General features: G+C 32.9%; 2 pseudogenes; one reads left to right on the top strand and one right to left on the bottom strand.

Annotated features, from left to right (window-relative positions):
- Nucleotides 1-36647: 36647 nt before the first annotated feature.
- LOC149568494 (uncharacterized) lies at nt 36648-39324 on the top strand (annotated as a pseudogene).
- Nucleotides 39325-66611: 27287 nt separating this feature from the next.
- LOC149568493 (L-lactate dehydrogenase B pseudogene) lies at nt 66612-68037 on the bottom strand (annotated as a pseudogene).
- Nucleotides 68038-72089: the final 4052 nt, after the last annotated feature.

The following is a 72089-nucleotide window of genomic DNA, read 5'->3' as shown; positions in this document are numbered from 1 at the left end:
CGTGATAAAACATTTAAATGTGTTAAATGATGAAACAAACTAAGACGTATTACCTATAACAACATCATGTAAAAGAATTAACGCAGTTGACTATTGAATGAATGCATATGTGATTTATCACCTTCATTCTAGTGACCTAGTTGTGTATTGGGCTCAATTAACAAAAAATGATGTGGAGAATCATTTAACAACACATAGTGACTTAGTTGCATATTAATTGTGTGAGATAACTAACTGTACGTGAGAAACAAAAAAATATCTATTTTAGAGCTATTGCTCAATAGGAGAAGCCTATTGGCTTAATTAGGATATCATATTTATGGTATGTATTTTATGAATTGTAAATTTGTAAAATAATTGATCCAAAAATATTGTGTTTTCAATAGGGGAGACAACTCAGCAACAAGGCTAACTTCTGGTACCTAGAACTCTTAATCCTTGTGTCGAAATTTGTAAATTTTTTTGGTGAACATTCATAGGTGAGTGAAGTGCTTAAAGTTAACCTTTTGGTGCAATGTGGTCTAAAAGTGCCATTTTAAAAATTTCACCCATAACTCATTATGTTCACTCCCCAATAGTCACGAAAAAAATAGTTCTTTTGCACAAATGGACCAATCAACAACCAAGAAAACTAAAAAATGATCAACTATTAGTACATGCACTATCAGTTTTTAGGGCTTTATATAAGCCATAATTGGAGGGATTTATAATGGTAGATGTAGTAGTCATTGGAATGTGGGTGACTACTTGGTCATCCCCCTTTTTTGTAGATTTCTTTTTCTTTGTCTTTTGGTTCTATTAGGAACTACATTATTTATTATTATTTGATTAGGCAAACATTTATGAACAATCGAAGTCCAAATAATCCCTACCAATTCATAGATTGTTGAAAACTAGTCCATTTGATGTCCATGTGTTGTAAAAATGTTTTTATCAAAGGGAAGGGTTGTGATCATGGTGTGGAGGTATGAGAAATTGGAAGTTCATGGCTAGTATCTTTCTTTATTAAATTAACAAGCACAATCTTCAATTGATCTATACACCTCAAAAGTATAGCTTACAATTTTAAACATATTTTGTAAAAGTTTTGAAATGGATATTATTTTTGAATTGTGATCTTATATAGGTGACATAAGCAATTGAATTAGCTCATGTTCTTAACATTTTGTCAAATTAAATTAAATTTCGTAAACAAAGTGATTAGTTTCAAAAATTCATATCGTTGAACATTTTGTAATTGATTCTTCTATTTTTTTGCATAAAATGTTATATTTAATTTAATTATTAATTTAAATGAGGTTGCATAGCAACATAGTCCCTAAATATTACAGACTATTAAAGTAATTAATATTTAAATATATAGAAAATTCTTAATCAAATTTATAGCAAAAACTTGATATTAATAATTATTTTATCTTATTTAAAGAATATAAAAAATTAAGTTTAAATTTTCAAAAAAGTATATACATGAATATTAAAAAAAAATTATTGAATTTTATTAAAAAGGTGAAATTTAATATATTAAATAAAATATTTAATGTAAATATATTTAATGGTATACATGATAATTACTATAGTACAATAAAAGTTTAAATAAGAAATATGTGTAATGTAGTATATAATATTATAATATATATTCTAAATATGTCTAATATACATATATATATAAAAGAAAATAAAAATAATTATTTTGTTATAGCAACCATTGTTAGAGGTGGCATTATAAAGATAAGAAATTTTGTTTCAATTATTTATATCAGTATTTAGATTCATAAAATACTTTTTTTTATTTACAAAATATTAATAAAAAATTAAATATAAGAAAAATAAAATTTATAGTTGCTTTATAAAATATATTATATTATATTATTAAATTTATTAATATTTGTAATCTTAGTTTATAAAGTTTTTCTATAAACAAAAATATTGCCATTGTTTATTTATATTGAAATATACACTTTATCATATCTATTTTTTCTATTTGCAAAAATTTCTCAATGTAGTTACCTTTCGAAAAAGGGGCTCATATCACTCAGTTTTTCAAACACTAGAGAGAAATCTAAGACATTGCTCAATCTAAAGACTATCATTTCACTTTGCTATTAATATAGTTTAACAAAATAGAAGATAAGAGAGGATAAAAACCAATATCTAATGCTTGAAATATTGTCAATTTAGTGTATAGTTTAATCAATAATACATGTAAAGAAAAAACCATTTTTAAGACAAAAACTAATTTAAACTCAAGTTGTTGTGAAAAGGTTTAAAGTAATTCAAGATTTCATTTTTCACCCTTGTCACATTGGATGGCATAATCCTGGGCAAAAAAAAAAGTGAGTTTTTAACTTACTTTAGTCTAGATTTATGTGTATTTGAGCTAAAGGAAGCTTAGAGATCAAAAATGAAATATTCAAGCTAATTGTATTCAACAATGAAAATTTAACTATGCTGCTAAATTATTGCCAACATTCTATTCCGTAAAGTTATCCTCAACAACATGTGATATTAAACTAAATTTATTGTTATTCTCAAAGAATTCAACCAACAGATTTTTCCTTTAATTCTTGAATCATATATCTTATTATTCACACTAAATCTTCTTCAATGAAATGATCATTTCTTTTATTAAACATTAGACAATATGAGCAAGATAAAAAAATGTCTAGGATGGCAAAACATTTTCAAAATTTGAGGATGATTAAGAGGTAAAAATAAAAATAATATATGAAAATTAATGTTTGGAAGAGTAATTACATTGGAAAGGAAATTGAGAGCGAGATCCTAAGCTTGTCCCTATTATTCAACTTTTCATAAATGAAATAAGTATTGAACAAGAATTTAGCATTTGTGTGTAAAAAAATCCAAATAATTGACTCTAAAGGAGGATTTCTTCAAGGTCTTAAACTTTCACATGTTATTGATTACATATATATTCCAAAATTTTACACGGGCATCAGGAGATAATTCAATCAGAATGATAAACATGATATATTGAAAATGACACAAATGTTTTCTTGAAACCCTAGAAATGTTTTTTGTAATTTCATGTAAAGAGTTTTCAGGTTTAAAAAATCACATCCTTGATTTAGCCTTATGGGATCTATGCTCTCCACTTTTTTCCTTCATTTTGATCTTACATGCATGCATTGAAGATAGTTTTTTGCATTAAGACAAATGCACTTTTATTAAATAAAACCCACTACTCTTGCATGCGTTCTTTTGTTCTTCATTAAATATACTATTTTCTCTAATATGTAGGTGCTAATATGAGCGAATTTTTCATTAAGGATATCATCAAGCACCTAGTTTAGTAATATATAATCTTTAACCATCCTAAAATTTGGTTTTGTATGGCTGGATTGTGAAACCTTCCTTTCAATTAACAAAAACTTATGTGATCACAAAGATTATAGGATTGATCATGATATAAATTCTTCTATTTCATCAAAATATTCTAATCATAGGGATTGAATATAAAATTGTAAAAATGATATCAAAAATTGTATTCTCTTAAATCTATAACCATAAATTTAACAAGCATGGCCTCTCATCACCTTAACTTCACACAAATTCTAATGTCTTGTAGCATATCTACCAAAAAATAATGATTTTCTCTTTCATTTCCATTTTTTTCCTCTATCTTAGACTCAACAAGAATCAACAATGTTATGTAACTTATCATAATGCCCCATGCCTCTTCATTTTTATTAGTCATTCCATATTTCGCACATTCTCTTTTAGTCCCCCTATTTCCTCACACAACCCTTCAACTCCATCTTGAATTCTTTTCTTTTTCCACCCCACTTGTCCCAATTGTCCACTATGAAGGGTTTATTTTAATTTTCTTGTTGTCTTTTATGCTTCCTACACAGTCTCCATCATGTTCTTAGTGTGCTACTTCCTCTCTCACTAGCACTTTATGTCTCCCCCTTTGCTCAACAATTTTCTTTTTATTACTATTTTGAGGAATTAAGAAGCAAGAGAGAATTGCAAAATTCTATAGGAGTCAAAAAATTATGCTCCATTTGCATAACTATTCTTACGTTGATACATGTGTTTTCTTTGATGGAACTTGGTTATCCAAGTCCTCTTCCAAAAAGATGTGATTGATAGAAATATATACAAAAATTAATATTTTGTGAATTTTTTCATTCAAGAATAACAAATTCACCTAATACCACATACATCATTGAGATACATAGTAGAAATACCCCCATCTTTACCCACTCACTTAATTCCATCACTCATGTAGACTTTTTTTCCTACACATAGCTTACTACCATTTACAACTGGCACTTCACTTAGTTTTTTTGACATTGTATAGCATGCAAAGATGACGTATACAACTATACATGGTGTGCTTTACATTGATGTTCAAATTATGGAAGCTATATTGTGGGAATTCCATGCAACTTTCTTAAAACTAATGTCCCTTTGTATATTCCTATGGGAGAAGCATGCAGATGAGTAGTATGGTTAAGGATATGTTCCTAATATTAAAGTCGCATTTTAGAAAGTTACCTAAATATTATGTAGCTGACTCACTTAATACCTATGTATATAATCAAAACTATTATAGTGGAACAATATCACGAATATTTAAAATTAATTTTTTTGGTTTCGACAAGACTTTCACGGCCATGCTCAATTGTGCTCAACTAATGCTCCTAGAAGTAAACTTTACATTTAAGCTAAATTTGACACAGTGTAATCACTTTTGACTTTGAAATTTTGAATATCATATATAAATATAGATATATTATATTGATTAGAGTCTTGAACAAACTATTTTTTGGAACTGATTTTAGTTTTTGAATTTGGAGCTTTTTACTATTGTAGGTACCACTATGAACTGAAATGTAAGATAGAGGAGGAAATTTTTATAAGATTAAGAGAATAGTATCATAATGGTTTATATTTTCTAATTTATAGTGCCTAAATTGTTAAGAATTCAAAGATAATGAATATTAATATTATTTGTAAGAACTTTATATAGATCATGATTCTAGAATAAATTTAGGAGATCACTCTATTTTTCCCTTTACATTGAGAATCTATGATTGGTCATGCCCAAATTTCCATAACTTTATTTTCTTCTAGGGGTATTGTTTTGGTAGTTCATGTCTTGATTGTAAGCTAGAACTATGTCCATGGACCTAACAACTTTTTATTATTGGTAAGAGGCCAAAGCCAAGAATAGATATTTTTATTATGTGTTGTGATTAATTATTATTAATATTTATTAAATTTATTAAGCTTTAGTAGAATTGAACCCAAGAACTTCCAAATTAGAGGCTCACAATTCACCATTGTGTTGTAGGCTCTTTCTTGGACCTGACTGTTGGAAATATAGATGGAGTAACTGAGAGGGGGGGTTGGGGGGGGTGGTGAATTAGCTACCACAAAAACAAATCCACAAACTCCTAAGATGTCTTATAAACTAGTTACTGGTGTCACTCAATAGAAATAGAAAAATGTTGTAACTCAGTAGATGTACTGAAAGTTAACTTAGATTAGTCTTTAAGAATTCACAAAGATTTAACATGCATGCATAAAAGAAATAGCATGAACACAAGAGAAACTAGATTTAACATGGAAACCCAATATGGGAAAAACCATCAAGTAACTGGCTACCAATTTTCACTCTTCTGAAGTTAGCCCTGTTAGGAGCCAACCCTGTTAAAGGTTACAAAACACATTGTTAGGTGTGACCTTGTTAAAGGATTTAATCACCCTGCTAGGAGTGGCCTTGCTAGAGGTCTTTTGAACAATTCAATAAAACTATCACCTTGTTAGAGGATTTCCAAAATGGTTGTTAAACCAACATTGTTAATAGATTTGGAAATCACTGCTACAATTGTGAGAAAGTAACAATGAATTGACCTAAATGAGATGCAACTGAATTGCTGATACAGATCTATGTTCTACTTCACTAGATCCTCTCTAATCAAATACAACTTTACTACTCCTCAAGGATATTTAATCCTTCATCAAAATTCTATCACACTTTCCTCTTCACATAATCAACACACTTGCATTCTCACTCATTACTCTCATCCATACTTTAGAATTCACAACTTGACCTCTTATTTATACCTTACAAATTGTCAAGTTGACTCATTTGCAAGTTATAATTACCAATAATCATTACATCAGTTGGCTACAATCATTACATGAAACAATTAAACTTCATTTCCCAAAACAATGAAATCCTTCATTGGCCAACCCTACTCAGTAGACACTGCTCCAGAAATGATTTCTAGTGTTAACCAATTGACGCTCGATGAACACTGCAAACTTTGCAAAATCCTTTGGAGACTGAGTGAACTTGGTAAACATTGACTTTCCTTTGCTGACCTTGTGAGCTTGGTAGAAACTGACTTCTACCACAGAAACCTTCGATGCCCAAGTGAGCTCGGTAGAAACTATTTCCATAGAGTATTTTTCAAGAATGCTTGCTAGACTCTAGAATTTGCTTTGCTAACCAATAGAACTCAGTAGACTCTATCTGATAATTAATATGACATTTTTGTAACATCAAAGACAACACATAATTGAACAATTGTATCCAACAATCTCCCTCTTTGGCATTGATGGCAACACAACATGTAATAGCAGATGAAATTTGAAAATAAGTCTTTTTCTAACAGAACGTTTCTCCCTCTTAGATTTTATGCCTCAAACTTCTTTAATGAAATAATCTCCCTCCATGAAGGAATTGCATAGCTTCTTTTCTAAATAGAAAACTCTCCAAATTCAAATTTCAGAAAGATATGATAGTATACTCTCCCTCTTTGACAACACATGCCAAATGAAGTTTTAGTTGATACATCACTAAAACTTCATTTTAGTGAGCTTTAGATAGGGGAATGACCCCTAACTTACCTCTTAGATACAAGAATGCATCCTTAGGTAATGGCTTGGTGAATAAGTCAGCAATTTGTTCCTTTGTATGGACATATTCCAATCTGATCTCCTTATCAAACAAAGTGATTCTTTATTGCAATGTGCTTGGTTTTGGAGTGCATTACTGGATTCTTAGATATGTTAATTGCACTTGTATTATCACAAAACATAACAACTAATTCTTTGATCTCAACCTTCATGCCTTCTAATAACTGTTTAAACTAAACAATATTTGAACAATTTATTGTTGTTGCAACATACTCTGCTTCTACTATAGATTGGGATGTATGATTTTGCTTTTTACTTGTCCAAGAAACCAACCTCTTTCCAAGAAAGAATGCTCCACCACTTGTACTCTTTTTGTCATCAATGTTTCCTACCCAATCAACATCAATAAATACTTTCAAATCTAAATTTCCTCCAAATTTATACCACAATCCATAATCTTCAGTGCCTTTTAAGTATCTCATGATCCTTTTGATCGCCATCATGTGATTTTCTCTTTGTTTTGCTGAAAATATTACTACAAGACCAACTGCAAGAGCAATATTAGGCCTTGTATGAACTACATACTGCAATTTTCCAATTATTGATCTATATAAGGTCTAATCTACCTCTTTTAATTCATCATCCTTGGTAAGCTTTAGTCTAGTGCACATGGGAGGTCCAATTGATTTACAATCTTCCATACCAAAGTTCTTGAGTATCTCTTTGATATATTTAGATTGAGTAATGTGGATGTCATTCTTGCTTTGCTGAATTTGAAGAGCAACAAAGAATTTAATCTCACCAAACATTGACATCTCAAATTCCTTGTTCATTTATTCTAAAAAATCTTTGCATAAATCGTCATTCCCTGTAAACAAAGTATCATCCACAAATATTTCTGCCAAAAAAATATTGTTATCTGGTCCTTCCTTGATATACAAGCTATTGTTATCATTAGTTCTTTGAAAACCAATCTGAATAAGATAGTTATGTAATCTTTCATACCATGCTCTAGGGGCTTGTTTCAGACCATATAATGCTTTGTGTAATTTTCAGACCATGTCCTTCTTGTCTTGATCAACAAAACCTTTAGGTTGCTTAATGTAGATACTTCATCTAGAATACCATTAATAAATATTGATTTGACATCTATCTGATATAACTTAAACCCTTTGTATGTAGCATATGCAAGTAAAATCCTAACACCTTCTAGTCATGCAAGAGGAGCAAAAGTCTCTCCATATTCTATTCCTTCTTCTTGAGAGCAGCCTTTACATACTAGTCTAACTTTTTTTCTTGATACCTTACCATCTTCATTCAACTTATTTCTGAATACCCACTTAGTTCCAATCAAATTTTTATCTTTGAGCCTAAGTACAAGAGTCCATGTTTTGTTCTTCTCTATTTTCTCTATCTCTTCATTCATAGCCTCAATCTAACTCTCATTTTCTAATGCATCTTTGACATTTCTAGGTTCAAAAATAACAAGTAGATAAGTACCTTTTAGCTTACTTCTTTTCATAGTACCTCCAAATTTGTCTGCAATAATTTGATCTTGTGCATGACGTCTCTTGACATACTTTGCTAATATAGGTTCCTTTCCTTTTGACTGAGTTCCACTATCTTCATTTTGAGTTTCAATTTCTAGCTCTGGCTGATCTGACTACTACTTAGGTCCTTCAGACTCAGTAAGCATTGGCTTGGTAGCATCTAAATGTGACTCGTGTTCCTACAACTCAGTTTGAACTTCTTGCAAATCAGTGACTAAAGACTCGAGAGTAGAAGTTTCCTAATTGACAGATGTATTTGGCACTGTATCAGTTTCAATGAAAAAAAATCTCCTGTAATCTTCTAGTTCCTTTTTTCTTTTGTCTTCATTCCTTTCTACAAACTCATCAACTTTCACATGTGCACTTTGTATGACTTTGTGAGTAGTAAATTCAAACATCTTTATGCCTTACTCTTGCAAGAATATCCCAAAAATATGCCTTCATCACCATTCACATCAAATTTGTCTTTTCTAGATTCTTTCAATATGTAACATTTACTTCCAAATACTTTTAGGTGACTTACATTGGGTTTATAGCCATACTATAACTCAGGGATTTTTGAATGAGTCCTTCTTCAACTGTATTCGGTTCATCGTATGAACTACAGTGTTGATAGCTTCCTTCCAGTATTTGATAGCAATGTTCTTTTCAATCATTAGAGTTCTTGCACAATCCATGATAGATCTGTTCCTTCTTTTAGCTATTTCATTTGTCTTGGGAATTCTAGGGTCTAATACTTGTCTTTTGATTCCTCTTTCAATGCAAAAGTTATTGAATTCATGGGAGATGAACTCACCACCTCTGTCTAACCTCAAACATTTCAATCTTTTCCCTATTTCCTTCTCTACTCTGGCCAAATACCATTTGAACTTCTCAAATATTTCTTATTTCTCTCTTAGATACATGATAGTCATCATTCTAGAGTAATCATCAGCAAAAAGAATGAAGAACTTTTTTCTAGTATAGCTCTCAATTCCAATAGGTCCACACAAATTAGTATGCACAATTTTCAAAAAAAAATTAGACTAATACTTTTTTCTTTTAAAGCTAGTCTTTCCCATCTTACCAATCTGACAATTCTTGCATAAACCAACATCAAGTTTCTTTATACTAAGAATGCCTCTTACTTTCCTGAATTTTCTTATTTTCACCAGGTTATCAAAGTTCACATGACATAACCTTCTGTTCCATAACCAACTTTCTTCAACTTGAGCAATAAAACATGAACATTCACCAAGTTCAAGATAGAACAACTTACCTTTTGTTTGTATGCCTAATCCAATCATCTTTCCTTTGTCATCCATCAGTCTTTCTTTTTCATGCATGAATTCCACTTTGAATCCAATATTGATTAGTTGTGCCACACTAAACAGATTGTTTTTCAGTCCTTCAACCCAATAGGAATTATCACATATAAGCCCTTTGGTTAGTGAGATTCTTCCTCTTCATTTTATGCAACAAGGTTCATTATTACCAAACCTCATAGTACCACCATCATAGTCTTCAAATTGTTCAAACTTTCTTTTTCCATCAGTCATATGATGAGAACAACCAATATCTATCATCCATGTATCATTTTTGCTTACATGAGAGATAAGTGCCATCTTATCTTCCTCATCATTATTAGATTCATCTTTCATAGCAATGTAAACAATTTCATCTTCATTATTATCAAAATCCTTACAATCTTTAGCCATGAAACATGTTTTCTTACCTTTGTCCTTGAATGATTTGAAATATTGCTTGCCATTACACTTGTGACCTTTCTTCTCATCCTTGGTTTGCTTGTTTGGGCACCTAGCAACAATATGACCAATTTCCTCACATGAAAAATAGATCAAAGGAACCTTACATTTGTATTTTCTTTTGCCTCTAGAATATTTCCTTGCTAGTAGAGCTTCAACCACCTCAAGATCATTGTCAGAACTCTATTCTGATTATTTTGTAAGATTCCTCCTCACACATGCTTAGTAAATATGAATTCCTCGGTTAAAATCTATTGTATGAGAATTGAATGGATATGAAGTTATGTTTTATATTGAGAATGTCCTAATGAGATCTATAGTAGTTGTTATATCCATGTTGTACTAGGTGACTCAAGAATTGCTACATTATCTCGACTGTTAAAGGCATTAAAATCTCACTAATGATGATGTGAAGTATTTTCACCTAATGACAAGGGTGTTGAGTTAATACCTCGATGATTAAGTTTTATGCCTCATATAGTTCAGTATTATTTAATTGGTGTTGTTATGATGATTAGGTACATGTATGCCTAACGATGATTATTCTAGTATTTTAATCTAGATTAATGGATAAGTTATGTTATGTTGAATTGGTGAGTTCTGATGTAAATGTGAGTAGAAATGAAATAAACAGTTAGTTTATTTGAAAGATGGATGTTTTAATTTATGTGAATTCCCCTGATACATTATATACATATATGCATGTGATTTTCTTATGTTATTGATGTGTGCAGGATATTTTAGTCAAAAAAATCTAACGAAGAAATGAAACTGAATCTGATGTATCAATTTGGAAACCAGGGTTGAATTTGATGAAAGATGCAAACCTTGTTATTCGTATTTTATTTGTGTCATAGATCGAATGAATGTATCTTTCTATAATCAGTAAATGTTAATGTTTCGTAACAGTGATTTTATGGTGTCACTTGACACTCGTAAATTGTAGATGCATTCCAACATGATGGTTAGGGTTAATTGAGTGACCTAAAGATCTATGTCGGACTAGGTTAGTGCCTTTTTGCATATCAATAGTATTTGAGATTTAATTACCCCTAATCCAGATTAGCGTTTAATTTTCATTTTAAGAGTTGCTTTTAGGTCCTAAAAGATTCCTAACTTTTGATAGGTCTCCAATTAATCCTAAAAGCCTAAAAATCATATAATCTAAGTGCCTAAGGGTATGGGTATGGGTTGGGGGCATTTTCCACCGCCTTAGCCCATTTTGTTGACTTTTATGGTTCCCCAAATATCTCATTCTTCCTCTGTTGCGAAAATTGAAGTGTCATCATGAGTTTGACAAGATAAACTCTACCCTAAGGTTTGCTTTAGTGGTGGAGGTTGAGTTAGAAGTTTCTAGAAACCTAAGTCAAGTGGGAAAGTTATTGCAAATTGGAGGTGGTTGAGTTTTGAGCTTACTTAGGGGCATTTTGGAGTAGTTTTGGGGTTGTCACCCAATCTCTAGTTTTAGAGAAAGTTTGGAAGATAGTTGGAGATTGAAGGAAGAAAAGGATAAGCTCTTCTCAAACCTCCATTTTTACCATAACTCCTTGGTGAAGGTAGGATTCTTGGCTCTTGTATTTTGCTTTCTCCATGTTTGATCATGCTTGTTCTTGCATATAGTGTTGTGTTGTTACATGTTGCTTGCTTGTATGTTGGGTTGATTTGGAGGGGTTTTTGTGTTGTTCTTGATGTTTCCTTGTATGTCTTGATGTATTGTTTTGAGGAGTTTTCATGGGGTGTATTTGGCATTACTCACCCTTGGATAGGGAAGAAGTGGCCATGTTGGGGGTAGCGCTTTAGTTGGACCTCAATGGTGCAGAGTCTCCTTTCATGGTGAGAGGAGGGAAAAAAGGGTAGGGTGTATGGGCCCCTACCGATCATCACATACCTTGTTGATATTGTGAAACCTTGAGTATGGAAAGGAAAGAAATTCCTTGTTGGATTGGCCCCGAAAGGGCATTTGTGGAACAAAGAAAGTTCCTGAGATTTTAGCCCCGAAAGGGCTATGTTAAGGTATGGTGATTGACATCTCCCATTGGGAAAATCCACCTCCCCCCCTAAATAGGGTCCTATGGATGGATCTATTGTGTTAAAACGGGTTGGGTGTATGTTGAATTGTTTATTTGTGATGTGTTGAATCACCTTGGGTCAGCTCTTGTTCTCCTTGTGTTTCCATGAAGATTTGAAGTTAAAAGAAGGAAGTCTTGTGAAGAAGTTTGAAGAGTTTATCATTGAATTGTAAATTATATGTAAATTATATTGTGAATGATTGGCAACGACATCGGGTTTTCTTACTGGTTCTTTCCCGATGGAGCCTTGAACCAGGATGCATAATAGAGAAAGGAAAAAGATTATGAAAGACTCCTTGTATTGATCTCATGTGATTTAAATTTGTGCATATGTATGTAAGAAAATGGATGATAGATGTTGTTTTGAATTAAGCATCTTTAAGTTTTCAATCTTGATATTGAAAGGCAATTGATGTATTGGAGTTTTCAATGTGATGTTTTGGATATTGACATGAAATAATAATCCCACCTTGTGATCACCAAGTTATCACATTCATTGTTAAGTTTCATTAGAAATACAATTAAATTAGATTAAGGATTATTCATCACCCTTTTGAATTCTGAGTTTAGGATAATATTCCTTATTAAGTTCCATTAAGATCAAAATCAATTTAATTTTTTAAAAACAACAAAATTGTGTGTTTTGCCCTTACATTTTGGGCATGACATATTTTTCACTTTCTGACTGAGAATCCTTTATCTTTTTGCCTTTTTCTTTGAGTGAAAGCTTGGCTTCAAATGCTGATTCAATGTTCTTGGAAGCTAGAACATTGTTGTCATAGTTATCTAGCTCAAATGCACTCAATCTTCCTACTATGGCCTCTAAATTTATCTTATGATTTTCTTCACATCTTCTTTCTTGAATTGCATAAACTCTAATTGCATAAATGGGAATCAATGATCTAAGAACTTTACTTACAACTATTTCCTCTTTGATATCTCCTCCAAAAGCTTTGATTTCACTGACGCTTGCTTTGACTCTTTCAACATATTTAGCAATGTTTTCATCCTCTCTCATCCTTGTCTGATCAAGTTGTCCTCTTAGAATTTATGCTTTGGCTCTCCTCACATTGTGATCACCTCCATAGATATCTTTCAGCTTGTTCCACATTTCAAAGGTAGTTTTGCAATCCTTGATATCATCAAATTCTTCATAGCCTAAGGTAGATGCAATTTCTATCATCATAGTGTTATGAGTCTTTTTCTTAGCAATGTCATTGACAAATAATGTACCAGAAGGAGTTACATATTCTTGATCAAGGTATTTCAATTGTGTATCTCCAATGGAAGCCAAATGGAGTCTCATGAGACCTTGCCATGTTGAGAAGTTATCCCTGTTAATCCTTGGAATTTTCCTCTTGTAAGACATCTTGATCTTTAGGTTAGATCCTTGAAATCCTTCCTATAAGCACCAAATGCTCTGATACCAATTGTTGGAAATATAGATGGAGTAACTTTTGGGGGGGGGGCATGGGGTTGTGAATCAGTTACCACAAAAACAAATCCACAGATCCCTAAGATGTCTTATAAACTAGTTACTACTGTCACTCGGTAGCCACATAGAAAAATGTTGTAACTCGGTAGATGTATTGAAAGTTAACTTATTACTGATCTTTAAGCATTCACAGAGATTTAACATGCATGCATAAAATAAATAACATGAACACAAGAGACACTATATTTAATGTGGAATCCCAACATGGTAAAAACCACCAAGTTACTAGCTAAAAATTTTCACTCTTTTGAAGTAAGCCTTGTTATGAGCCAACCCTGTTAAAGGTTACAAAACACATAGTTAGGTGTGACCTTGTTAAAGGATTTAATCACCCTACTAGGAGTGGCTTTGCTAGAGGTCTTTTGAACAATTCAATAGGACTATCACCTTGTTAGAGGATTTACAAAATGGCTCTTAAACCAACTTTGTTAAGAGATTTGGAAATCACTGCTACAATTGTGAGAAAGTAACAATGAATTGACCTGAATGAGATGCAAATGAATTGCTGATATAGATCTATGTTCTACTTCACTAGATCCTCTCTAATCAAATAAAACTTTGTTGCTCCTCAAGGATATCTGATCCTTCTTCAAAATTTGCTCACACTCTCCTCTTCACATAATCAACACACTTGCATGCTCGCTCATTACACTCATCCAAACTTTAGAATTCACAATTTGAACTCTTATTTATACCTTAAAAATTGTCAAGTTGGCTCATTTACAAGTTACAATTACCAATTATCATTACATCAGTTGACTACAATCATTACATGAAACAATTAAACTTAATTTCCCAAAACAATGAAATCCTTCATTGGCCTACCCTGCTCAGTAGACACTGCTCCAAAAATGATTTCTAGTGTTAACCAACTGAAGCTCAATTAACACTACAAACTCTACAAAATCCTTTGGAGACCAAGTGAACTCGGTAAACATTGACTTTCCTTTGCTAATCTTGTGAGCTCAATAGAAATTGACTTCTACCATAGAAACCTTTGACACCCAAGTGAGGTCGGTAGAAATTGTTTCCACAGAGTATTTTTCAGGAACACTTGTTAGAGTCTAAAATTTTCTTTGCTGACCAGCTGAGCTTGGTAGACTCTATCTAATAACTGATATGACATTTTTGTAACATCAAAGACAACACACAATTGAACAATTGTATCCAACACTGACAACTTTTGACTGTAATATTACAATTGAGAAAATTCAGAATCGATGATCCAATCAATACCAACAAAATAAATTAAAAAATATAACTGGAAAAAGAATATTTTCATTCTCTATAAGCACTAGTGCTAATTAGGTGAAGTATCAATATGTTTTGTTTTAGTTGTCAATTTCTTTTACGCTTAACTTCTAGTTTTTGGGAAAAATTCTAATACCCTTGGGGAAAAGTGTTTTGTTACTTTGTGCATCTATTAGCAAGTTGGAACTATTACCATATGGGATACTCCAATATGCCTCCACTTCTATTTGGACTAGTGTATAGTTCATATAGAACTTTTTACCTATGTGGTGTGGTACTTTGGGTGCCGAATTTGGACCATAATGTTGTTGTTTGTGAGTACTAAATTAATTTAATTTTTATGGATGGTGGAAGGTTCAAATAAATGTTACAATCAAATTGTTTGTATCACTCCCATGCAATATGTTTTTAACTATTCATCTCTCATTTTTATTGACATGATAACACCATACATGAATAGTTTTTGAGATAAATAACTAAGAGGTTAAGAAGGCACTATGTAGGAAATATTTCCAAATTGAAACAATCTTTTTTCTTTTATAACTCAAAAATTATATCAATATAGTGTCATTCAGCTTTATTATTTGGGTTTGTCACCCAAACTTGTCTCATGATGGTATATGGTTTTATTCAACTATTTGTATAGGGTTTACTTCCCCAACATACAATTAGCATAGATCTTTGTAGTAGATACAAATTACACTTTCTAATCAAATTATGTTTCTCTAATATAATATTTAATCTTTGTAGAAAATATAGATTATATTTTCTCCATTAATTCATCTCTCTCCATACAATACAATCAAATTTTAAATGCACAATATATTATGTCTAGCTTAAGAATTTGAGTTCTAATTTTTATTGATTATAAATGAAAGGAATCAACGGGTTTATCTCATACAAAATCTTTCTTTGGTATGGTTTCCACACATAGATGTTTTTCTCATCAGCCTTTTTAACAAAATTTGGCTAGTAAAATGACAAAGAGATTGAAAATATAAAATATTTAAGGAAAATGTGAGGATAGAAAGCATTTCGACAATTTGTGAAAGCCTTCATAATTAATAAAAACAATATAGCCAATAATTGACATAGCTTGCTGAATTTTATAACTCCAACAAATTTGAAAGACAATAAATGAAAATATTGCCCTAAAATAAGATATTGATTTGTAAATCTTAATGGCAATAAATGAAAATATTGTCCTAAAATAAGATATTGGTTTGTAAATGGTAATAACTTTATAGAACCATTTATAATAATGGGAATTCAAGTCAAAATATCTTTTTGAGATAAATTACATTTATTCTAACATTAAAGTTACAATTTACGTAGGAGAGTATACCTTACAATATCTTTTAAAAGGGTTATAACACTTCCTTTGTTTGAGGCTATCTATTTTCATGTTTCATTGTGCAAAATATTAGCAAAATTTTAAATGCCTTTTACACACCATAATCTCCAAGAACAACCTTTCATGATGATTGACTACCTTGTATCCAACACTAATTTGCCAAGATGCACAATCGTAGGGTTAGCAAAACCTATTTCAAAACTAAACTATTCCTCAAAGAACTGAGGAGTCATACAATAAATAAAATTTCTAAGTGGTTATCAAATTAATATGAACAAAAACCAAATTACTTTGTTGTGCTAGTGTTTTGTTTATCCTTTGAGGTCAAACAACTGCGAGAGTGCTTGTGGGATCCCCATACCACCTTGGATTTTTTTTGAGGTAATACCATTTTTTCTCAAGAAATCCCAATGACTTGTCAGGTGTTACTTACCCATCCTAGGATGACTTGGTAGTCCTACAAAGTCCCAAAATAATTTTCCTATTTCTTAGGAATTTTGGTTTTGTTTCTTGGGGATTTTCATGTAGGAAAATTGAAAGGGGATGTCCCTATATCATTCCATAGTCCTTGAAATGATAGAGGGATGGGACTATGTTCCAAGGGTGGGGATAACCTCATCATAGAACTAGACAATGGCTCATGGAATATGATCATCATAGTAAATGAGTTTTTAAATATATAAAGAGTAATTTATATTAATAAATAATATTTTATTTTATTTAATATTTATATTTATGCCAATAGGTTCATAAAATAAAAAGAAATGTCCAACAAAATATGATAATCTATAATTGTTGCTTGTACCATTTCAGTTAATTCCAACATATTAGAAAAGTTATAAATGTAAGCTCAAATATACTACGCACAAAAGGAAGAATGTAGGAAACCAATATTTCTTTTTAACAACAATAGATGGAAATTAACTTGACTCTTGCATAAACAAAACATAATTTTTTTTCCATTTCAATAGCTTTAAATAGTTACAAAGTATCCATTTTAGTTTTATATATTCCACCATTAGTATCCACAATGAGAAAAGGTGGGATATAGAATACAAGAGACATGAAATGCATCAAATTGTGTGATGTCCCCTTTTAGCTAGATACTTTAGTTTAGTTGCAGTTTAGCCTATTATTGGACCCCCGCAGGCTAATGAGGATGCTTAGAGGGTCTTTTGAGGATTGATTCATCTCCAATATTTAGGGATTTATGGATTTGGCCTTTGTTTGATATCATTTGGACTCCATTTTCCATACTTACTATGTACAGTAAGTCAGGAGTAACAAAGATAGACCCTTTCTATTTTTGGAAAGTGTATTTGGTCACATGGGGAATGATGATGAGAGATTCCTATTTCAAACAGCATGTTTACCAGAGAAGTATTTCAAGAGATATTGAAGTTCAAGTGACTTAAGTGATTTATTTAAATATTTTAAAGTTATTATAAAATTATAAAGTAACTTATAATAATAAAGTCACTTTAATATTATAAAGTGCAAATATAAGAATATCTTTTATCCCACACTGAGGAGAAAAGTAAGTGAGCACCCACAAGGAAAGAATAAATTAGCATGAGAGATTATTTTCTTATTATCCAATTATTGTCAAATGCATTTGATATGAATTTGGGAGAACAGGCTAAGGGTTTCTGATTTCAATTAGCTATTAGAGAGTTTCAATTCTTTAGTGTTGCAACCCTTTGAGGTGGTGAAATATCCACTAAATTTGGCATTTAGAAGAGCTTCATTCTGCAGTTCGATTTGTGTTTAAAGTAAAGGAATAATTGAAGGATTTGAAGAATATTAAAGGACTATCAAGTACAGACCTAAAGTTCATCATTGGCAGCCATTAGTAATCATTCTTTAAGCTTTTGTTCTTGCTGCTACAACATGTGTAAATGGTGTCATGCTATAGTACCTGCATTGTAGTATTTGTGCTTGATTCTAATAGCAACTTTCATCTCCATCATTGGGCATGGCTATTATTAGGTTCCTCTTGCAACTATTAGTAGTTAGCATTTTAATCTTAGGCATATAATTTTTTTGTTGTAAGTGATAACTCATAATCATATTTGGCATTGTTGTAGTCATTATTGTACGCCAATTAGTTTTGGAAAATTCATAGCAACATTGTACATGGAAATGAATTCAATAAAGAAGATGTATGTTGCATACCATTTTTTTAATGAAATGTCCATCTAATAGCATATATGATCAGCATAATAGTTGTATGCCAATTTTTTGTCAAAATGTTAGTTGGTTACGCATTATGTATCTAGTTTTCATGTATATGCATTGAAAATACCAAAAACAATTGCACTTGCATATTAGTTCATTGTAAGAGGTATTATGAATATCATTTGAGAATATTCTAAATTTCTTGGCATCATTCAAACTATACCAAACACACTGAAATGCAAAAAATTAGAAAAAAGAAAGTCGGCATACAAGTGTTTGACAATATTCCTTGAGCCAAAATTAGTCAGTTTGGTCAAGGAATGTTAAAAATTGGAGGAGCAGGCAACATATAACCTACATAACACAAGACAACATCATAAAATAAAAATAAAAACATCACATAAATACTTGGGTCTATAAATCAATGAAGATGGAAAACCTTAATATTTTTCTTTCGAATGAAAAATTACATAGATGCAACTCAACACTTGAAAGAGATGAAATATAGCTGCAAACAAAGTATTTTCTACTATGGTTGAAATGTGAAGTGCATTTGTAGTCTAAAAAAGTTATCATAAATGCAACACAACACCTTCTGACTATATTAAATTTAATGTAAAGTTACTTTGAATGTTTGCTAAAATTGAATGAAATTATTTTAGTGTCATTGTATGCCAAACCTTTATTGCAAAAAGTAGTGTGGTAGAGAGAAAACGCCAATCAAGATGAATTTAAATTATAGTGTTGTAATAAAATGTTTAGTTGCTAGATTTATGAAAATAAATGTAGCAACTAAGTGTTTGGAACACAATAAATCATATGGTTTCTTTGTCTTTGTCGTTGGGTTAAACCTATAGAAAATGTAAAATTAAAAATCATTAGAATCTGAAATATGGATGAAGGTAAAGGAAAGAATGACATGAACCATAAAATTATCAAAGTGGGTGTGGAGTAGATAGAAAATACCTTAGCACCATATGAAAAATCTATGATTTTCAAATTGACAAATCTGCATGTCTTTTTACAACTATGCAGAAGTACCTAAGGAAAATTTTCCTCCATCTTCAACTATAATTGTAAAAACCAAGTGCACAATTTATTGAACAATCATTCCCCCCCCATTTTCCTTTGACCTTTTAAACGAAAAAAAACAAAACCTTATATGTATATTTAGCTACAATCATAAAAACAAAGTGGACAATTCATTGAGTAATTTTTCCCTCCCTCAATTTTCTTTGAAATTTTAAAGAAACAAATGCAAGGATTGATGGCCAATAGTAGATATATACCTATTATCCTATCTTTTAAAGTATACAAACATGATGAAGTTTTTAATGTAAATCTAACTCCTTGAACATACCTTTTTTTTTAACACCCTAATTAGAAATGAGATTTTTTAATAGAAACCTCTACAATCCATGTGTGAAATGTGTATAATACATTGTGATTTTAATAAGCAAAATAATTTTGAGCAAAAATTATCATATTGAAAAGATAATGTATAGAAAGTGATAAATAGAATGAGAATATGCAATGGCTAAAAATCTAAAATAAAAGTTCACTAACAGAGATGAAAATGAGAAAATGTTTGGAGGAGCATTACAATTGAAACCATCTTTAGTCACACACTTGATGCCAAATCACTAAATAAAGGAAGGAATCTAACTACAACACCACAACAAAACTCTCCTCATACCATTCCTTCTTATTTATTTGTTGACTAATGTGTTTTTTTCTATGCATTGGAGCTATTGAAAAATATAGAATTTGAAAGAGCTAAATAATGTTGGTGTTAATAAAATTTAGACAGTTACAGTACATGTTTTCCTTGGGGTTGCCAGCTATGAAGAAAATTAAGGGAAGAAATTTTTCTTCCCATTTGCATGTACTCTAACTACATGAACCTTCGACATCCCCTTGTATTGGGCATCTTCAATTGTGTGACTCAGTAATTCAGATAAGATTTTCTCATTTCATTGCATTACAAATCTCCAAAAATATATTCCAAAAAGTTTTGAATCCACTCAAAGAAGTTATTCCCACAGCTACCAAAGTTAATCCACCAATTGAGACAGCCCCTATCAAATCCGATTTGGTGAAGGAGATGGAGGCAAAGCCAAAAACCTTAAAAATAACAAAATCATCATGATATTTTGGCATAGAATTAAAGGAGGGCATGGTGTTGATAGAGGATATCCATAACTAGAAATTACAAATAGAGTGGATATGGATGGTATTCCAACCATCATCTTTTTCGAATTCACTACAAAAAAACCATTAAGAATAGAAACTTCTAGGAAGATGAATTTTCATGTTACAGTGACTCCTACTTATTCGTTATGCATTATTTTCCTTGAAACATGATGTTACTAATTTTCCATGCAACTTATATGAGGGGAGGGAGTGAAGTCAATGTGGTGAACACAGTGGTCGTAGCATATTTTGGCAAGACAAAAGATACCTACGCAAAGAAACCAGTATCACAGTTCAATAATAATGAAATGGTGAAATTTGGTGTTTAAGAGGTTTTGGAGCAAACTGTACACAACCAACCTCACACATTAACCCCATTGACTAGTAAAAAGTAATTTATATTAGTAAATAATATTTTATTTTATTTGAATAATTTATATTTCTATTTAGATTTGGATATAAACACAACTAATTGAATTTGTGTCTTTATATTAGTATATAGTTAACTTGTTTAATTTTTAGTTTAATTATCATTTTTATGAATTATAATTATGTATTCTTGATTAAGTTTAAATGTGGAAATGTGTTTCTTCACTTTATTTAGGTTTTTGTTTTTGATTGTTGCAATTTCAGCCATATCCATTGTAGACATATGCATATATTTGTGCATATATGAAATTAATTATATTTTGTTGCTTCAACTTTTATTTTACATATCTAGTCCATTTAATACAAAGCTTTAGCATACATTCATAACACAGTGCTTATGTTATCTAAAATATTTTTTACTAAGATACTTGACCCACTTATTGAAAATGTATTCTTTAACAGAATTTTTAATCAAAATGATCAATAATGTGAACTTGCAATTATACTTGTACACCTTTAAGTCATAGGCATTTTTGAGCTTCGCATGACATTAGACAACCCGATACATAATGAATCTATCTAATGGAAGTCATAAGAAAAAATCATTAATTCTAACAATATATAATGCTTACTTGACCTCACAAAAAATCCTAAAGGGATCTAAAGTTTTTCTCAAAGGGTGTATAGTTGTCCCATTATTTGTGAATCAAGGTAAGTAGATGTGTTATTTCATTATATCAAACAAAAGCTATTGTATTTGGAAATTTACCATTCTTACAGTCGCAATTTAGAATACATACTCCAATTTTTAATGCTATAATTTAATATAATTTTTTAGGTGGATTTTTGTCTTAGAACTAGAAATCACTTGCTTGCACTATGAACTTATTGGTGAACCCATGTTTCTATTCAAGGAGAAAGAATTACAAGTGCATCCCACTAATGCAATGACTCCACCTATTGATATACCTGAAAATGAACTAATACCAAAACTACCTTCTTAAAGGGTGTTGTTTGGGATATCATTATCCATAAAGAAAAAAGATTTTAGCCCCATTATTACTCTTATTAGAAGTTTGAATCCATTCCAAACAAGGTGTCTTATAAATGGTCATTTTACAATGAGAAAATAAATGCACCAATTCAATACACAAAAAGGAAAAGGAAATGTGTTCTGTTTTGATATTATAGATTGTCAGAAAGGTGAGGTGTCTATCACTTGCTTCAAGAAAAGTGCAGATCTACATTACATGAATATCCAAATTGGAGTGGTATATACAATATCAAATGGTAGTGTTAAGAAAAGAAATAAGTTTTACAACAAGCTTAAAAGCCAACTTGAAATTTATTTGGAGGATGAGTAAAAAGGTTTTACATACAAATGTCAACCTCACAATTCCAAAACATTAGTTCTCATTTATACCCCTTGTTAAAATTGTGCACATGGCCAAATATTTCCTTGTTGATGTTATTGGAATAGTCAATTGTATAGATCCAAGCTCGACAATAAGGAGGCAAGATGAGGAAAAAGTTCTTAGAAGAAGCATTTGGATAATGGATATGTCTTCATGTATGATAAATGTAACTTTATGGGGTCTAACAACTCAGAAAGAAGGTATACAACTCCAAGAATTGTACAATTTACACAATGTTGTTGTCCTTGCAATTAAAAGTAGCCAATCGTAACCATAAGTTCCTAAAATCAAAATAAGTTTACTATGACCCATCTTTCCACCTTGAGACAAATGGTTAAAAAAGTAAAAAATTATTGTCTAGAATGTCAATGAGACATGGACTTCTTCAAAGTGCAAAGTGACATTTGTAGATTGCATATATAGATATGTACTTTAGCTAAAGATGGAAAATTATATAGGATCACTATGGGTTGTTACACTTGATGAATCAACCACCAACATTCTAGGTATATCTGCAACATATTTGTATATGCTACAACTCACCAAGAAGTAGAAATTGACAATGCGACTATAATTAGGCAAGGCTTAATTAATCAATTTCTCTTCACTATCTCATTTGCATATGATTCAAGTGGTTTCCAAGGCCGAATGAAGTAAACAATCGCCAAAGTTGACCATGTGGATTTTGTTGAAGAAAACACTTTCTTGTTGGAAATAACCAATGATATGAAAAATAATAATAGTACCTAATTGTATCCATGGTTCTTATGTTATGCATGTGCATATTTGAAGGACTATATATAGTACATTTTTACATTTAATAAATAAAATAGTGAAAAATGTTTATTGTCATTTTGGTTTCATTTTTCAATTGTCACATATAATTGTATAAAAAATGATTAGTAAGGTGATTCTAATTTAATACAATTTTTTACTTATTTTAAGAATTAAATGAAGTCTCTACTCTTTTTGGTCGAGTTATTTATTTCCATTGTATTTACCCTATATGTATGAATATTGAGACTTACTTTAAACACAATAGTGTAAATAATATATTATAACTTTGAGTTAGCTTTTTAAGTATTGTTTATCTTTAAAAATATATGTATCAATAATATATAGTTGTATCCTCATTTTTCAATGGGTGTTACATGTCATAGATTCTCAATGTAAAGGGAAAAGCAGAGTGATCTCCTAAATTTATTCCAAACTTATGATCTATAAAAAAATTTGACAAATAATTTAAATCATATACAAGGTAGTTAATCATCATGGAAGGTTATTGTGGGACATCATGGTTTGCAAAAGGTATTTAAATAATTTTCTAATATTTTACACAACGAAATAGGAAAATGGATACTCTCAAATGAATGAAGTGTTATTTCTCTTAACTTATAACCCCTTCTAATAGATATTGTACAATATACTCTCCTATCTCTATCAGACATGTAAATTGATCTCAAAAAAATGATTTGACTTATATTCCCTTTACTCTAAGTGGCTCTATAAAGTTATTGCCATTTACAAATCAATATCTTATTTTACATGAGAATATTTTCATTTATTTCCATCCAAATTTGAAGGATTTATAAAATTCAACAAGCTATGTCAATCATTGGTTATATTCTTTTCATTAATTAAGGCTTTCACAACTTTTGGAAAGGCCTTTGATCCTCAATTTTTCCTTAAATATTTTATATTTTTCAATTTCTTTATAATTTTAATGGGAAAGAGACCTAAGCACACTAATAATGTAATAGAATCAGTCAAAATGGGTCATAGAGTACCCTTTGACCCATTTTCACCCATTTGATCAAATTAACTATGTCATCCTAGACCTCATAAGCACACACAATTTTATCGAAGGGGCAAAGGGGTAATAAGGTCCCTTATGACCCCTTTTGACACAGGGACCAGTAGATTCAAGATGGATAAGTCCAACTTAGTTACACATGGAAGCAACATACAAATTAAATAAACAATAGAAAAAAAGAGACCGAATTCCACGCAACCATATGAATGTAATCAATTAACTTTCGTAACAAAGATCCAAACATGCCCAGTTGTGGGGCCTTTTAGGTTACAACCATATACAAAGAATTATGAAATTAAGTCCAAACTCGCATCTAACCTTATTCTCTAGTATCTTCTCATGATCTACCTTCTACATCATATCATAAAAATCTTCTCATCTCATAATCTCATAATGATTTCCTACATCAACCCAAGCTCCTTATATAGCCAGCTAAGCCACAAGTCGGCTAGTTAGGCATTTAATTACATTATAAGTCCACCTTGGAGGAGAAACCAAAACCATCACAAATATGATTTGTTTCCATGCTCAAGTCTCTCAATTATTAGTTCCCTTAGGATGAAATCTAGTAACAATCTCAAATGGATTGTTCTTAGTACTTCTATTCATAGAATTATTATATGCAAAATTTGCTTGTGCCAAAACCATATCCAAATTAAAAGGCTTATCCCCAACCAAACATCTGAACAAGTCACCCAAACTTACGTTCACAACTTCAATTTGTCCATTTGTCTCAGGGTGAAATGTAGAACTAAACTTCAACTTTATATTTATCTTCTTCCAAAGTGTCTTCCAAAAACATCTAGTAAACTTAGTATCTCTATCTAAAATAATAGACTTAGGCAAACCATGCAATCTTACCACTTGAAGAATAATTCAGCTACATGTAATGCATCAAATTTTTTCTTACAAGTTTTGAAATGAGCCATCTTTGAAAATCTATCAACCACAACAAAGATAGAATCATTACCCCTCTTAGTTCTAGGTAAACCAAGAACAAAGTCCATACTGATATCTTCCCAAGGCTTATCAGGTATAGGCAAAGGTGAATATAATCCCAAATTCTGACTAGTTCCTTTCGTTGTTTGACAAATTTTGCAACTTCTTACCATTCTCTACACATGCTTATAAATCTATGGCCAAAAGTATCTCGCTGAAATCAATTTCACCATCATATCAATCAAAAAATATCCAACAAGTCCAACACTATGCTTATCCTTCATTATGTTTTCACTCATAGATCCTTTAGGTATACATAACTGAATTCCCTTAAACAACATGTCTTCTTGAATAAAATAATCAACACATCTATCACTCATTGTTTGTTCTTTACAAGCTTTCCAAGGTTCTCCAAAATCAATATCAGTCTCATATAAATTCTTCAAATCATCAAAACCAAGTACCTCAACTCTCATTTCAATTAACAAATTTCTTCTTCAGTTCAAGGCATCATCAACTTTATTCAATTGTCCACTTTTATGCTTCAATAAAAAGGAAAAACTCTACAAAATCTCAACCCACTTCATACAGCTTATGTCAACTTCCCAAATACTACAAAGATTTATGGTTAGTATGCAACACAAAACCTTTAGGCATCAAATAATGTCTCCATTTCTTGAAAGCTTGAATAATAGCATAAAATTCTTGATCATAAACTAAATATTTTCTCTAAGCATCATTCAACTTCTCACTAAAGAAAGTTGTAGGTCTTCCTTTTTGACTCAAAATAGCTCCAATTGCACTTCCATTGGCATCACATTCAACTTGAAAAACTTTACTAAAATCAAGCAAAGAAAGTGTAGGCAATTCTACAATCTTTTGTTTCAATGTTTCAAAAATTCTTTGTGCTCCATGTGTCCATTTGAAATCCTTTTTATCTCATCTCATAGGTTTAGTCATAACATTACAAATAGAACTAAAATTTCTAAAAACTTTCTATAAAAACTTGCTAATCCATGAAATGATCTTATCTCTCCAACATTCTCTAGCATAGGCCAATCAAGAATAACTCTCACCTTTTCTAGGTCCATCTTTAGTCCATTTTCTAAAATTACAAAACCAAGGTATACAATTTCTTCCTTCATGAATGAACATTTCTTCAAATTAATTAGCAACTTTTCTTACTTCAATTTTTGCAATACTTTTCTAATATGCTCAAGATGTTCTTCATTACTCATACTAAATATCAAAATGTCATCAAGATATACAATCACAAATTTACCCAAAAATTTCTTCAAAACTTCATTCATCAATCTCATGAAAGTACTAGGTGCATTGGTCAAACCAAAAGGCATAACCAACCATTCATACAATACTTCATTAGTCTTAAAAGAAGTTTTCCATTCATCTCCTTCTCTGATTCTAATCTGATCATAACCACTTTTCTAATCAATATTTGTAAAATACTTTGCTCCACTCAAACTATCTATTATGTCATCCATCCTAGGCAATGGAAAGATGTTCTTCATTGTTATCTTTTTTATAGCTCTAGAATTAGTGCACATTCTTCATTTTCCATTCTTTTTAGATGCTAACACAACAGATACTGTACAAGTACTTAAACTTTCTCTAATCAAACCTCTCCCTAGCTATTATTGCACTTTTCTATTCAACTCAATATTTTCATCAAGTGTCATTCTGTGTGGTATTTTATAGGAAAACTAGCTCCAAGTATCAAATACATACAATGACTTATACTTCTCATAAGAGAAAAACCATTAGGTACATTATCAAAAATGATGTCATGAAATTTAGTCAGCAAATTTTTAATCTCAGTTACATGTTCTAATTCATCTTGTTTCTCATTCTTTCTAGGAATCAAAGCATAACAAATATTATGTTCTTTCATTTCCTTTGCAAACTTTCTACCCTCTACCAAAAATACTTTGACTGTAGTATACCAACTTTCATCAAAATTTTCCACCAAAGGCAACAATTTTTTATTCTTTCCTTCCACCCAAATAGTATATTGTTTCTTTCCTTCCACACAAGACTTCACCATGATAATTCCTAATTTTAAATTTGACAAGGTATTGTTCACTTACAAGTAATTTATGCTCCTTTTGAATACAACCAACATGGTAAGGGTTAGGATGTCTCAATCTCTATAGCTACAATTTGTTAACTAGCTCTTCAGATGCCAAATTATCCAAATGTCCACTATCAATGATTACTTTGCAACATTTTTGAGTGATCTTACATCTAGTTTTGAATAAACTTCTTCTCAAAACAGGTTCCTCATTAGCTTCTTTATTCCACAAAATCCTTCTTAACATTAGGTTCTCACCATTTTCAAGATAATTAGGTGTTTCAACAACTTCTTTGCAAGCTAAAGTATTTCTGTTATTAACTCTAATCTTTTTTCCAGAGATAGTACATTCAAAGGCCCTATGTCCTTCTTGACCACATTTGTAACAAGTACCTTTAAACCAAGATCTCTCTTCTCTTTTTCCACTATTATTATTCCTAGAGTATCCAATATAGATACCTCTAGAGTAATTACCTATTTTAGTAGGTTCATCTTTCCATCCCATATCTTGCATTATGTTTTTGGATCTACTACTTTCTCCATAGGTTCTACCTCTACGTCTTTGAAATCTTCTACCTCTTCCTTGTTGCCTTTGATCATGTCTCTTTGAAAAAAATTCTTTAGAATTCAAAGAAAATTGATATGCCTCTTCCATGTTATCCATCTTAACATAGTTAATCTCATTTTGAATTTATGCTCTTAGGCCATTAAGGTATCTAGCCACTTTCTCAACTTCATCATCAACATATCCAGATTAGATATTCAACTTGTAGATTTCTTCAATATATTGCTTCACACTCATATCCTTTTGTCTCAAATTTTGCAATTTTCTCAACAAACTAACATAATACTATCTTTTGGGAGAAACTTTGTCTTCATCTTTCCAAGCATCTTCACCTGTGTTTTGATCTTTTATTTTCCTCTCTTTTGTTTGTCAGTTTGCAGATGATCCCACCAAAGAGATGCATGACCTTTCAACTTTGTGACTACAATCTTAACCTTCTTATTACCAGAAGTACCTTCATACTCAAAATACTTTTCCATCTTAGTGATCCAATATAACAATGCATCAGTCTCAACTTTTCCATCATAGTGAGCAACTTCTACAGCAGGTTTGGAATTAGCTTTAGACAAAAATATTAAAAGTCTTTCCTCACCTTGTTCAGCTTTAGGTATAGGTTTTGGATTAGGTTCTAACTATTTTTCATCACTAACATATTCAAGATGTACACCTCTTCTTTTTGTTGTCTCTATAGCTTCAAGTCTAGCTGCAATCTATCTCGACATGTCCATTAAATATTATTAGCATTTCCTCTACCACGAACCGTCTTAACAATAGTTCTTGCAAGATTGTAACCTTCTGCAAGTTATAGGTCATATTTTAGATCTTCCAACCTACAACCAATCTAATAAGGTTCTCCATGATCCAATTCACAAGAAAGAACACTGCTCTAATACAACCTAATGCAAGGATGAGTAGATTCAAGAGGGATAGGTACAACTTAAACCCACAAACATCCCCTGCTTAGAGTTACATAGGAAAGCAACATAAAAATTAAATAAATAGCAAAGAACAAGAGACTAGACTCCATGCAACCATATGAATGTAATTAATTAACTCTCATATCAGAGATCCAAACATGCCCGATTGTGAGACCTTCTAGGTTACAACCATATAAAAAGAAATATGAAATCAAGTCCAAACTCGCATCTAGCCTTCGTCTCTAGGATCTTCTCATGATATATATTCTACCTCATATCTTAATAATCTCCTCATCTCATAATCTCATAATTATTTCCTACATCAATCCAATCTCCTTATATAGCTAGCTAAGCCACAAATAATGCTAGTCAGGCATTTAATTACATTATAGGTCCACCTTAGAAAAGTAAACCAAAGTCATCACAAATATGAATAAAACTTAATACCAAGTCATATTTAGGTCCACACATGATCCAAGAACATGGAACAATCTTTAAAATATTGCATTTCCTCATACGAAATAGCATAAGATGTAAATTACATACATTTCCATGAAAACTGCCTAAAAATTGATGTTTGAGGAAAATAATGATATCTCCTAGCTCTGAATGAATTAGAAGTTGTGCTTTGAACTAAAGGTATTAATTTAGTTCCTCTACAATATCTTAAGTGGGGAAAGGATGATTCATTAATGATAATTTTCCATCCATCCTAAAAGTCATGCGTAGAAAGCCATCGCGAAAACTAGCAAAAAATGGATGTGTTAGAAAAATAGCCATATCTCCTAAACCATGATGAATTAGGACCTTTTCCTATATTAATACATACTAAACTAGGCCCTCTGCAATCCCTAAAAATTTTAGAGTCTAAATAATTGTGTACAATTAGTTACATCACCTGCAAAAGGCACACAAAATACAAAAATTATAACTCCAGCAGCAATGTTACTTTACAAATAGAGAAATGTTTTTGGTTGATGCAAGATTTCTCCAAGACCCAAGATGCTCCTGCATCACCTTTTGACCCATTTACCAAATTATCTATGTTTTTAGGGGTTTTATGACCCCTTAGCACACATAGTTTGACTGAATGGGTCAAAAGAGGTCATAGGGGACCCTATGACCCCTTTTGACTCATTTGATCAAATTAACAATGTCGTTAGCACTCCTTGGACCCCTAAGCATACATAATGTGATTGAATTTGTAAAAAGGGGTTATAGGGTATGCTATAACTCATTTTAACCCATTTGATCCAATTATATATGTGATTAGGGGTCCACAACATATATAATTTGATTGAATGGGTCAAAAGGGGTTATAGAGTACCCTATGACCCCTTTTGACCCATTCATTAAAAGTATCTAGATGTCATTAGGGGTACTAAGACCTCTTAGTACATATAATTCAATTGAATGGGTCAATAGGAGTCATAGGGTGCTCTATGACCCATTTTGACGCAATCGCCACATTATCTATGTTGTTATGGGTGTGATCCAATGGGTGAAAAGGTGGCATTGGGTACCCTGTCTAATTATCTATGTCATTATGGGTCTTAGGCCCCCTAAACCCACATTATTCTATCCATTGGGTCAAAAGAGGTCATAGAATACCCTTGACCCATTCACCTGAATTATCTATGTCATTTGGGGTCGTAGGACCCATTAGCACACATAATTTGATTGAATGGGTCAAAAGGGGCTTATAGGGTACCTTAATACACACAATTATCTATTGTTACAAATATTTGAGCCATTTAATCAAATTATTTATGTCCTTAGGGGTCTTAGGACCCCTTAGCACACATAATTTGATCAAATGGATCAGTGAACATTGTTCTCAATCTTTGAGATAAGTCTTTGATCATGACTTTGAAAAAGTGAGTACTCCTATCAAACATATGCATCTCTTTATTCTCAATTAAATTATTTTTTCTTGCAATCCATAAAAACTAAAATCAACTCATATATTTATTTTTGAACACCAATTTATTCTTTCTTATCTTATAGTCACCAAAAAATTTAATCACAATAAACAACAAACCCCAATGCCACTAAGAGTGTCCCAATTGCTTCAAAGTAAATTTAGATACAATATAATAATCAATGCTACTGTGTTTTCTAAAATACAACACATGCCAAAGTGACAATTTATTGTCATATTGATTGTTGTATTCTTGAATAGGGCATTATTCCAAAGTAGTTATGAGTATGGAATTTATATACTATATTAACTATAGAATAATAACTATATATATAACTTTATATGTTATATACGATACTATACAATATAGTAACTATTATACTTTATACATTATATAATACTAGATATAATATAACTTTATATATAAACATACTAACAATTACACTATAACTTTATGATGGGGGCACAAACCACAACCAAAATGAATGAAGGAGGAAAAGGGAAATAATATTATCAGAAGTGATATGATATTACATTTAGTACAATGAAAAAAAAATCAAAGACATGCCCTATGGGCTTACAATGGTCTAATTCTGGAGAAAAATTCTCCTCACAGTACCCTCTCCCAAACTCCACCAAAAAAACTACCTTTACAATACCAGAAATGTTCTTAAGTAACCCCAATTAGGTTTAGGGTTAGGAATACATTCGAGAATATGCCAATTGGCATCCAACACCAAAACATAAGGTTCTAGAAATCACGTCAAAAGTCAGTGTAAAATTATAAGAATCCAAAAATGGTAGTCCAACTTCTGGCAGGCATAATTTTTGATCTGGAACTTCGATTGACAAACTGTTTACATTTTTGGAAAGCCCTCTAAGCGCTCTATAGGCCTATGGACTAGCTTTTCTTGTCCCCCATTTTCAAGCCCATAAAAGTCCATTTAGTGCCACAAGTCTAACTTTGAAGTGCTTTTAAGAGGTCTCCAGGCAACTTAAAACTGCAATAACTTTCAAGCCATAAAGCCTTTTGACCTAATTCATTTTCTAGAGTGTTTTAAATTATAATTATAATCGTCCCTCCAACTTACACCCTCAAACGCATCATAATTATGGCTCAATTACAAAATAACCTATTTTCTACATTGGCACGTATCCTAAGGTGCTTAAAAACCCTAACCCAAAAAACTAATAGTGGAACTATGAGATTTGGAACCTTTATTTGACCCAAATAGGTAACTAGAAATGAAAACACATTAAATAGAAACTAACACTAAGAATATTTTTGGGTGATGCAAGATTGCCCTTACACCAATGGATGCTTCTGCATCAGACACGCAGGGTAGATTGAAAATTGACTTTGTTAGTTTATAGCTGGTAGAGGAAAGCTCAAATGGGCAACCTCCATTGCAGATTTCCAAGTTGAATTTTTTACTAGTCATCCTTTCCACTTCACCAGGTATTCTTCATCCTGCCTATTTCTAGTACTCTGACCCACACAACTATCCACAATTTCTTCTATCTCTTCCTTCTTAAAAGTGGGAACTAGACATGGCTCCAGCATCAAGTCCTCATTTGCAACATCATCATGATATTCCGTTAAGTCTATAACATTAAAAATAGGAGAAATGTGAGTCCCATCTAGCAACTCCACCTCATATGCATTTCCTAAGTCATGTTTCTTCAAAATTTTATAATGGCCAAATTTCTTCATCTTTGGCTTGTTGTAGGCACCCACTGGAAATCATTCCTTCCTCAAGTATACCATAACTAAATCCCCAACTTGGAACTCTGTATGTCTCCTCTTTTGATCTACCCTAGCCTTATATTGTTGGCTTATCTTCGTAATATGTGCATGTACCTCATGTAGGTTCTTGACATGTCTAGAAAATTCTTCTGGCTTAGCACTTGTCCTCTCCCCTTGCTCCATCTTCCTTAGCTCTGGTGTAGTACTTGGACTACTCCCATACACAATTTGGAATGGTGATGTACCAGCACTCCTATTTATAGAATTATTGTAAACAAATTTTACTTGTGGTAGAATCAAATCCCATCCCTTGGGCTTATCTCCTGCTAAACACCTCAACAAATTGCCCAAACTCCTATTCACTACTTCTATTTGTCCATTAGTCTATGGATGATGTGAAGAATGCACACCATACACATGCAGTATGTGGTAAGTATCCATAAGAAAACACATATAATAATCCATCTAACTAATCATCATCAAATAACTAAAATCACTGTAATAATCCTCATTATGCATAGATGAAGTAAATAGTACCAAGTAGTCTCATCATAAAATGAACTGAATATGAAACAATATCTAATAATCTGAAAGATAATGCTATTAATCATCAAGCATAAACTGGCCTAAAAGAGTTTGGCAATGATAACAAAATGTAAACTAGGGGCAGGCACTACAGAATGTACATTTTAGAAGAATTCCACAGGTGTCATCATTATAATATCATGTATTCTCCTTGTGGTGACTAGACATTTATAAATTATTGGGTTTCAATGATATGGAATCTATCTAACTTGACATATTCATGTGACAACTAGTTTAATTCTTTTCAATATCACCTTCCTTTGTTGGTGTCATCTTGTGTTAACTATGTGGCGGCAATTTTAAATAACTATAATGAAAGATTCATCTTGAGCAGCTCACATTCTCATCTATTCTTTTTCTTCTCATCCTTATCATCTCTTAGTGTGGTTAGTGTTTATGTCTTTTGTCCATGATCAAAAGTTGCTTGGGTTATTGCGCATTGAGAGATGCTTGAGAGTTGCCTTTATGTGTGCATGTGTATCAAAAGCTACTTGTCTTTATGTGGGGTAGTTAGTAAAGAAAAAAGTCCTTAAGTTCTTTCTTACAATATTGATCTATTCTCAAAGACATGTGAGAATAGTATAACTTGTGATTCTATTGAATGTGTTTAAGATGGTGGCATTAGAGAATATGAGATTAAAACACATTACACGATGACATTTTCAGGGTAGACTGTGTGATCTTTTTTGTGGAGATTAATGCAACTAAAGAGAGGATATTATCCAATGAACATACCTATAAAATAAATGCTTGAAAACCTCAAAAAATCAAACCCCATTATACAACTAACAACATATAATCTCTAGGAGTTGGCAAATTCAACTCTCACAAACCCAACCTAAAGCACTTTAACAAACAAAACTTTCAAAATCTCCAATAGTTGTAGACCAAAACTTTTATTTTTGGGATAATATGATGTGTACATATGCACAAGGGTAAACATAAGCAAACAGACCCAAAAAAATTATAAATTTTGGTTTATAAAAAAGTTGAGTTGGAATTAGTTTTCTATTTCTACCTTTATAGGTGGAAGAATCATATGTTCATTCTAGGAAAATGTTAGAATTTGGAAAATCTAACAATTTTTTTTTTGTTTTTTAAGAACAAACTGCAAATTTGGGAATTGTGATATTTAAACTTTCCATTTCAACAACCAAATGGGCTCTAAATGAATTGTCAATATCATTTGGAGCTCATATTGCTAATGTCATTGAAGCCCAAATACATGGTCACCTTGAAAGTACCAAAACATCACTTTGAATAGCAACTCCATTTGATTAACATTGGTACAATTGCACAAATTTTCATCTATGGAACCCGTTGGATTACCTTCCCCTTTTTCATTGAAAGATGATTAAGGATACCACTATCTTTCTAGGCTAATGGTCATGGCCACAAAAGTTTTCCCACAGCTAAGCTCAAAGAACATCTGACAATAGATATAGACAAATTTAATTTCATAGTAATGGGCACTTCTCAAATTGTCACTTGCTTGCTACATAACTCAAAAATGATATTTCTAACATAGATTCCTAACATTCTTTAGATTTTACAGTGTAAAAGACCATTGGGAAGTCCAAACATTCCAATGGGAGTCTTGCTCTACATAAGCCTATCAACTAATTATAGAACTAAAATTTTGCAATGTATACAAAAGATAAATATTAGTGACATAATTAAAGTATATATAAAGCTCACATACAAGAAAGTATTCATTTATAAAAGTAAAATATCTAGGTACATTTTAAATTTAAAAATTCTATAAAATATTTTGTACAATTATCCTTCACCATTTAATTAGAGCTCATATTTGAACAAGGTCAAGTGAGCCAATTGATCTATTTATCTACGTTATAGACCTCTATAAATAAGGGTAATATTTATGAAATGATACTCAATGATGTGGCAATTTTAATATAAGGTTTTCAAATGGTAATGTATAATTTAATAGTTTAGTGAGTTATTATGTTTGAATAAAATTAAATGAAAGTAATTTTTTACTAATACTAGATGGTCTATGAAACTTAAGATTGGAAACAATATGGAACATCTAGTAGACTTAACCAATAAACCCAAATTTAATTTCTAAACGTCCATGAAGAGTCCTTCCTCTCCAAAAGAGTGTCATCCAACGGGTCTAGGGGAGAGGACCCAATAGTGGAGCGGGGTCCAATAGTGGATCACCCTATGGTGAACATAGATTCCAATCTTTCAACACATTTTTATTATATATTGTAATTAATTGATCTATTTGTAAATATAAAAAAATCTAAATGTTGATAAAAAATACACCAATACTTGAACACATGAAAACTTATAAATGTTATAGAAAAAATAAATAAATAAATTCATTAATGATGAAGTTAGCTCTCACCACTAATGGTCCCTCTCCCCTATAGAAACAAACCCACAACCTCATGGCCAGTGGCTACCTAACAACTTATATGCACCCCATCCAATGTTAAATAGTCTAAATAAGTTATATTTTCATTGTACATTGGTGCATTCTAGTGATGCGACACCTAAACCTCATGTTTGAAAGAAAGTCAAATTTAAGATTCATACAAAAACAAAGACAACTTATCTACCTGTACAAACTATTTTCCCACAACCTAAGAGGTATCCTTCAACCTAATTAAACGTCAGTCAGCAGCCCCTATCACATGTGAAAAATAGTCATTTGATCATTCCAACATATTTTGGTATTTCCTCATCCTAACAATTATTTCATGAACGTATTTTTCTTATATTCAAACTCTTTTTCAGACCGTTACTTTCTTTGAATATCTTTACAGCGATTTGTCAGTCGAATTAAGACGCCGACATGGAAATGGAGTAGAGGCTTGATCCGGGAACGGCTACAACTTCAGATATTTCTGGGGTCTTGGACAAAATAAACAAGCAGACCAATGATCATTGAGGCTTCGTTTGGTTGGGGAAGATGAATTTGTCGCATAACCAGGTTATCTTATAACCAGGTTTTCGAAACCCTGATTTTGTGGTTTGGAAAGACAATGGTCCGTTTGGTTGACACGGAAGATGAATATACCGTGGACCCCACAATATTATTAAAAAAACTGTCATAAAATTCAAAACTTGATTTTAATTTCAAATTCCACCTTTTTATTGGAAGATGAAATTGAAAACCAAGTTATAATTTTAACCAACCAAACGCCCATGATTTTTAACAAAACCTGGTTTTAACCCTGATAACCCAGTTTTGGCCCTCATCTTCCAGCAACCAAATGGGACCTGATGATATAAATCCGTTCAATCGTCTTGCTTATTTATTATGTACGGATGCCATGTCGACAAGTTTCTCAAATTTGGTTTTTTCTTCCCTTCCTCTCTTCTGGAAACCACTTCCATTTCCCACCAGCTTACATAAACTGATTGAAAAATCGTATGATCCCAAGTTATTAGCACAGATATGGAGTAGTTACCTGTCACAAAGTTTAAACAGAAAACAAGAGGAAAAGTCAAGCATGGTAAAATTAACGAGCCACAAAAATTTGTGTATTGCGACCTTTTATACAATATACAGAGCACGAGCAAACAATGGCGCAGAAAATCAGAGTTATTCTCAAAATATGTGTACTAATCTATTTTATTTGCACACAAACACATGGATGCCTCGAAATAGAGAAGGATGCTCTGTTGAAATTGAGAGATAACGTGAAAGATCCGAATGGCCTATTGGAGTCTTGGAATGGCTCTTCTAATTGCTGCCAATGGACAGCCCTCCACTGCGACTCTCACTCAGGACGAGTGGATTCTCTTGATTTCAGAGGTTTCAACCTTTCTCTTCACTCCATGAGTGAGAACTTCAAGCTCTTCCCATTGAGCCAACTGGAATACCTGGATTTGAGCATGAATTCCTTTCATCGAGTTGAGATGCCTCCAAACATGTCCTTGTTGACAGACCTCACTTATCTCAATCTCTCCAACACAGGTTTCTCTGGATTCCTGCCTCCACAAATGGGAAGGATTTCAAAGCTGCGTTACTTGGATTTTTCTGATCTGGAGCATCTGAAAATCCCCAGTTTGAAATGGCTCAGGAATCTTACTCGACTGGAGTATATTTCACTCCGAGGGGTCAATCTCAGCGGCCTTCCTATGACAGAATTGGGTGAGTCGATTGGCAATCTTAAGAGGATTCAGCATCTGGAGATGGTCAATTGTAGTCTGGTAGGTGAAATTCCTCCTCCTCTCAGAAATCTGTCTTCCCTTGCATATCTGCATATGGAGAACAATTCACTGTCTTCTGAAATACCAAATTGGTTATTCACCATAAACAGCTTGGTTTCACTCAATTTGAGGATGAATCTCCTGAATGGGACTCTGCCAGCCAAAATTGCAGCTTTAAGCCTCACTCACATGGACCTCTCAGTGAATCAGTTAACAGGGACAATTCCGTCTTTCATTGGGAATCTAAGCTTCTTGACATAAACTCTATGGAACAATTCCCTCATCCTTGAGCGATCTCTCTTCACTCAATTTCCTCCGCCTTCGAGATAATGGACTGCAAGGCACTATTCCCCAGTGGTTGTCCAAATTATCATCCTTGACATATCTTGATCTGAGTGCAAATAAATTGAATGGTAGTGTTCCATTCTCATTAGGTCAATTGTCCTCCCTTGAAACCCTTTCAATATGGGGCAATCAGTTGGAGGGAATAGTGACAGAATCTCTGCTTCAAAACCTAACCAAATTGCAGTACCTTTGGTTAACTGATAGTGGATTGACTCTCAACATAAGCAGAGATCGGATTCCTTCTTTTAATCCGTTAATGCTATTGCTTAGAGGGAGTAACATGGGTGGGAGCATTCCAAAATGGTTGTCCTACCAGACCAGACTTGAGCATTTAGATCTTTCCAGTAACAGTCTGGTGGGAAGCATACCCTCATTGTTATGGACTAAATTGCATAATCTAAAGACCCTGAACCTCTCAGGCAATCGTCTCCATGGTCCTCTTCCCTCTCTTACCCTTCACCATCAATTGACTGTTCTTGAATTGTCCAAGAACAATTTTGAAGGAAACATTGCAGATTATATTGGTACAAATCTTCCCCCTTCTCTGGAGTTTTTGTCGCTGTCTAACAACAAATTCAGAGCTGCCATTCCTTCATCAATCTCTTTGTTGAAGAGGTTACAAAATCTGGATCTGTCAAATAATAAGCTCAGCCATGCTCTGCCCTCAACCCTGGGAAATTGCACCTCTCTGGAAGTGGTGACATTGTATAGCAATGAACTGGAGGGAGAAATACCAGATGAAGTGGTTAATCTACAGCAGCTCAAGTCATTGGATCTGAGAGGCAATAGATTTTCAGGGGAATTTCCATCAGGGCTTCTCAACTGTAAGCTACTAGAGTTCCTGGACCTCAGCAAGAACAACTTCACTGGGAAATTGCCCAATTGGATTGCAAGCTTAAAAAATCTGCGAGTTGTTGTTCTGAGATCGAATAATCTATTGGGTATAATTCCTTCAGATATATTTCATTTACCCATTCTTCAGATCATCGACCTCGCCTCTAATGGCTTCTCAGGTGTCGTCCCCCCTGAAATCACAGAATTATTCGCCATGGCTACTGCTCAAAACAATGGCGAAAGGTATGGAAGGTACTTTATTGCTTATGAAATGTATTATCAGAAAGGGGTTAACATTACCAACAAGGGAAACGAGCTGGACTACTCTTCAATTCCTGCGGCTTTTACTGTTATTGACCTCTCTTCAAACAATCTCAGAGGAGAAATTCCAGGGGAAATTGGGAAGCTGAAAGGACTGATTACTCTGAACTTGAGTCACAATCATTTAAGTGGGGGCGTTCCAGATGGCTTGGGAGACATCCACAGTTTAGCGTCTTTGGATTTAGCGGGCAATCAGTTGAATGGGTCGATTCCTGTTTCGATCCAGGGTCTCGATTTTCTGGGATATTTGAATTTGTCAAATAATAATCTGTCAGGAAGGATTCCTCAACAACGCCACTTTGACACATTTGGAGACACATTTGGAGCATCATCGTTTTTGGGTAACCAGAATTTGTGTGTAGTTCCACTGAATAAGCCTTGTTCTTCTCCAACATCATTTCCTCCCGCTTCACAAGAAAAAGAAGAAGAGGAGACTTCGTTATGGAAAAGCAGAGAGTTGAAGATGGGAACGGGGGTCGGATTTGTGGTGGTGTTTTGTGGAGTTGGTTTGGCATTGTGGTGTCCAGTGGCTAAATACTGGGAATAGCATCAAATATCTTTATAGAAATTAATGTACATTTGTTAATTTATTAAGTCGGAGGCTTCCCTAGAGAGTATTGGTAAAAATGCCCGCTGGAATTATAGAGGAGGCTTTAAACATGCTTAAACTGTGATTAAAGTAATCCACGTTGGTCTAAATCAAAGGCCAAATGAAGCATTTGTGCTTCCTAAGAAATCTGGAACAAAGATATTGAAGACATTATGATAGGTGTGACGACCATGACAGACCACAAATCACAGCGTTAAGCTGGGATAAGAGTTTTCCCCTTAATCTCAAGTATGCCTACCTTATAAGAGAAGCAAGATATTCCTTGAGATGTTTCCATTTCCTTCAGCCCTTTGGTACATGTTTTATTTTCTTGCACTGCTAGATACCGTGAAGATTTTAATGGACAGGAAATGTAATCTATCGCTGCATACTCAGGCAATCTGTGTGATTGGCAAAGAATGAAACAACATTATGAGGATCCAGGGTGAAAAGGCGCCATTTAAGGCTTCTAAATATTTCTTATCAGAATCTTTTAAAAGCATTAGAAATCCATTAACTCTCAAGGAAAGTAGAATCTTTGATAGAGTAACAGAAGAGCAATGCAATGTTCTTTGAATGAGGTTCTGCTATATAATTTATATGTATCAAACTGCTATGCACTGTGACTGTTTTGAACTATACCAAAAACTCAAAACTTATATCAAAATTGATATGATAATCTTCAGACAACATTCTGATATAATTTAAGGTATATAACTTGGATCAAATGCAGATTATGGTTATGTATTTCGTTGCTGTAGATACTAATTATGCCGTATATTGATGATGTTCTCTCACAGCGAATACACACTATATATAAAGAAACAAAGAATCATGCCCATATAGGGACATGACTCGAGTACCACGTAGAGTCATGACCCTACGTGGACATGGAAAGTCATCCTTATTAACATCGATTAAAATAAAATAACTAAAAATTAAAAATAATTTAAATTTAATTTAATCATATATAACTATCAAAATTCTTCTTTTATGTGGAAAAGAGAAATTAAAAAAATTAAAATAACCTTTTAAACAAACTAGATTAAACAAGAGCTTTATTGAGTTGGAGTCCCTACCTTTTGTTGAAGAAGGGAGATACATTTGTTCAGTGGTCAAATAAAGTGACTAACATGAATAACAATATATCTATAAGAAACATTTTCTATACTTTATAATGTAAATTGTTCATGATTTGATTTAACCATGATCTCACTCGATGTTTCTAGAAATTTGGTATATTTTCACTTGTGTGAACACATTTGTTTCTATATAACTAATGATGTAAAAAGAATAGCATTTCATTCAAGCAACCTAGCGAAAAACACCAATATCATATAATCAAAGGTGCTTTATAAAACAAAATGAGCACATGAGTTGTCTATAACAACAAATAGTATAAAATAAATGGAAACATCTTATTAATCTTTAATAAACTAAAATTTAAAATAAGAGAAAATAGCTGAGGCCATTGACTCTATAAAGGTGGAAGAATGATAAATTAGAGAGGAAATCTATTGGAAAAGAAGGTAGACTTGATTGACTCCAAGAAGGGTATACGAACACAACCTTTTTCACAAAATTGTGCAAGCTTGTTAGGATAGGAGCCATATGTCCTTCTTGGTTAAATCAAAAGGTCTCTAGTTAACTTCTTTGAAATTAAGAATTTCAAATGTTGAAAAAGATAAATACACTAGATTATTAGACAATCTTATCCGATACCTATTGTCTATAATAGAAAACTGAATTAATTATGTGGCTAGAAATCTATAAAAGCATTTTGTTGAAGTATTGTTGTTGTCTTAAACATTCATTTGAACTTTGAAACATGGTTTCATTTGAAAATCATTTAGATAAATGTTGAGTAATTGTAGTTATTTATATATGAATTAATAGCAAATATTCTATCCATGTACAATGCTAGTGAAACTAGAATTAAATTTGGTTTGGACAGTTTGGATTGTTTACTTCTCACTACACCTCAATTAAAATAACACCAAAACAAACCCCAAGCCTCAATTTGAATAATTGATATGACTTATTGTAATAAGAAGAAAAAGATAAATTATTAGATTGATTCATCCAAGGACAATGATTCATTTGTTTTCTACTCAAGAGACATTTATATTATAACTCTAATTAGATATGCCTTTATTTATAAAGATAAGAGCTAACTATAAATATCATATTTACTTTTATTGTTTAGAGAAAAATAAAAGATGAACTATACTTTATATTTAAAATTAATTTTTTTTTATCGATAAAAAAAAAAAAAATCTTTCAGATAAATTGAAATAAGCATTCAAAATGGGAAAGATTAAAAAAGTTGTTGGCACCTTTACATACTTCTCTTTGCATTATGATTCTAATTTAGACTTTATAATTAAAATATATGTGCACTAATTAAATGACTCAATATGAATTATAAATATTACATTTACTTTAAATTTTTTAATAATATAATTTTATTAAACTCTTTTATCTTTTCTAATCTTATATTTTTCTAAAAATAACATTTTCTTCATTGATATATAATATGATTGTTTTGAAAAAAGAGGTATGTTAAACTACTATTTTTACATTATAAATAATAGTAGTAATAATAACAATTATCTATTATTGACTTGAAATTATCAATCATTAGACTAATAGAAGATGTAAAATTTAATTTTAAAAATATAAAAATCAAAGCTTTCAAACATATTTATAGTTAAGAACACCAAAATACAAGTTGGATCCCTCTCTCAAAAATATCTACTTACATTTCTCTTTAAATTAGTAATAATAGAAATGACTATGCCTTTAAGTGCACCATATTTTCACCAAATTTGACATGGAGAAAGTAGATTGAAACAAATCGGTGTGGAGTCTTTATTTCATTCTTTGCATGGCCATGTTTAACATATTTAATTTTAGGGATGGAGATAATAGTAGGGGCTGGTGAAGAATGACATGGACGATGCAATAAGGCACCCGCTATGTATTAGGTGGTTGATGTATAGTTGTTTTTAACATCACCAATAATTGGGAAACATATACTAGTTTTTCAGGAGATGAATAATGGGGATCTATTGGTGACTAATGGAGTTAGCACATGGGGCAACCATCAATGAAAAATCTTAGCCAAATGATTTGACGTTAAAATCTTCTATCTGTATAGGAAGACATGTCAAACTGTTAACAGAGATAATAAATACATTTAATGATGTCTATCTATTTTTACTTATTTTTCAAACCAAGAAAATAATTTAAATCCCAGCAAAAATGGAAATGACCAAATGAAAAAAAATAAAATTAATGAATGTATATTAATTGAAAAATAAAAGCTTGTGAAACTTTAGAAATATAGATTTTAATGATTGTAAAAATTAATTGAATAGGGCAACTGAAAACATTAGTTCCCTTCCTATATATTGGCAAGGACTAATAATTTATTGTAACCTTGAATAGTATTTTATGTTAAAAAAATCTTTCAACTTCGCCTAATTGTGTGGTCCCCTCTTCTTATTGACCTTATTCTTGTGATTTGATAATATTTTCAAGTTGAACAATACCTTAGGCATATGCATGAAAGAAAAAAAGAACAATTTTCAATCTATAAAGAGAGCACTAGGAGGTTAGATTCTCAATAAATAAATAAAAAGGAATTAAAATAACACAAGAAATTAATTGGGTGATATAGAAGCCAAAAAAGAGGAGCCCAATTTGATAGATCATGAAAAGAAAAGTGTTTGAATTAACAAGCCCAAGCTATACTTAACAATGGTTGTACTTAGAAACTACATTATCCATTTGTCAAAGCCTCAAATAGTTTGGTAGATAGAACCACAGAAAGTAATGACTTATCTTCAATTACACAAACCAAATGAAGAACCAGGTGCAAATGTGGATGATGGATTGTCAAGAAAAAACCAAAGATCTAGTGTAATATTTACAAAATGTAGGGGAAATTCACCATATCATCTAGCCCACATCCATGGGCCATAACAACATGTTTTCCAACTCCAATCACATGCACATAGAGTGGTAGACATTAACCCAGAAAACAACTTCATTGATAAAATGAAATTGAAAAGTAGAGATTAGATTACCACACCTCCACTACTTTATTGCTTTGAAATTTTCTTCCATCCCAATTTTAATTTTTCTAGTATTATTAAAAAACCAATTATTCTATAATATCTATATTTAAAAAAATATTTATTGTTATGAAAAATATTTCAAGAAATATCTTTTATTAAAATTTTAGAATATAGAAACATATGAATTGAGTTATATTATTTTTACAGATTAATACTTAAAATTAATGAGGATACATGGTTGAGTTTTAATATTTTTACAAATTGATAAAATCAATCATTGTGCAATTATGTGTTAGTACATTATTAGTTTACATGTGTTAGTGTGTGAAGGTAGTTTGAGAATAGTTAGATTTTTCCATTGCCATGCAAAGAGGTAGATGGGGTTGGTGGAATATTTGGCCCTATAGCCAGTGCCATTTTATTCTTTAATGGCCTTTGAACATGTTTTGAGGTTGCTCAGTCACTACAAAACCATACTTGGTTTGGTTTGTATTTAATAGTTACCAACTAATACTAATGGTTAATTTTTAGGGTTGCTAAGCTATCTTTAGATACCACTTTAGGGAGTGTATTCAGCACATGTGAATATTATTTCTAGATAGTGTTCTTATCAGGTTTTGACAATCCATTTTTTAAAAAAATTGTATATAGTTTTGTCCCACAAAATATAATAGATACATTTTTGTAATTAATTCCTAAATGGGAACTTACTTGCTAAACCAACTATTGACATATTAATTATTTTAAATCTATCTTATATTATACTCTTTGTAATAAAAATTATAAAGGTGAGTGGTTAAGATTTTTATCAAGCATTAATCAAGTCTCATTGTTAACTATTTTTAGTATTTGATTAGATTAATTTTTACTAATTATATTTTCATTATTCAAGAGTTACCTAGTACGTTAAAAAAAATCTTGTGGTTTACTAATCCTCACTAATTTGTATTCTAAAATGAATTTGATATTATAATTTTATTTACATGTATTCAAATGCATTTCTTTTGTTTCTTGCTAAAATGCATCACACTTTTAAATTTAAGTTTCTAATTAAATCATTAAAATAAGTTTAATAACTAAAAAATCTCATCAAGTCCTTCTAAGCAACCCTCCTTCCTAGATAAGCTCAAGGAATTGAGCAAGTAGTAGTCATGTGCTAGGTTGATGAACTAGGTGTTCATGTTGGTGTATGGTTGTTAGTCTCAATGTTCATGTAGGTTGTTGGTTTTGTTTCTATAGTAGTTTTATAAATTATGGATCTATTTTATTGGGTCTCAATTCTTGTGAACCCCTATATTTCTATCTATTGGACTTGATCTTTATTTTTTCTAAGGGTTCAAGCCAAACCCCACTTTATCTAATCAAAAATAAATATTATCATTTGCTAAAACTTTTCAATTATTCTTATTTTCAAATGTATCTAGTTTTATACTTGTCAAAATGAATTGCTTTGATGCTTTCTATATAATTGGGCGGACTATATATATTCATTCAACCATCTAGAGAAACTACAAATGAAGTTATGGAAGACATAATACTAATAGCACACAGACTTGTCTATAGTGATGAAATTATTTCCTTTCTTCTCACAAAGTTAGTTTAGTTTATCTCTATGTAGTTGTAACGTAGAGAAAAAGAAAATCTAACACATTCTTTAATAGATTGTAGTCAAATGAAGATAATTCTTAATTCATACGTTTGATTTCCACCATGTGATTCCTTCAAGTCTTGGCTAGGACCACACTTAGTATAGTTATTAGTACAAGATAGTATCATAGCACTAGAAACTTAAATTTATAATTATCATGTAAAACTCATTTTCATTTATTTCATTCATCATAAATAACTCACTAAGAATAATTCTTCATTCTAGATTACTATTGATATTAGAATTAAGCTAAATTAAATTTTCAATTTCACCTTAGTATATAAGATTTTATAAGAATAACTAGAGAAATATGCTAGTGCAATGTAATCATAATGAAAATCTAATCAAAAATCGATGTTCATATCTTGATGACCAAGCTAAGTATCTAAACACCAAACTATGTGTGAGGCCTCACACCACTTCATGAGAATTTTCAATGTGATTAAACTAGCACTTACACCTTTGAAGGGTGCAAGTATAACACCAATAGTTTGATATATAAGATGATGTTACAGTATTTACTGTAAGGTAATTTTTCACTAACCCTGACAAGGTTATGTTGATCATGATATATCTATTTAGTTATGCTTCATGGATGCAAAATAGTTACATCTTGTTTCTACCACTAGTTGATTGAGGCAAGATTCCTCTTTCTTTCGTTTAATTGTGTATGGGTTATTTCTCATTTTATAGGCTGAATATGAAGATTAGTTAGGGTTTTTAATCTTGAAATAGTTGTAAATGTCACCCCTTGACTCTCTATTATGCCTATGTCAATTGTTGCTTTCCAGAGTGTCAACCCTTGTGATTTATGTATGGTAATAGCTCATGACATAGTGAGTAGGAGTTGTCTCTGGCTTCCTAATGTGATAGGAATAACTGGTATGGTCTTTGGATCATGTTCATCCCATGATGACTCACTATAATTATCGAAATGCATGGTAATGTACATGGGAAGACTTGGTGGTTTACATCCTGGCCCATAAATAATGTCAACAACCTCACCAAGGGCTCCATTCACCATTCCTATCTCTATCCATATATTTTTTGCAAGAATGATGCGTCACCCCTTACAAAGGAGAACATGTTTTTCAATCCATTCTTCATCAACAATATTATTGTTACCACTTAGAGAATACACTGTTGTACTCAGTGCAATTGGAGAATTCAATGATTTCAACATCTTATTATTATATAGTTTTACAGCCTCATTAGTTGAAAATAAGTGTGTAGCACCATTGACTATTGTATTTTTAGATGTTATCAAGTGAATGTTTGTACATATCATTAATAGATTCCAATCATCCTTTATTGGATTTGCATCTCAGATATTATGTAACATTTGAAGAAATCATTCTTGTATGCTGCATCTCTTGCTTGTCAAAAAATTATGTGTGAAGTGATGACTATTATGAATTGAGCCAACAATAACTTAGCAGTAGAATGTGATGTATAGATAGGTTTTTCCATTACAGGTGGTAATTGGGCTAAGTCGCCAAATAGTATCATTGAAACAACACCAAAATATTCATGGTGTCAATGGGGGAAGGTTTCACATAGTCTGCTATCAACTTTGAGAAGCAACTTTGGTCCTTTGAAGATCATCTCATCTATAAGGATATATTTAGTATATTTCATTTATTTTTGGAATGTGGTTAATGCTTGGTTTTGTAATGGTTGCATCTCTTTAATAGGTATTTTTAGCCTTGCATGTATTGTCAAAGCATGTATATTAAATGCAACCACTCCTACTAGTGCTAGTGTAAGTAATTTTCTCTTACCTTGTGATGTAGTGTTGTTCAAAACCTCTCTTATACATGAAATTACATATGATTTCCCTATACCTATAGTGCCCTATACGATCATGTGCAATGGTTTATTAGATTGACATTTTGTATGCTCCTCAATAATTTGGTGTGCTAGCCTTTGTTCTGGTGATAACATCGACATATCATGCCTAATTATTACTGGTGTAGGTTCACTACACCCATTCATTTTTTTAACATGTATGAAATGTGCAGCAATTTAATATAAATCTTGTACAACTGTACTATGGTCCCATTTATATTTTCTATCAAATTCATGTCTCCCAAGCATATCAAGGTCATTTAGTGATACAATAAGAAAGTTACCCATTCATTTATGTCCATTATTCCATCTGCATTATTATCTATTGCTTGTTGCTCTGTAATACCATCTTCTTCTTATGAACTACTTTTTCCTTCAAAGATGTGATTGATATGCCATAATTTATATCCTTCGGTGTATAGCTATATCCAATTTGTGATTATTACATCTCTTGTGAGGCCTATATCTCTTTCTATATTATGAAACTGCTTGTATAATAATAGCTCACTCTAGAAGAATGTTTCAAAGTGTTTTGAAGTATGTTATGGGATTGTGTAAAACCTTGGATATACATTAACAACTGCCTCTATTGTTCTTTTCTTCCACTTGCATCCCTTGCAATTTGCAACAAACAAATATGTCCTTGCAGATTCAAGTAGTGTTATATTTTCTAACTCTAGCGGATGATCAATATAAGAATGTATGTAGCTAGGTTGTATACTACTGATTTCTAATGTTTTAGTGATACAATGAAACACTTTTCATCCAACATTCAAAGAGATGAAAGGCCTATGACAAACAATGAGGGGGAGTTTTTGCAACATGTGACATGTTTCTTGTGCACCTATATCTCTCTCTACAATAACCTCTAACAAAAAAATTTGGTATGCCATGAGGGCCACATTATCTGGCTGTTGTATCAAAGATATTCATTTAAGAACTTCAGAACATGTCTCTGACCATCTCTCTACTTTTGTTGCATACTTGGCAATGTATTTGAGCACAAGTGCATGAGAAACAACAAGTTGGCAATCAATATTAGCCCTCCAAATTGAAAGCATCTCTAGGTTGTGAATATTGAGTCAATCATGTCATTTCTTGCAGGTTCATATCAAGCCTTTCTAGTACCATCATAGGATTATGTAGAAATTTTTTGTTCTTTCCATGGAGCTTTATAACAACAAATCATCTTATTACCCTTTTTGCGTAGACACATTTGTTCACTAGATTTTGTATGCCTTTGGACTCAATTGACCAACTCTTCATAATCATGGGCAAGGTCTAGAATAAAAATCTCATGTAAATCTAGCAAACAAGGGTCATCCAATGGTGATTGATACACGATATTACCTCTATGAGATGCATCTAGAGGATTCCTTGCACTAACTTAGTTATCAAAATATTTCCTTGCATGCTTGAATTTTGTATCATTATTTCGATCAATTTTGTCCATGTTTGGTACATTTAGGAGCCAAATAAATCTGTGTACATGCCTAGCTCCCTAATATTTCCATTCAATTGTATACCACCAATCTATTGCACCAAGGAACTTCTCAATTACTTCTTCACAAAATATTGCAAATCGTTGGTGAAGATATAATAATGTCGTTTGAGGATTATTAACCACATTATCCAAATGATGTTTGTTTGTTTGCATTTCAATTGGAATATCATGAATCAATGATCTCTATAGATCTAGCCATTTCATATTTGCAACACTCAATGTGAAGAAGAGGGTAGGAATTTTGAGTCGATTGATCATATCTGTCAATTCAGTGCGGCACTTATTCCAATATGGCCTCGTGCCTCACATCGTGGAACCAAAGTGCATGAGTTCTTCAATGAGCTATATGTCTAGAAGCTGAGTTAAGTATATGTGAAGGTTTTTAATTATTGTTGGTATGTTCTGGTCAACATTTTCTTAACAAATATTGTTGCAATTCTATGACTATGATGGTGCATCATCATATTAGAAACAAAATAATGAAACCTAGGATGTCTCCCAAATCTTTGATCATATAATATATGATTAAGTGTAAGACATATTCATGTATATCTACCTCTCAAATTCATGCTTGCATTGGTAGTGCAATTTCGTTAGGAAATAGAGCTAGAAATGCTATGTCAAACAATCCTTCTGTATTATACTCATTTACAAGGGATGGATCCATTGGAGGCCAATCCAAAATATCCTCTATGGAATCATCAATGTGTAATACCCATTTCATGATGTCCAATTCACGTTGTCTACCTGGAAGCATAGACACCATTGAAGAAGTTTGTGTAGGAATTGTATCATCACTATCTTCATCATCCCAAATTTGTGATGCAACCACAGATGTGTCTTCCTCAATGTTCACAATGTGTAACATACTTGAAATATTGATTGTTGGCTTAGGAAGTCAGGCCAAGTTCTTCATATTGAGAACAACATCATGGTAATACAGATCATTGTTAATTTTATATTGTAATGCATCTCTAACATGGCTTCTTTTCACATAACAATCATAAGATCTTTCTTCTGTGCTTACTCTCCATATGATTAATATGTCCAGATCTTCAATTTGTCATGGTAACACATTTGCAATATTTTTTATATCTTGTGGAAAACTTATTGTATGTCCAATATATTTGTATTTTCCTCCAAATAAATGAGATACTTGTAACACTAGATCCACCCTAGCAATAAGCATTTCTTTGATGTGTGAAAATATTTTGAGTATGCTTGGTTGTTCTCCAAGATCCATATTATTGAGTGTTGAAAACCTCTGTATACCCTTTTCATTGATACATCTAGGGGGTGGGGGGGGGGGGGGCTACAATAATATGTAGACTAGGCAGGAGCCCCATAGAATAGTAGGGCCTATCAAAATGGTGGGGTGGGGAGGGGAATCCTTTTTTCTAGTTATTGCCAAGGGTAGACCTAGAAGTAGCGATTAGTTATAAATGAGTGGGTGGGAAATAGTTATTAGATGACAGGCATGGCCTACAAGGAACCTACCAAATTTTATGGCTATGGGCTATTCTAAAGGGAAAGTTGAAATAAATACCTTTTGGATGGGTGAATGGGGATGACATCGACAGAAGAAACCATTACTCATAATTGACTCTATCATTTGGTACTTATCAAGCATGAGTAGTTGCCCTAGCATTTCTTGTGGCCCAACCTAATTTTATAGTTTGTTTCAAAAGGTGGGCCCATAAGATCTTCTGACGTAGGGGAGTGGCGAAAGTTATGAAGGTAGATCCCCTGTTCCATAATAGGACATCGGGCACCATTCTTCAATTCGATCAATAGCCATCCCAGAAGCAAAATAGGGGCTTAGTCAATTAGGGGAAATGGGAACAGCAGATCGAGTTGGAACATCATCAACCAGCAGGGACCCCTTTTTCTACCTATGCATAAGAAAGAGTTATTAGCAGCTAGGTAGTAGGTTCTCGAGCTATTATTGGCCTCCCACCTAGTCAAAGCTCCAGTTTTAGCTTCAAAATGATAGGCAAGAGCAATAGGACCCTTTGATCTCTAGGTACAACATTCTCTAGAGCTAACCATTATTCACTTTTCAATATCATACCCCAATTCTAGCCCATAGAATTTTAAGGTTGCTTAGTTAGCTCCCATTATCCCTAGCTTATTTTCTAGCTAGTTGAGGCATCTATCTCCGAAAATCCAACCTATTCAATCGACCCCCCCTATTGGGCAACATTGCTAGTGGGCCTTGGCCAACAACTATGGTAGAGTGAAAAGAATGAAGTTGAGCATCCTATTGCCTCCTGGAATGGAACCCCAATAGAATTGTAGGGGCCCCCATTAAATTATAGGGGCCCATAAAAGCCTTTTAGGTAGGGGCCCCATAAAATTATAGGGGAATGGTAGGGGGTGGGTGGGGCACCCTTTAATAGTAGGGGCCTATAGATAGTAGGCTTCCGCCCTACATGTAGGGGCTCTCGAGTGGTAGGTGCCCCTGCCAATGAATAGACGGTAGATTATTCTATAGATGTCGGTTGGGTTGCCTTCCCTATTCTATGGGGAACGGGTATGCCCTGACACTTTATTAGTCATTTTTCTACTATACTATACTATAGTTGTTCCAAGGAATGGGCCCCTGTAGGTTGCTAGTATAGTTCTATAATTCTTCTAAGGGTGGGCCCCCTAAAATTCTATGGGGAATCTGAGGGGTAGGCAATTCTAGTTCTAGTTGTGCTAGAAGGGCCCATGGGTTGTTAATCAAGAGTTCCACCCATAGAATTGTAGGCCCCTTCAGAGGAAGAAGTTGCTTGCTAGTCACATTCGTTCTTTGTGGGCCATTACTCTGGCTGGTGGCCAGTACCTTACTTTACCAATATAGAGTGCCCAGGGGGCATGTTACGTATAGAATCTGGCCCCCATGGCCCCCCTAGCCCATTCTAATATAGGCCATTGTTCCAGCCCACTTCTCATCTATCTCCTCTAGTATTTCTATAATTGCTTATGGTGCATGCAGGGGGATGGGCCATTCTCAAGGTAGGGGTAGGGAATTCTATACGTCACATGCCTATGGGTCATGTGGGAACTATAAGACTAGACTAGAGCTAGATTCATCCTAAAATTTTATGGGCACATGCCCAAGTAACCCAGCCCTAGACGACCCCTCCCCTCAAATAGATTAGTTGATTAGTTGGCCCCCTACTAGATAAAAATGTGTTGAGATAGCCCCTCCCCCCCCCCGAACATAGATTATTCAGCCCCTACAAATAAATAAGAAGTTAGTGTAAATAGCCCCTAAAATATTATCATTCAGAGGGCCAATCTTTACCCTCCCCACTACTAGAAGAAGTAGGTTTTAATCTAGGCATCGGCCGGGGTTGCTAGCCCTATCAAATAATGGGCCAGGTGGAAGATAGGAGCATGAACACCCCCTTTAGAATAGGGCAGGGTCATAGCCTTCTCTATAGTTCAACTAGAATAATAGCTATTTTTTGCCAAGCTCAGTTGTGTCATGCCATATAATTGCCCTACTATTCTAAAGGTGGCAACCGGAAGGCAGCCGATTGCACCATACCATATAGTTGTTCGGGGGCAACCTGTAGTTTATTTGGCCAGGTGTGATGAAAAGCCTTTTCCACCCCTCCTACAATAATAGGCGAAAGGGGCCCCATGAACACCCCTGCATGTAGGGCTATCTGCCAGAATAGAGGTGGGCAACTAGCCTATAGATAGTAGGGCCGATGAACTGGGTTAGGTTGGGATAAGGATGGGGGGGGGGGGGGCATATTACGTATAGAATAGCAGGAATGTCTCCTTGATTTTTTAAGAACTATAACTATAATTGGTTCAGTTGGAGCTATAGAGTTGGGGTTATAACTATAGTGTCAAAGATAGGGCTAGCGAGTGATGGCATTTGTGGGTATTATATTGGTTCAAACTGATTCTAAGTTGTGCCACCATCTATAGTAAGTAACATGCCCAAAAACTATAGAAGGTTGGGGCATGGGTTCAAAATAATAGTTGCCATGTTACCCCACCATTCTATAGGGAATCGCCATCAAGAATTCGGGTGGAGAGGCAGGCAAGCTAGAAAAAGAATGGGAAAAGGAAGGAAGCAAGGAATCCCAATGCTACACCTGGCTAGGCAGGATTCCCAAGAATGGGGGAAGGTCTTAAGGAATGAATCCCAAAAATGCTAGGGCCCAAGAATGCTAAGGATCAATAAAGAATGGGGGCTACCCAAGAATGGCTAGTTTAGTTGTTAAGGGCAGGAACCCCAACACTCCACCCCGATAGTAAGTGAATCCCCAGAATGGCTAGTTCGTTAAGGCTAGCCCAAAAATCTAGAGTTTCAAAGCTAGGATTCTTGGGCCTATAAAATTGTAGGGAAAAATGGGTGCCCTGCCCCAATAATCCAATCTAGGGAGAATAATCTATTTTAGGGTAAATTGAAAGCTATAGTAGAGGAACTTGTGGCTGGATTGAATCCTTCCCAGAATAGCAGACCATCCACAATAATAGAATTGGTTCTACCTATTCCCTACAAAGCATTGCCTTAGGCCTTGGATGATAATTCTAAAACCTGATTAGCTCACCCATAGGCTAGGCTGGGAATAATAGAATAGTGCTGCCCATTCCCATTCCCATATAGGGTAGGGTAGGGGCCCTTAAAATGGTAGGGGTTAGGGCATTAACATTTGCAGGTGGGGCATCTTTGTAGCATCACCTCCATTGATCTGCTAGTGCCCTAAATAATGGTAAGGGCTGGGTCATATGACTACTTACAATTCTATAAGGGTGACCCATTCAGGGCCTGCCTCGATTGGGTAAACTCTCTACATCAGAAAGATAGAAAGATGTGCCCCCCTCCAATAATACATTTTAGGGGCCCCTCCCTTGACCCTAGGAGATATAGTTTATGTTGGTGGTATTAACCACCCACCCTAGCCATTCCCCCCCAGCCGGAAGGTAGGGGTATAGTTGGGCCTTTCTCTATTGGATGGGTGGTGGTGGGAGTGAATAAAGGATGGTTTTGCCCCAGTTGGATAGCGCATGCATTACATTCTTGTTGCCTACCCATACACCTAGGTGGATAGCCCTTTATACACCCCAAGTGAAGTCTTAATCTGAGAATCATAGGGTTCCCCGACCCTATGGGGATTAGGTGAGAGGCAAGCATTCCCATCCAAATTCAAATAGTTTTTTACCCCTATCCTATCCCTATCAATTTTAGGCTAGGCTAGGCTAGGCTATGGCTCTATGGGGCATCCTGGGGTGGGAGGAGGTAGGGCCGGTGGTGGGGGCGAGATAGTGGCAAATGCTTGTAGGGGCCGATAGCTGGCCCGGTAGGTTCACCATAGAATAGTAGGGCTAGCCCAAGGAGATAACTAATCTGATTAGGTCTAGCCAAAGTCTATTTCTAGGAAGGCCCTACTATTAGATTATTCCCTATGGGCAAGCCCTACTATTATATTATTCAAGCTAGATGTATTGTTGGAAGGTGCCCCAAGGGAGGGAGCCCAATAGAGAGTTGGCCCTAAAATTCTAGGAGTGGCCATAGAATAGTAGGGTGCCCCACAGTATGACTTGTTCGGTGGAGGTGCATGCTTGGGTAATGTTCACTACATATAGTACATGTTTTCTCACGAGGAAGTGCATCCAATCGCTGCCAAAAAATCTTCATTGCTGTCATGACTCTTCTATTAGTCTTTAATGTTGTACATGATTCCAAACGGTCATCACTTTCTTACTTCTCATATTGGCTTCCTTGTTTCTCTTGATATCGCTTATGTCTCTCTCTCTCTCTCTCTCTCTCTCTCTCTCTCTCTCTCTCTCTCTCTCTCTCTCTCTCTCTCTCTCTCTCTATGATGTATGTAGGAATCATGGTTAGATTCACCATATCATGATTGTTGGGTATCATAGATTTCAACATGTGTATCTTTTTCTAGTTTCCCATGCATCTAGTTTTATTCTACTCTTTTTTGCTTTCTACGAGTTGCTATTGCATCCTTATGTTGAGTGTAATAGGCTTGACTTCTATCTCAATCTTTTTGTCCAGCAATCTCTTGAGAAGTTAGCTCTTTATGCTGATTTGGCACATTTGTGTCTTCCATCTATCAATGAATCAAACAACATTTGTCAATGTACTATTCCAAACAAGAAGGAGCTTCTTTTCAAATCAATGGAATGGTGTTTTAAGTATTATATATCATCAATGCACTTATTAATAATTATTGGAACTATGTATTCATTTTTACAATATGAATACATTTTTATGTTTGATAGTTATGTCATTTCATATTTTAAAAATTGATGTTTGTAAGCCACCTTTGTTCATAATGGTTCGAGTTGGACTGGGTAATTTTTCGTCTGATCATTCTAAATTAGCTTAGGAATTTTATACATAGTGAAAGGTTGAAAATAGTAATTTTTGAAAGGTCCATGAATTGTATAGTAAATAATGTGTGCATAGTAAAGTAATACACTTTTAGATGCTTGATAACATTTTACTTATGTTAAAACATTCATTCATATTATTTCATCACATTACATTGTTCATTGTAGACATCTATTTAGATCTCTAGTTCATTAACACCCCGAAAGTTTGTACAATTGTCTATGTGTTATAAGAAGTATACAATTGAGTGATGCATAAGTGTAAACTAATGCCCACTATTGTGCTTAATTTTCAACATTACACATGCCCTTAATCTGCTCAAGAAAAATATTACTTTCTGAACTAAAATCTATGTGTGATATTTTTGTAAGAGTTTTCTTGACACATTCTTCATCGTTATACATTTTACTATTACATGTTAATGTAAATAGGTGTTGCTTATGTTCTCGATCTTTGATTACCTATTCAACTGGCCTTTCAACATCATCATCAAATTTCAAGTTATACAATGCTTGAGCAAGCATCCCCATGAAGTCTAATGCAGCTTCATCAAATGCAATAGCCCAAATTGTCCCTATGTGGTCCCACAATTTTATTTGTAAAATATATCAGCAATTGTATTTAGTAACTATTGGGTCACATTTAGAGCAAAACTAGCTTTCATCATCACCTTTCTTTAACCTTTTCTTGCATTACTTCCCATTTATTGTATTTGTACAAGCTGGGTAGCAAAAAAAATCATGTTTAAAGTATACCAGTTTTTCTTTCATAACATAGTCAAAGTCTTGGGATGTTTGGGAGGCTCATTTCTATATATCATTGATTATCATCCTTGTGGTTGGAAATAATACACCCACTAGTTGTCTTGCTATACCCTATACATTGCCACTATTTTTGTATACCAGTCCTTCAATTGGTTGGTTTCCTCTATATTGGGGTCCATCATCAATTCTTTTGTATTTGTTGTACTTATTACCTTTCCATGGAATTCAGAGACATGCCCACCCTTGATAGCAAGTACAGTTGTTTCTTGGAGGTAATAGTTTTGTTGGAGATATACCCCTTCATGCTTCATGGGTGCCCCCCAAGGAATGACATAAATAGTATTGCAAGATGCGTCCACCAACTTGATAGGACACCTTGAGACTTTTGTACCATCTTTTTGTTTTACTATTATTATTTCTTGTACATAAACAACAACACCAATAATATCAATTTCAATATTAATTTGCTTATTTTTTACTTCATCAATTGGAGTGAAACTAAATCAATGTTTAGGAATAAAGAGGTCGTCCTCACATGATATGACTCTAGAATCCTCAGTCGGGGTTATTTCCAAACCACTATTAAGTTTATTATAAAATTTATTAGCACTTTTTACCACTCCATGAGATATGTTGTAAACAACCCCAACTTGTACATTCTTATAATGCATATCTACAATGTCATTAAATCAAGTGATACATATTTCCATCCCTTCAACATCTATTACATCAAAATTAAATACTTTTCCACTCCCACTATGCTTTTGAAAATGGTGCATCTTTTTTTTATGTAACACATGCTTTTATATTCCATCTTAACTAATATGGGTTCAAGCTTTTAATAGGCATCAATGTGGCGGTTGTTGTTTTTTATTGCTCAATTTTTTGTAGACCAAACATGATTTTCTTAAGTGGTGTAGTGTTCATCCTACTACTGCTTCCAATCTCTTCTTTGAAAGATTCACACTTTTGTACAACTGATGATTTTAAATCTACACATTCTTGACATAAAGATTCTAGATTTTCAAGTATCAGGTGCTCTATATGAACAATATCTAAATCCATTATTATAATACACCTACACATTTATAGGATAAGTACTTGTCAGGAAGAAAATCTACCACACAAGCACAAAGTAAGAAGTTTATTGAAATAGAATTTTAGAGATGGTCACTAGCCTTGTTGTACTTGTTTTAGAGCAATTCTATTATGTTAAGCATACAATTGTTCCTATCTAGATATCGTGGTTTGTGATATAATGGTTGTACTTCATTGATAGTGTTTTCATATATTTATAAACACCATCAGATAGCTCCAACTTATATCATTGATTTTGGTTTGTCCTACCACCAAATTTTTCTATGGAGAATACTTGTACTTGTCCCAATATATTATTACTTTTTAAGGAATATAAATTAGAGCAGGTAACCTTTTCAAAGTTTAAGAAGTAGGTCACAGATCATAGAGCCAATATAGAATTCTTTCAATGTTGGGACTCTACATAGTAGGTGATACAACATAACTCACCTCTATAATTACTTCAATGAAAACACATATTACTTTAATACAATGTTGTTTTTATGTGCATAAGCAATTTTGACTATCAAAGCCCCTAATTATGATGAACATTTACTGATGAAGAACATGTACACTAGATGAGAGAATATCGGATTAAGATATTATTGAGTTGATATTTTTGTCTCTATAAATGAGACTTAGGGAAAACCATCATAGGTACTACACTATTTCAAAGTCAATAATTTTGTCTCTACAAATGAGACTTAGGGAAAATCATCTTAGGTACTACACTATTAAATCTATATTTTTTACATTGCATGTGGTCACCAGAGTCATTCTACATAGTTGGTGAAAAGAACCTTCAGGTGTTGAGTATTGTCACACCCACAATGTTTTGCATATCGATATTCTTTAAGTGTATTATAATACTCTTCTACTGTAGCAGTCATTACCCCAAACCTATGTTTAACATATTGGAATTTTTCCACTTTCTCTATTTCAATGCATTCAAGCTTGTTGCATTCATCCTAAAGTTGTTGTACAATATCATCATATATAGCTAGCATCTCATCCATGTGAAAATCAAAACTGAAACCTATGTTATCAACTAAGGTTATTGATGTTGAAGCCTTCGATGAATTTTTTGAGATAGGATTAGCAGAAATTGATGGTGTCTCTAAAGTTGTACTACCAGAAGAACTAAAAATCTTAACTAAATCTTGAGATGATGCCATGTGAACCTATAGACTAAACATGTGAATCTTAGAATATTAAAACATTTTTCCAATATCATATCATCTATGAAAAAGGGTATCACTAATGCTAGATAATTAAAACTAGTCATTTGCATGATAATTTATAAAACTAAAATGTCTATGTTGTCATAATTTTTTTCGTTTGAAAATAGAAGTAATATCCAATGTAGTAAATCAAAAGATCACAAAAATAATGCAACAATTACTAAAGTATTCCTTTATAGAGACTTGGCTACATAATGATAAGGAGTGACCTACAATTCCATTTTTTTAAGGAACAAAATAGTTCATAGATATAAAGTGTACAAGTATGAACAAGTGATTAAGTTTTACTCTATAATTAACCATTCTCCTCTCATCAAGGCTTGGCATGGGTGTAGCTAGGCATACAAAAATGGCTTTAGAGTACAATTATTAAGAAAGTATACTTCATAGAATTCTTCACCACGAAGAGGTGAAAAAAATCTATCACATATGATAACTTTCCACAAAACGACACAATTAAATGCTTCAATAACATACATAATAGGTATTTCTTGAGAGAGTGTGACAATAGGGGGATCGGGCCTTATATTCTCTAAAAACACATCCTCTACAAGAGTTTGGAAATACACATTGTTCATGATCAAGTGATCATAGCTTACTTGATATTTTATCCTTTCTATATTAGTAATTATTCTTATGACAGTTTCAGGAAGCCAAGCACCCTCGAGCCCTTCTTCATCACATATTACATCTACCTTCATTCCCAATTGGACATCCATCCTTTTCTATTTGATATGAGGCTAAAGAATAATATAATTTTAACTCATTTTTTAGAAAACATAATATAATTAGAAGAGATAGAAGTATTTGTATTAATCTTCAAATTGAATTACATCAAGATAAACTATATGTCCAAATTATCAAAAAAATTGTATTGCTTCAATTAGCTTGTCTGTTCTTCAAGTTTTGTTTTACCTCTTTTGTTTCACATCATCCCTATTTTTTGTAACATATGATAAGATGTAATTGCAATCTAAATTGTGGAAAAAATAACATTTTTCTTAAAAAACTAAAAGCCATCTTACTAAATATAGTCTTTAAAATGAGTAGAAATGAAAGAAAACTGTAACAAAATATATATCAAAAGGTGAACTTATTCAAGTTAGAAGTAGCTAACTAAAAACAACTACATTGCTTTGAATTATAAATCTTTGTACTTAAATATTGAAAACTTCGTAACACTAATATGATATTACAAATTTTATCTAGTTTGAGGATAGTAATATGTTTTTTCAATGACTAATAGCTATTTTACAAAATTGAATATATGGCATGAATAAATATATCTCAGTTAAAATTTATTTTATTTTCTATATTAATAAAAAAACATAAACTTTTCCTAAAATACCTTTCTTTCTAAATATAATCCATGAAATGAATAAATGAATTCAAGTAAAAACATAAATTCTTTTCTAAATAAAAAGACACGGTTTAAGAAAAACATAGACTTTTCCTAAAATGCAGTAGACATCTCTTAAAATTATTAACTAAAAAATTAGGAAATTTTTTATTTTAAAAATAAAGTTATAATGCAATTTACGAAAAAAATAGATACTAAAATTCAATCATAAATATTGAATAATCTAACAATGAAAATGTAATAACTTTACGTTTTAAATTAAAAAACTATACATAATAATTTACTAACTTGTACGATAAAACCATTCATACAAAATACTATGAAAGAAACAATGAAAAAAATTAACATGAAACATGGACTTCTCTCTTTAACAATGTAAGTACATTTAACATTTGCATCAAAACAGCTCTTATAAGATCCATTATATGGCATCTAACACATATGTCATTCAAAATCATAAAATTAGCAACCCCTAATCCTATTAGGATAATTTTTTGTGAATTTTTCTTACTGATGAAAGTAGTGATTATATTGTGCTCTATAATTAGTCTCTCACATATGTTTTCATGAAAGCTATAAAACTTTTACTAGACAATCTCTCAGTGACTTTAAGCTGAATACATTCATAATCTTCTTCTTCAAACCATGCCTATTTATTCTCTAAACATTTATAGAATGGTGCTTTCCCCTTGAATAAACATGGCATCTCAAAATCTTAATGATTTAAATAGTATTTTTTTGACTATCATAAATTTTATGTTTACTATAAGAAAATTTTCCCCTTTCTAGCGAATAATTCTTAGATTCTAAGGTTGGATGTGTAGACACCTAAATTTGATTACACTGCTTTGGTAATCTAATTTAGCCATCTCTAAAGGCATCATTAGTTAAATTCTTATTTAATTAATCCTTTGCCATCCCTAGTTGATTAATTTAATTAATCATCTATAGTCCTAATTGATAAATCAAATAAACCTATTATTTATCAATTAAATCCTATTCTTCTATCTAATTCCAAAAATCCCCATTTATTAAATAAATCTATTTGATAAATGAAATCCTCAAATTCAAAAACCCCTAACCTATCTCTAATCCTCCATTTAGCCTAATCCACCCCATCCACCCATACTAACCAAACTTAGCCACTAACTCACCCACCCTCATTAATGCCATCCACTTGCACATCTCTAACATTCCTAATCTAATCCTAAACCCAAGCCTAATCCACCCCCTAATGTTGTCACATTCCTTAAACAAGTTTAAGACTTTCCTAATCCAAACCAAAGTCTCCCCTCAAAAATCCCAACCACCAAGTCATGAGTGCTCTTACAAACCATAAAAGACTCTTACAAGCCCACTCATGACTCTTACATCCATCTTTCACACTCTTCCCTCTTCCACACTCATTCCTCTTACATCTCTCTTACATACTCAACCCCACTCATCATGCCTTTAACCAACCCTTTACCCTACCCTCTCACACTCATCCTCCTTGTGACAAGTGTCACCTTCCCATTGGTGCTAAACAAGCACAATCCATGTGCTCTCCTTTGAGTGCATCCTAGCCCTCCTTAAGCCTTCATCCATCCTTGCATCTAAGCCCTCTATCCCTCTACCCCTTAGCCTATAAATTGAATCCCATCCCAAGCCATTTCATCAACAATCTTTGAGCTAAAGTTACCATGCCCTTTTGAGAGCCAAAAGCCATACCCATACCCTTATAATGCCAAATTGAGAGCTCACAAAGCTACCAATTTGCTATTATCCATCTCCACCATTGAAGCAACTTTGAGCATTTGAGCATACATCCCCAATCTACACATAGACACATCTCAAAAAAAAGAGAACAAATCTCATTGAGAGAGCCTATCCATGGCTCACATTCTCATTTGAATTTGTCTTCTCTTTGTCTCTCTTATATGTTATGTTAGTTTAATGTGTAAATGCTTTTATTAGATTAGTATTTCTAGCACATTAGATTAGTATATACAGGATGTTCCTAGAAATATAAGTCGTTATGTACCTTCAAGGAAGCTTCCTCACAATTAAAATACTACTTATATGCCTACCAAAACTTTTGTTGAGTATTTTTTTCTCATAATTTAGTCATCTCTCTTATTTTTATTCTAACTAGGCTACACTAATTTTGTTTGTTTATGCACAACATGTTACTTTCCAATGCATTTCCAGTGCATGTCAGACAAAAAAATTTAAAAGGAAAAGACCAAACATCCTCAAAATTTGAAGTTATATTTTATGAGTTGTAAGAAAAGCCGAATAGCTAGAACGATTACCAAATATTTGTTTTTTTGAAGTTATGACAACCATATTTATGCTATATTATGATATCATATAATATTTTAAATTTATAATATTATTATAGATTCATATATATATATACAACTCTTTTTTCTCAATAATGACCTTAACCAACCCAACCAGTTCTACATTTCAAACTATTTAACCTACCACTCTTAGATGCCAAACTCTTATATAAACAAGCAGAAAACCCCTTTGATCAACATAAATGTCACAAATTCACAAAAGATACATTAAACAGAATTATAGGAATACATAGTTAGCCTCCTTATAGAGTTCAAAAGAAGATACATGCACTCCAAACAACTATAAAAAAGAGAAGCAATAATAACAAATCCTTATGATATTACCTATGTCGTACTCTAGTACAAAATGGGAAAGAAGAGCAAGCTTGTAATTAAAATTTCCATGACAAGAATTATGAAGGAAGACATATATTCTAGGAAGAGAAACCTAACAACCTAAATGGATGGTATGCAAAACATGAAAAACACAATTAACTTATTTTTTTGAAATTGATAGAATAAATCACACTAGAACTTCAAATAAAATTAATCACAATAATGAAGAGTAAGAAGAAATTGGGACTTACTGGTGTGGGGAATGCAACTAGGGGGACAAAGTAGACTTGCTAACAATCTATTTCTCACATTGGAACTAGGGAGAAGTGGTGAGGGGAATATGTATTGGGACATATATATATATATATATATATATATATATATATACATACATACATATACGTATATGTATGTGTATATGTATGTATACACATACATATACGTATATGTGTGTATACACATACATATACACATATACGTATATGCATGTGTATACATACATATACACATACATATATGTATATGTATGTATACACATATATATACGTATATGTATGTATATGTATATATACGTATATGTATGTATATATATATATAAGGTCACTTCCATCATGATAGTGTCATTCATGTTTTCGTGCATGTGTGAACGTTGTCAAATGGTGTCATGTTTATTTACTTAATTCCTTTTAACTTTTATTTCTTCGTGTGGCCACTTTTACTGTTCTCTTTGGGATGCATATCTCATTTTATCTAACATGAATCTAGTGTAAGATATTGATAGAAAAGTTATGCCTAACAATGGGGTTGAAGATATGACGTTATAGACATTCTCTTCATTGTTTTATTTCATGAAATATATCCACCCAATATTTACGAAGACCATCAATCTTTGAAAAAATATCACATTTGATTTCTTTTCCCAACATTCAACCATGTAAACCTTTACATGGTAGCATTACTTCCATTAAAAGAATTTTAACCACTCTATAAGTAAAAACCTTACATATTGCTTAACTATTTTAATTTGATTATGTTTTAAAATGCATCACCCTAGTTAATCATGTGATTATATTGAATGAATATAAATAAATCTTATGATATAAATTCCCAATCTTTGACTATTTGCATATATTGTGTAATTTTTTGTTAGACAATGTTTTTGTATCATTATATGCACCACAACATTAAGTATGCTTCTAATTAATTGGAGCATAAAAACACTACAAATTGCTTAACTATTGAAATTTAGTATATCTTATGATTATATAAAATGGAGATAAATAAATTTTATGATATAAATTCCCAATCTTTAATGGTTTGCATATATTTTATATTTTTTTGTTAGACAATATTTATGCACCATTGACTGCATTGCAACATTGTGTGGGCTTCTAATTAATTGTAAATTTTGTGCTTCTAATTAATTAAAAATTTAGAACAAATATATTATGTTTTTTAAATTAACTATGGATTAAACTTCACATTTCTAAAGTTTAGTATGATGATAATTAGTAAAATTATAATGACCTATAAGAATCACTATAAGTTCAGTGATCTAACCCTTATTCACAACGCATTGATCCTAAAGCTATGGACGAGGTAGGAAGGAGAAGGGTGTAAAAAATGCAGATCAAGCAATGGAGAACATGTTTCAAAATGCCACTACCCATGTATAGATTGATTAGTTGCCACTATGTTTTTATTTGTAGCTGTGGTATTCATATATTCTGAATCCTGAATATTAGTAATCACATGAATTTGATGATATCATTTGTGCATGGTCATTGCATTTTGTTTGCATTGGTGTATGCTTTCACACCTTCAACGTGCTATGTCCTTTGATTTTATATATGTGTGCTTTCTATATTCCAAAGTACATAACTCAAATTCTCAAATAATTAAAATTACAAAATATAAAGAAAAAGATAAATCATATAGTATTGTCAAGGATACAATTCTTGTTTGGCATTGATTGCCATATAGATATATGCTTTGGATGAATTCAGAGCGAAAGGCGTATTGGAAGATGACACCGTGATTAGGGAAGTGAGTGAGTCCACGTATCCACTGTCAAGAGTCTATTCTATGTGTACACTAGGAAAGCCCTTTGGGTTCCTTCTCATTTCCTTATGCTAAGCGCTTTCATAATCCAACTACTCAACTTACTTAATGGGAAGAGTACACTGTTTGATGATGGATGGGAAGGGAACAAGTTAGCAAAGAGTGAATTGTGGATGATTCAAAGTGGGAGACTCATGTTGTGTGTGGTGATGGCATATCTTCTACCAAGCATGGCTGCAAGGGGTTCCCAAGAATTTTGGGACAAGGTAGCCACCTTAGGGATTACTATCCTAGGCCAAATGACTACTGAACTATACAATGTCAATTCCTACATAGATAGATCCTTCTCCACTTTGTTGTCTTTGTGGCCAAATAAGAGGAATGAGCTTCTCTTTATTGGATCGGCGGTCCCCACACAATGTTAGCTCAAAAAAAAGTGACAGTTGTAAACTATTTTCAACACCACTTTCTAATATTTCGAGGATCTTAAAATGAGATATTGACATTAGTCTGTGATTTAGAGGAAGGGTATCTGTAGCTGCGGTCCAAGAGTGTTTTTCATGAAACTACCACTGTGCATGATGAATACACCTGTCTTCACTCTAGACAACTAGAGAGTTCTTTTCTGGCATTGCAAATCTTTTTATCAGCGTAAGACTACTAAGAAATCTGGACAAACCGGTCAAGGATTCCCTAGGAGTGAAGCCTATCGGCTTAAATATATATACTTTGAAAAGAAAATAAGCCACAAAATACTTTCTTGTTCCCACCCACTCTACATGGGTCCATGTAACAGGCCCAAAGAATGTGAAACTGAAAATATAAAATGAAAGAGCAGAAATATAAAATGCTAAAACTACTAATTCAGATCATTCGGATACACATAGAATTGAAATTAACAATGATATTGAAATCATACTGAATTGTTGGAATGATATGAATATTGATATGAATAATACTTTATCAATTACATTGATGTCTGGGCATCTTTATATAGTTGTATTTTCCCTTACAACAACTGCTTACGGGAATAAATTCCCAACAACTATATATTGAACTAATTTCATTTATCTAATCTAAACACAAAAACTAACCTGATTAATGTAATAAACCTAACATTCCCCCCTTATTACATTAATTCAACAATCATTCTTGCTAACCTAATTAATGTAATAAGTCCAACATTCCTAACCTAATTAATGTAATAAGTCTAAAATTCCCCCCCTGATTACATTAATCTAACAAAATTGAAAAGCCTTCACCAAGATGATAAACTTTGATGAAGCTCCTTCACCAATCTTTGAAAGTAATCTGCAACTTCAGATTGCAAAGCCTAATCCTGAAGTTGAGCTCCTTCACCAATCTTTCTCTACAACTTCAGATTGCAAATCCTAATCCTGAAGTTGTCCTCATATCCCAACTTCAGATTGCAAATCCTGAAGTTGGCCTCATAAAAAATATTGTTTCTACCTCTTTTACACAACGAGACATAGTTCCTCCACATTTTCACATCTCCATGGAGTGTGCTTGATGCCTCCTTTGGTGCTGCACATGAGACGCCTTTCCTCCGAAAGTCCACATCTCCTTCGAGTGTGTCTAACGCCTCCTCAAGTGCCGTAGAAACAATCACCACTAATATATCTGGACGTCTTTCCTCCGAAAGTTGATATCTCCTTCGAGTGTCTCAAATGCCATTCTTGAAATCCTGCCCCCCCTCACTCAGTAGAAGGACAATCACATAGCCAAGCCCCCTCTTTTCTTTAGGGACACAAATCTATCAATTCCCCTCTTATCTTTAGGGAGGAATTGGCCAAGCCCCAACTTTACAGGGACACAAATAGTGGCTTCTCATGTAGTAATCATCTCTAAGCGAAAAGCTAGCTTGAGATGATAAAAATCCTCCAGCCTCCATTGCCTCTAGCCTCCTATTGTTTTAAACTCTGATCATCCAAAAATCCATCAAAGGCACTCTTCTCCCCATTGATTAACCTTCTCTGATACTACTGTAACAGGCCCAAAGAATGTGAAACTGAAAATATAAAATGAAAGAGCAGAAATATAAAATGCTAAAACTACTAATTCAGATCATTTGGATACACAAAGAATTGAAACTAACAATGATATTGAAATCATACTGAATTGCTGGAATGATATGAATATTGATATGAATAATACTTTATCAATTGCATTGATGTCTGGGCATCTTTATATAGTTTTATTTTCCCTTACAACAACTGCTTACGAGAATAACTTCCCAGCAACTATATATTGAACTAATTTCATTTATCTAATCTAAACACAAAAACTAACCTAATTAATGTAATAAACCTAACAATCCATAGAATTATATGAGCCCTCATAGTAGGCAAGTTGATATGTCCAACATCATCCATCTCGATAGAATAGATAATCCATTGAGATATCATCATTTAGTATGGTAATGGAAGATAATCCATTGAAATATGATCATTTAGTATGATAATGGAAAATATAAAATCGAATAAAGAGTTCATTTCTAAGAAAATTAAGCATTGCACAAATCTACAAAACTTAATATTCTTTCTAGCATGATCATCTTTGAAAAAATAAATTTAGATAGGAGGAAAAAATTGGTATTCCATATGGTTGAGAAATATAGATTTCAGACAAGACCCAATTTATTATTATTATTAATCATTGGTTTGCAGAATAGTCGTACCCTGGTATTGTAAACTGTAACAAGTGATCAATACAACTTGAGCTTATTATTATTATTATTCATTTCCCTGTCAAATACTCAAAATAAAAATATATTTACTCCTGAGCTATATAGACCATAAACCATATCCACAAGATTAAAAGAGCATACGGGCTAAACTGTATAAACTGTCAAAAAAGGGCGATGGCATCGAAACCGTCAAAAAGAAAGGCGCTGCTGAACGTCGAGAATGGCCCGCGCGGATTTGTTGAGACGATGGCTCTCCTCCTCCGTCAAATGTAAATTAACAATGCCGAGCACACCTCCTCTTCCCAGCTGCGCAGGCAGGCTCAGAAAAACCTCTTCTTCGATTCCATGAAACCCCTTCGCCAGAACGGAAACAGGGTGGATCCTTCTCTGGTTCCGGAGCAAACTCTTGGCCAAGTTAGCAGCGGAGTAGCCGATAGCCCAGGAAGTATACACCTTCAGCTTAATCACCTCATACGCGCTATTAACAACAGTATGATGAATGGCCTCCAGATGGTGCTTCTCATAGGGAATCTGATTCTTGTCCAGAAAGCTCAGTACGGGCATCCCTCCGACACTAATGGACGACCAAAGCGCAACAGAACTGTCACCGTGCTCGCCGATCATGTACGCCTGCACATCCTGCGCGTTCACATCTAAATGATCCGCGATCATGAAGCGGAAGCGCGACGAATCCAGATTTGTGCCGCTCCCGATCACTCTATTCGACGGAAATCCGGAAAGCTTCCAGGTAATATAGGTCAATACATCCACCGGATTCGACACAACCAGGAGGATGGAATTAGGGCTGTATTTTACGATCTGAGGCACGATGCTTTTGAACAGCTGGAGATTGCGCTCGACGAGCGCCAGCCTGGACTCCCCCTCGCGCTGGCGAGCCCCCGCTGTGATAATACAGAGGTCCGATCCAGCGGAAACGGCGTAGTCCGTGTCGGCCACGATCTTCGTGCGAGGGAGAAAGGCAGCGGCGTGCTGCAGGTCAAGCATTTCCCCCCTTAGCATCCCGGCCTGAATGTCTACTAAGACGAGCTCGTTTGTGAGCTCCTGCGTCAGAATGGTTTGGGCGACAGCCATTCCCACGTTGCCGACGCCGACGACTGTGATCTTTGTGTTTCTCCCGCTGGGTGAAAGCGGGCCTACGCCCTCTATCGGCTTGAAGAAGCTCCCGGCTATGTCTATCCCCAGATCGCCATAACTCGTGCTTCTCTTTCCCTTCTCCATTTTTTTTCCTTTCCTTGATCAAAATTTTTTTTCTTTCCTTGATCAAAACCTCTATCTTACTCTGTGATTTGATTTGGTTTAGTTTGGTACTAAGAGAGAAGAGACAATTAATATAGGCTGGTCTGGAACAGCTTAAACATCACACACAAAGCTTAATTCTTAAACTAAAAGTATTAAATAATCAAAGTTGACTATTTTTTTTCCAGACTTAATTCTTCTCTTCTTGTGTGATGTTTAACAATGACCGGCCTTAAGCTGAAGCTGACTTTGGTTTTCTTTCTAGATGTTCGTGACGAGCACTTTGGTCTCCATTGCCACCCACCACAGGCGAGAACATGACATTCTCTGCATCTTTGAGAAGTTGACTTCTTTTTTTTCCAGGGTTAATTCTCAAACGGCTTAAACATCACACACTAAGGCTTGATTCCTAGTGCAAAATTGTTAAATAGTCAAAATTTGACTTACTTTTCCAGGCTTAATTTCTTCTTAGTGTGTGATGTTTAAGGCTTAATTCTTCCCTTCGTGTGTGATGTTTAAGAATAGCCGACCTAAAGCTGAAGCTGAAGCTGACTTTGGTTTTCCTTCTAGATGTTCGTGACGAGCACTTTGCTCTCCATTGCCGCCCACCACCGGCGACAAAATGCTCCGCTCAGAACCGCTTTTGACAGGCTTTCTCTGCATCTTCGAGAACTAAGGTTCATACGGCTTTACCCAGTCAAATGCTCTGTAAGGGTGTAACGTTAATTATTATTTTTATGAATTATGCATCGTTGCGAATTTCAAAGGTGCAGATTCGTTCCAGAATTCTTGGAAGGCGTTTGCGCCATCCCGTACAATAGTGACAGAGTCCCTTGAGCAATTATATTAAGATATCCGTTTGACTTTCGTGAAGAAACGTGGTTTTTCTTGCTAACCAAGCCAAGTTTTTGGCCTAATTTTTCCTGCAGTCATTGTGGCGGCAAGCAAGCATTTGACTCAAAATTTCCTTGAGCCAAAAGTTTTCATTGTAAAACTAGGGATTGGGAGCGGTTGTTAAACGGACAATTATCTATGCAACACCTATGCTCTTATCATGTTTTTTCCAAGAAAGAGGGGCAACAGATATGGGGCAACAGATATGCCGCTGTCTATTCTCCTTACAAATTGCATATGAAAGTAAAAATATTTTCAAAAAAAAAAATTCTTTGAAGTGCTTTTTTTCAACAAAGGAATTTATATTGAAATTTTCATACAAATTTCTTATGTTTTCGTAGTTTCCAGAAAAAATCAAAAGTGCAATTTGTCTAGAACATATTAAGTTGATGGTGAAATACTTCAGTTAATATTTTAAAGAGGCATTATTTATTATTATTATTTATTAAATTACGTAAAATTTATATCTAATATCCTTGTTTATTATATTATGAGAAAGTATGCAATTGTTAATTAACTAACAAATTATTCAATTGATCTATACATCTAAACAAGCATTTTACAAAATTTAGAAATGGCTATTATTTTTAAGGTGCCTTCCTCTATATAAGTGACCTAAGCAATTGAATTATCTCTTATTCTTAACAATTGTCAAATATTTTTTTGTAATCGAAATGATTAGTTTCCAAAATTCTTATTATTTCATTTTATAATTCATTCTTATATTTCTCCACACAATCGATTAGTTATTTTAAAAAATCATAAAATGATGAGAAAATATCATATTTAATAATAATAATAGTATAAGGATTTGTAAAAAAAAAATTTTAAAAAAAAAATTGTATATTTTCTACTAATTCCACATTTATAGTGTAATTCATTATAGTAATCTACAAAACAATAATTCAATAAATTTGGAAAAACATAACTCATGAATTGAGTTGATTTGAATGATAGTGACAAATATTAGTGTGTAATTCCTTATTATTTATAGTGAAGTAAATAAGCATTTTACTATGAGTGGAAAAAAATACTAGATATAGAGAGAAACAAGAAATTGTTAGCTCCAAAGGCTATCTTTCCGATGTTACTATTAATATAGTTTGAACAAAATAGTGGATATGAGAGGTAAAAAAAGATCAATAGCTTCAAACGGATGTTATTGAGGGTGTCTTTTGAAATGTTTAAGGTTTCAAATGTTAGTAATTTAGTGTAGTTTATACAAAAACGGATGTAAGTAAAAAGTTATTAAAAAGAAAAATGCCAATCTAAACTCAAATAGTTGTCAAAAAGGTTTAAAAGAATTCAAATAATTATTTTCCATCATTTGCAGTTTGGATGACATTTTCCAAGACAAAGAATTGACAATGCTTAACCTACATCACTACAAATATATGTGAATTTGAATTGAAGAAAGCGTAGAAATTAAAAATAATAAGCTGTGAAAGTATGAGCTAATTGTGATCTAAATTTATTTTTTAAATTATAGTGTTTCCAAGATTGTAATAGATAAAGATATCCTCAGCAACATATGATAGTGAACTAAATTTATTTTATTCTCAAAGAAGTTAACCAAGAGGTTTTTTCTTTAATTATTCAATCATATATGTTATGATTCATATTTGATCCTCTACAACAAAATGATCACTTATATTATTAAACATAAGACAATGTGTGTAAGATGAAAAACCTCTGGGATGGTAAATTTTTCTAAAATTTGAGGATAAAATTAAGAGACATCAATCAAAATAATATATAAAAATTAATGTTTGAAACAACAAATATGTTGGAAAATAAATTGAGAGGATGACCCCTAAGCTTCTCCCCACTATTCAAATTTTCATAAATTATATAACTATTGAACAAGACTTTAGAATATATGTGAAAAAAAAATCTCAAATAATTAATACTAAAAGAGAAACCCTTTAAGATTTAAAATTACACATGTTTTAAATATTATTATAAGAAAGAGGCCATAGCCAAAAAGTTTTAATAATTATTTAAAAACTATAACAAACTGGCTCAAAGGAACACTTTAAGGAGAGAGTCAATTGGAACCAACCTTGAGTCTTGCCCCATAATATACATAGCATGTGTGTGTGTGTGTGTGCGCGCGCGCGCAAGTAAAATTCATGATTCAAATATAACTCGCTTTTACTATGTTCCCTTGCTTGTCAAATAAATGGAGCTCAGTCCCAAATACCACTACAAGCCTTAAACCCTCAAAATCATTTATATTTGAAATTTGTTTCCTACAAAACAACTTAGAAAACCAACCACCACAAGAAATAGGTATACCATTCTAGTCATGTTGTTAGTTATGTATATGTCTTAATAGGTATAATGTAATGTCCTTGTTTTGGACGAGTTAATTATTTATAAAATTATTGATAAAAAAATATATTACAAGGTAACTTTATATTTAATTAAGTGATATATCTTATAAAGTCATTAAATAAAATAATGTTCTAGAGGTTACTGGAAGGAGTAGAGAAATAATTGAAAAAAGAGGCCGACCTATTGAGGGTTCATTGCCTATCATCGAGATTTATTATTGATTTTTTCTTATGTGTGTTGTGGAGCCTAGGGTTTTTGCAAGTAGTCACAATTGGCCATTGAGAACAAAAACTCTCAATTGGTACGCAATTTTGAGGGTGTGCAAGATCACCTGAATTATTGCAACTGTGGGAAGGATATTTCAGTCCTTTCACTTTTGTGTAATTGCTGGTTTGGAGTTTCAAGTGGAGTTGCACTTTCACTATATCATCTTCAGCGGTCAGTCTCCAATATCTGATCAATCCAGGTTCTTCATTCAATTTGTAGTTGTAACAAGTTCTCAATTGTATATAGCCAGTTAGGGTTTGTTTGTAATGTGCCATGTCATAATGTTTCGGTGCTGAAAATTTCCATATCATTTGTAAAAAAAATCGGTTTTCATTGAATGAATACATTGGCACTATTATTTCCTTATTTCAGCAATATACTTTAGTAGTGTATTAAATTTAGGGTTTTGTTTGGTGGCCTATTGGTAAGGGTCATTACATATAATACTATCTCGAGGATAATAAGTAAATGTAAATCAAATGCTTGATCATGATTGCTTTCCCTTAATTTTTTAAAGAAAAATTAAAAAGATACATTCTAAAACTATTACAAATGGTTCTATAGAAAATATGTAAGTAATGAGAAGATTCCATACATAAGATTACAAATGGTTCTATAGAAAATATGTAAATAATGAGAAGATTCCATACATAAG

The sequence above is a fragment of the Cupressus sempervirens genome, chromosome 3 (genome assembly GCF_028749045.1).
Source record: "Cupressus sempervirens isolate cs-2001-9-10 chromosome 3, ASM2874904v1, whole genome shotgun sequence".
Taxonomy (NCBI): Eukaryota; Viridiplantae; Streptophyta; class Pinopsida; order Cupressales; family Cupressaceae; genus Cupressus; species Cupressus sempervirens.
Note: the sequence above shows the minus strand (reverse complement) of the source record. Positions and strands in the feature narration are given on the sequence as shown.